The sequence below is a fragment of the Cryptomeria japonica genome, chromosome 10 (assembly GCF_030272615.1).
Source record: "Cryptomeria japonica chromosome 10, Sugi_1.0, whole genome shotgun sequence".
Classification (NCBI taxonomy): domain Eukaryota; kingdom Viridiplantae; phylum Streptophyta; class Pinopsida; order Cupressales; family Cupressaceae; genus Cryptomeria; species Cryptomeria japonica.
Window position 1 is genome coordinate 127,166,233 of NC_081414.1, and position 72,089 is coordinate 127,238,321.

A 72,089-nucleotide genomic window follows, 5' to 3' on the forward strand; every position below is an offset into this window, starting at 1 on the left:
GACCCATTTAGCCAATCGGCCTGTGAGAGCTGCCTTGCTGAGTAGATATTTGAGATGATCAATCTTTGCGACTAGCTTAATGGTGTGTGCTAGCATATAATGTCAGAACTTCTGAGATGCGAAGACCACTGTTAGGCAAGCTTTTTCAATGAATGTATAGTTGAGTTCATAGCCATTCAATGTCCGACTGATGTAATATATGGCCCATTCATTTCCTTATTGATCTTCTTGTGCCAATAATGCCCCCAGCGATATATCTGTTGTTGAGATATATAGTATAAGAGGCTTTCCTATGACTGGTGGTACCAGAACTGGTGGATTCATCAGGTACTATTTGATTTGGTAAAAAGATTCTACACACTTAGTCTCCCATCTGAATGGTACATTTTTGTGTAGTAAATGGTTAAATGGTAGACTTTTATCTGCTAGTTGAGCGATGAATCACCTGATTGATTGAAGTCATCCCTGTAGAGATCTGAGTTGACTGATATTCTGTGGTGGTGGCATGTCCATAATGGCTTGGACCTTGGCTGGATCAACTTCAATACCTTTAGCTGAGACTGTGTAGCCTAGTAACTTGCCTGATGTAACCCCGAAGACACACTTCTTAGGGTTGAGCCTGACCTAGAATTTCTCCAATCGATCAAAGATCTTTGTTAGGATGCCGAGATGTTCAGCTCTGGTGAAGGATTTAGCTAGTAAATCATCCACATAGTCTTCCATAAATGTGTGCATCATGTCATGGAATATTGTTGTCATTGCTCTTTGATAAGTGGCCCCGACATTTTTTAAGCCAAAAGGCATAACATTCCAACAGTACGTTCCCCAAGGACAAGTGAATGCTGTTTTATCTTGATCTTCGGGAGCTATTTTGATTTGATTATAGCCTGAGAAACCATCCATTAGTGAGAGCATTGCATGACCTGCTGTGAGATCTACAATTATGTCGATACTGGGCAGAGGAAAGTCATCTTTTGGACAAGCTTTGTTGACGTCCCTGAAGTCAATGCATATTCTGATACTACCATCTGGTTTTGATATTGGAACGATGTTGGAAATCCATTCTACATAGTGAATGGGTCGGATGAATTCGACATCTAATAGTTTCTTCAGTTCAGTTTTGACCATGAGTGCCACCTGTGGATTCATCTTTCGTAGCTTTTACTTGACTGGTTTAACTCCTGTAGAAATGGATAAGTGATGCATGATTAAGTGTGGATCTACTCTAGGCATATCAGCATATGACCAAGCAAAGTTAATTTGTTGTTCTTTAAAGAAAATGATGAATGCTGATCTTTCTTCCTCTGTCAGAGATTCTGCAAGGTGTATGTTTCTGGCTACTTCTTTGGTACCAATGTTGATTTATTGAGTGGGCTCAATCAAAATGGGTGATCGCTCATGAAAGTGTTTAGGAAGAGTGTCAAGTCTCCCATCATCAGGTGCCTTAAAAAGGTTTTCACCTTCAGATGCATCTTTATTTTTACTTTTTTGTGATCTAGAGCTGCCATTAGCTGGTTTTCAGCATCAGATCCTTTATTTGGGTTATTTTTGTGATTGAGAAACTTGGCACTCCTTGGTTGACAAACATTGTTACTTTGTTCACTGGTAGAGCCTGTTTCTAGATTTACGATACATAGGTAATGGATAATAGACTCATCATCTGGGAAAATTGGTATATCATGGGTTTCGGGTTCATCCCAGTCGATGAGGTCATGAAAGACAAGTGGTAAGGAATCGTTGGGTGGATCAAGTACTACTACTATAAGTGTTAGGACAGAGTGTTCATTGTGATTGTTCTTGGTTTTAAAGAAGTCTAGGGTTTCATCGAGGTCTTTGATGGTATCATCCTCCACATAGACTTGTTCATAATGTTTCTGTTCGCTTTCCTTGGCGTCATATATATTTTGTGGTCCAAATTCAAGAGGTCTATCTTCTGCGTTATGTTCTTCTTGAGAAAGGGATATAGAATCTGTATCATCTAAGATATTTGTAGTAGTATTGGAGCAGATACCCCATTCATATTCATTGGAATCTGTCTCAGAGGCATCATCCCAGATCCTATCTGTGCTGAAAACAGGTATGTTGTATGGTGAAAACAAATCTTTGATGATGGATACCATTTTGATGGTTTTTGTTGATTCTGTGTCAGATCTGTCTTCTACTTTCTAGATTTGTTCATAGACTGTGCTTCCTCAGAGAGGAATAATGGTATCTGGAGATGATATGATTTGTTCTTGAGACATTGGTGTTTGAATATGAGCTACCGCTACAGATATGGCCTTCTTATGACTTAGAAGCTTTCCCTGATGTAACTTCTGATCTTGACGTTCCCGTGTCTTGCGGATTGTTTCTGCTAATTCAAAGAGTGCTTCCTGCCAGGATTCTTCTTTGTACTTCTTCTTTACCTTCCATTAAGGTTTTGTAGTTGTGTGTGGTGGCCTTTTCAATAGGAAAGTGAGTTTAGAACCCAACCTTGCTTTGTTTCTACTAGGTTGTGAAGGAAGATCTATAGGTTCAGTGACTCCTTCTTTGCGTTTCCCAATAGGTCCTTTACCGCCATATCCCATTTGCTTCATGATTAAGTATCCTTTTCTGTACAGGTGTGTTGGTAGAACAATGTCTAGAGTGGCTACTCTATTATCTTCTTCCTCATCTTTGTATAACCAGCTAAGAACATCCTTGTCTTCTAATTCATGTGCTAGAGTACCCAATTGGATGAAGGTACCATCAAATTTGGTGATGGGATGAGCTGCCAGATGTGTTGATGTAGTAGGCAATCCATGAGATTTAGGTGATGTTGGCAATTTGGCCAAACAGAAAGGCTCCAAAGAGCATTCTCCCATGCCTTGGTCCTTGATTTGCATTTTCTGCTTGAAGTCTCCAAATAAGGAGTTAGGCTTTGTTGTTTGTAGATATGATGTCAAAGATCGCTGCTTTTCTCTATTATGAGGAACCAAACTATCTTGGGCTCCCCCCATTGCGTTGCAATGTTGAAATGGATTATGATCAGTTGATATGGAGATTTCTTGTCCATCATAAGGAAACTTGACACACTGGTGATACATAAAAGGTACTACTTGCATTTCATGTATCTAGGGTCATCCTAACAAAATATTGTAGGTGAGATCTATGTCTAAGACTTGACATACAGTATCCTTTTGCACTGGTCCCACTTGAATAGGCAAGATCACAGTTCCTTTAGAGGACCTTTCCTCATCATCATATGCTTTTATGGTAATTTTCTTGCAGGGATTAATAGACTCTTCGGAGAAGCCTAATGCACGGATAAGTTTTAAAGTACATATATTAAGTCTGGCTCCTCCATCTATCAAGACTCTTTTTACTCGGTGTTTGCAAACAATGACTTCAATATGGAGAGGAGTATTATGCAAATGGCTCAAGGAAGTATTGTCATGCTCTGAGAAGGTGAGGTTATGAGGTCCTATCATATGGGCGACCATGGCTTGAAATCTGTCTGGATCCAGATTTTGAGGTACATTTGTTTCCAATAGCGCTTGTTCCAATATTTCTTTGTGCTTTGGTGATAGTTTCAACAATTCTAGTATAGATATCTGAGCTGGAGTCTTGCGTAGTTGGCTAACCAAGTCATATTGGATTTTTGGTGAGGTATTTGCAGGTGCAGTGTGTCCCTTCAAGACATATTTTTGAGTACGGGTTGTTACATTGATGGACTCATGATCATGCTGATCTCAAATGGTGATGACATTGACTTGATGATCTTCAGCTGAGATGTGGTTGATGGTGTTGTTGTAGATGTGATTGATACGAGCTCTGCATGTATCATCTGAGGTTGATGCTCCATCTTTGTTGTAATTTGGGAGAGGATTTTTGAAGGCTCCGTGATCACCATTTGTTTTGAGACCATCCACCATTAAGTCACCTCGATCAATCATGTCCTGTACCAGGTGTTTCAATCTCATGCAATCGTTCGTTCTATGACCCTTGTTATGGTGGAAATCACAATAATGTGAATCATTCCACCAAACCAAGGTGGTTTGATTGGGGGTTCATAGTTGCTGATTGGAGGTAAAGAAAGAATCTTGTTTGCCAAAAGTTCTCTAAATGCTGATTCTAATGATTGTCCCAGTGGTGTGAAGATACGCTTTTGGAAATTGTTTCTGTTGTTGCGTGAATTTTTGTTAGGTCCTGGATTCATGTTTTTTCTTTGAGCATCGTTGGTGTTGTTTGTGTTGAGTTGTCCTTGATTAGTATTTGGTGCATATGTGTTAGCATTGAGATTAGCATTTTAAAGATTCTTTGTATTTTGAGGATTTTCGGATAATGCAAGCACTGGTTGCTTAGATTTAGGATCATATGATTCATTGTTGCCTTCGTTTTTGTTTCAAGTCCAAAATTGAGATTTGTCAAGGTTGGTGTTGTTCTGATTATTGTAGTTTGATGAGTTTGTTCCTTTCTTGTAGAATTTGAGTGTGCCCTTTTTGACACAAGCTTCCTCTACTTGAATGCCATTTTCAATCAATTTAGCAAAAGATGGAATGCATTGAAGTTTTAGTCTGTAACTCATTTCACCATTTAAGTTATCAATGAAGATTTCCATTTTCTCCTTTTCAGAAATATCTCGAGGATATTGTGATACCATGCATCGCCAGCGTTGAAGGAATATCATGAATGTTTCATTGTTCTTTTGTTTGGTATTACAGACATCTAGCATGGTTATGGCATGTTGAATGTTATAGGAATATTGGGTTATAAATTTGTTAACCAATTCATCAAATGATCTGACAGGTGGTGTAATTTTGGATAACCATTCCATTGTTTGTCCTCCCAGGCTTCTTAGGATTAACGTCATCAGATAGGTGTCATCATGAGCAAATTCAAGACTCATGGTGCAAAATTCTCGAACATGATCCCGGGGATCACTTTTCCCATCATATTTATCAAATTTGGGAACATCTGAGTTTGGAGGAAAAGGTACCATGTTCAATCTTCTGTCAAATGGATAAGGACAGATTTCGTTTAAAGAGTACCGCACTGTTGTCCCTTGTTGCATATCTTGTATTTGTCTTTGCAACATTTGCATTTGTTGAGTAAGAGCAACCAAAGGCACATTATTTTGTTGAGGGAAGAGTTCTTCCCTTGTATTTGTTCTTAGCTGAAAAGGTGTGGTAAACGGTATGTTTTGTTCTGGAGTTTCAAGCTCAGGTATACGCATTTCTGGTATACATTGTTCTGGAATATGCTGCTCAGGTATGTGAGTTTCTTCTTCTCTTTGTTGTTCTTGATATGCGTATTGTCGAGATTTGGTTTGAAAGATGTTTGTGTCTAAATCTTTGAGAATTTTAACGCCTTTATTTGTGAGCATGAGCAGATACTTTTCTTTGTCATTCTCCATAAGCCTTTCGATAAGTTTTTGGAATGAAGGATTTTCTTGACATTCTTGAAGAAGTGCTTCAGTAATTTCAGGCTCTTCCAAGTGTGGAACTTCAAAAGGATTTGACAATCTGCGATTCATACTTGATTCTGCGTGTGTCTCGCTTTGTTGGTTCTTTTGAGAGCGAGTAACAGGCATTTTAGTAGAAACTTTTAGTAATGAAGGGGACAAAATCCTCTTCGATGTGTTGCTCGGGGGTGGGTGGTTCTGGTCTAGATGTGTTATAAGTGATCCACTCGTTGGGCAAGAATGCTAGATTGATCTTTCCTCCGTGGTTTATGATTTGATTAAAAGCAGACTTTTGACAGTAGGCTCTTGTCTTCAAGGGTTCTTTGTCAAATTCGTTGGATTTGTCTTGGATATACCGTTTGACGTGATGAAGGAATACCTGATGAGATTTGAAGAGTTGACGATTGATGTATAAAAACTTATTTCTCTTGATGAATTTGGAAAAACTAGGTTGTTGTTTCTTCAACGTGATGTTACGATAAAGGTTCTTTCTTCTCAGAATAAGGGGATTAGTCATGCATGAGTGATCAATGGTTTCCTTTGATTTGTTTGGATTCAGTTGATTCTTGTTTTTGAAAATTTCAAATCTTACTCTATCAAAGTGAAGGTTTAGATGCCCCTTCATGACAAAGCGTGTCAAATGATATGGATAAAAGCCTTCCGATATGGAAACTTGATTTGACAATTTGAAAGTTTTAAATAAGTGTTTTGAGATAAAATCTGTAAGATGGTAAAAGATTATGTTGATACCGATGATGAGGTTTCCGGATTATGATAAGAGAGACATCTTTTATCATGCGATTCATTTAGGATTTAGACAACGTTTATTTTGACACAAATGTAGCTCAGGAAATAGTTTTAATGGTTTTTTTGTCACTCTATTTTGATGAAAAATGATGTTGATGGAAAGAGATTTCTGAAAATGTTTTTGAAAATTTTAAAATTCCTCTCGGTTTTGTTCTCTATTTTTCTGTTTCTGATCACGTGCTAGAACAGAGACTACATGCGCTACTGAAATGCCTTTATGCACTAAAACAATAATCACACGCGCTAAAGTTTTGGACTATTTAAAATTGTTGTCTTAAGTATTGAAAAAGCTATGCGCTATTCTGGGCCTGTCACATGCTAACTGTTGAACTTTATGCGCTAATGTTTGGTTTCTACGCGCTAAGCTATTGCTTCCACGCGCTAGACTATTTTTCTACTACGCTAAATGTTTCAACACTATTTTGACTTTGGATAAAATGCTACTGTTTGGACCCGACACGCTAATTGGATGCTTGTATGTGCTAATATAAATACCTCACACCTAAGAAGTTGCTCTTATGCGCTAAACTGCCCTGATTTTTCCTTTGGTTGATGTTTTTGAATTTTGAATTTTTGTTCTAAATTTTTCAAGTTTGATGGATGATTTTTCAAAGTAATAAATGCAAGAACAGCACAAAAAGTACAACCATTTTGCCTAACCTAACAAAAAGTGTATGTTCTGCGAGGATGTGTTCAAATCCCCAATGTTTTAACAGGTTTGGATATGAATAATATACTTCAGAAAGACTCTTTAGTCAAGGGTCATAAATAACATCATAGCCCACTAGTCTCAATACTCCATTAGCTCAAACAGCCATGTCACCCCTAGAGGCGCCCATTTTTTTGCCTTTTGCCAGAAATTAACTCAAAGTGAATTGCTTCATAGTTGAGTAGTTATCTTGGGAGATATATGGTGAGTAATCTTGGGGGCGGATTCTTCTCCACCCTTGCACTATGATATTATAAATGTCTAGTTACTGACTCGATTCAAAGCTTCTATTTCTATGGTTTGTAATCAAGCTTCCCGTTCGGCCGTCAGTGATAAACTCCCTCAGGAGGCTTCCCAACCTTTAGAACAAAGACTTTACATATCTTAAGGATACTGGGGGAAGGCTAATCGCTGCGCGCAACCGTTGAAAAGGACTTTCGTCACTTTCCACATTTGATTATAGTGGGTTGGAATTCTTGGCATCAAATTCATTCCCCACTTAGGTCGTTCCCTTCACACCGGCCATAAATGGCTTTAAGAGTTGATTCCAACTCCTCGGGAAGGCAGGCCTGCTAAAGGATGTAAATGCTTGAAGTACAGAAAGCGGTAAGAGTGGTCTAGATTTTTGATCACCCAGTCAAGGGGAGAGCATATTCCTTCCACTTTCGAGACAAAGCAATCAAGATGGTTCTTTTTAGCCTTTCAATTCAGTGATTTGCTAAAATCTATATAGAGATGTTGCTCCACGAAAACATGGTGTTTATTTTATTCTTTTAAAGCAATGATTTTCTGATCTATGAAAAAGATTTGGTCAACAAAGTAAATTCGATGTTTTGGTCAGCAAAATGAAAATCGATAGGGGAAAACTTTCCCTCTTTTCTTTGCACAAAATGAAGATGAAGTTCTTTTACTTAGCAAAATGAAGTGAATCCTTTTAAACACCAAAGGATGGTGAGGTTCATTTTAAGCTTTTGCAAAAGGTAAATTTGTTTGTTCTTTTTAGAGCTTCCAAATGAAGTGTTTTTCCTAACTTGCAGGAATGAAAGGTTTGCTTTGTTGTTCTTTTTAACCTGCAATAAAGAAAGATGAATTCTTTTTACTAACTTTGAAAGAAAGCAAAGAAAACTAGACTGGTCCCCTTTGTTCCTGCATAAAATGTTAGAACCAACACACAGTCAGTTAGCAGAAAAAATCAAATCATCATGGTGGGCTTCACAAGCCTAAATTTTATCTTTCGATTACAAATTATATTATGTCTGCAACGGGCTATAGAATAGACTGTATGCACTACAATATACCCTAGATGCGCTAAAAGAAAGTCTCAATGTGCTACAATGTTTGCTGGATGCGCTACTCTGTGCGTCGAAGGCACTGCTCTGGTTTTCTTCCGCACTGAGACCTATAGGAAAATTAGTGATTGGATGCACTAATGTATTAACTGCATGCGCTAGATGATAGACTCCACATGCTGAACAGTGGACCGGATGCGCTAGGCTGTTTACTAGATGCGCTAAATAGTGAATTGAATGTGCTAATTCATTTTTTCACGTGCCTGCAAAAGGAGTTGATTTCAAAAATCGATTTGATAAATGGGGTCGTGCCCCACGGTGGGCGCCAGAAATGTATGTGGGAAAAGCGGGTTGATAAAACTCAATATGTGAAAATATTGCTAAATGACTTGTCCACACACACACAGAGGACTTCTTGGTGCAAGCTATGGAGTAACGAAGTATTACTCAAATTCCCAAGGTGGGTCCCATGGTTCTCTATCTCACAATGTCCCTCAGACCAATGTTTTTGCTCTCAGATCACTGAGCAAAATGGTTTAGGGATGGCAAATGCAAGAACGAGGGATGTTTTGATAGATTTTTAGAATGAAATGTGTTCTAAGCTATGTATGATTCTAGAAATGCAATAAACTAGATGATAAGATGACAAAGTTAGTATGAATACTATCCTAACATGATATATTTAGTCTATGATTGAGCTAAATGATAAAGAAAGTATTCTAAACATGCATATTTAGACTAATTTCTATTCCAAAGAGAGTCTAAATGATGAGCATAAAATGATATTTGACAGCTTAAATGTATTTGAGCATAAGTGTGATACTACAAATTTGGAGGATGATCAAAATGAAGGAATGAGAGCTCTATTTATAGCAAAAATAGGGCAATGGATGGTCAGGATCGAATGGTTTAATCAAGGGTTGAGTTTGAAAGTTGGGGATCCATGTTTGTAATTGGCACCAATGAAATGGTGACAAGTGTCAACATAGGGTTGGAGGCATTAAATGCCTGAGAAGACCTTAGGGTTATCTAGAGATAAGGATTAAGCTTAAGTTAGGCTTACCCAATGGATTAAGAGTTAATCCAAGGATAAACCTTTGTGCAAATGATTAAGAGATAATCATGGTCAAAGCATTAAAGGCTTGATGAGACCCTTGGGTTGGGTGAAGGTTGAGTTAAAACAAATTCTTTAACCATGTAGGAGTGTTTGAGTTAACCATTAATGGTTATTGAAGACTTTGGGGGATTAAGTGGTTGAAGGTTGGAAGCCTTTAATGGTTATCAAAGACTTTGAGGAATTAAGTAGTTGGAGGCTTGAAGCCTTTAATGGTTATCAAAGACTTTGAGGTTTTGAGAAGTGACCTCCCTTTTGCTTAGGGATGTGACAAAGTTTAGAATGATGGGTTAGGCTATTTAGAAGATTCTAGAAGGGATTAGAAAGGAGTTTGGGATTTTGCAAGTGGATGGAGGGATAATAGGATTTAATTGAAATAAAGTAATTTAATTTATTTTGGTTGCAATTTGGGGAAATTAAATAAATTAGATTTATTCAATTTAGAATAACTATTTAATTAAATTTGAATTTAATTAAAAGTGGATAGGGGGGATTTAATTGAATAAAATGATTTATTCATTAAATGGGTATAGTGAATTTTATTTAAATAAATTGAGTAATTTACTTAATAAAATAGAAGAATGTGGATAATTTAATTAAATTGGATTTAATTAAATAGAGAAATGAACATAAAATATTCATTTTAGGAATATGGTCATTTTTATACATCTACACAATGATTATGCCAAGTGTAGGTTATGTATAATTTCCCCTTCTGCTATATTGACTTCTTTTGTCTCTTCCACAAGTAATCTGGAACTTTCTTGTGCAACAGGAAGATCTTTTAGTTTGCTTTTACTAATATTTTTAATCTTATCAAGATCTTGTGAAATAACAGAGACCACTTCTCCAAAGTATGTTTTTTTGTCAAGGTCTATTGCAAAACCTACCTTATAATCATCATATGGAAATCTAACACACAAGAACTCTATTATAGCTTCATCATTTTCAAACAACCCAGATGTGGTGGTTTTTCTTGCTCAATAGGAAAATCCTCCAATTTGCTTTTACCAATGTTTTCAACCTCATCATAATCTTGTGAAGTAGAGGAGTTTGTGCTTTTCTCTTGATTTTGAATTGGATCATTGGAGGAGATGGAAGGGATATCATGATCTTTCTTAGGAGGTCAATGTTGAATGGGACTGAGAAAGACACTTTTCTCTGGAGATGGAAGGTGATCTTCTTGGATGGAATGCAAAAAGACTAGAGGATCATCATAAGACTCTTGACAGGTGGGATCTTGATAAAAAATTGGATAATATTGGAGAGCCATTGTATCTTTATCTTGATTTATGCTAGGACTCATTTCTTCTAACTTTGGATTATCCTCTTAACATGGGATAGGTGTTTGGATATGCATGGGGGATTCTTGGAAGGATTCAATATTTTGGCGTGGTAAGAATGGATTTTGAATGGGACTATATGGAGTATGTTTGATTGGAAATGGAGCATATGGTAGCATTGGATCTAGGATTTCTAAATTGTGTAAGGGATCTGTATTATGAAATGGACCAGCTTGGATTTCTATTTTGGATAGCCCTTGAAAGGTTTCATCATTGGATGCATTGTTTAACAGAGATGGTAAGGATTGATCATGGGATGGAAAAATGGTGCGAGATATGACGGTTACTTGGGAGTCAATTTTATGAGAGGATAAGCTATTTCTAGACACCAGTATATGATTTTGATCTTTCTTGGAAAGCGTATTTTGGAAAACCTTTGTGAGAATGTCTATTATGCAATTATTCTTTGGAGGAACATGTGAATTGTTTTGAGGGATAGATATGGTTTGGTTGTGATTTTGGGTTTGGCTAATTGATATGTCCATTTTTCATGGAGGATTATACAATGGGTCACTGTTTGGATCTGTTATGCCTTGCATATCTATTCCCCCATTAGTCTCCTTGCGTCAAAATTTGGGTCCCCTATTTTTGTCTTGTCTTTTCTTTTGTTTTGTTCTTTTTGGTTACGAACCTCGGAACTCTGGAGTCCCAGAGTCCTAGAGTCCGTTTTTGTTCTTTTTCCTCAGAACTCCAAACTTCCAGAGTCCTAAGGTTGGCATTTTCCTTCGTTGTTTTTGTTATTTCACCTCGGAACTCCGGAGTCCTGGAGTCCTGAGGTCCCTTCTCTTTGTTCTTTTCTTTTTACCAACTCGGAACCCCGGATCCTCGGAGTCCTGAGGTTGGTCCCTTGGTTTCTTTGGTTTTGTGTCTTTTGCTTCGGAACTCTGGAGTCTCAAGGTTTTGTGTCTTCTACCTTGAAACTCCAGAGTCCCGGAGTCTCAAGGTGGAACCCTTTTTCATTTGCTTCAGAACCCTGGACCCCTAGAGTTTTGGGGTAGGGTGTTTCCTTTCTTGTGTCAAGCTCAGAACCTCGAGACCCCAGGGTCCCGAGGTCATGTTTAAAGCATTCGTACGGATAGGATTGGGAAGGGGTATAAATAGGAATGATGAACTTTTAAAATTCATTTGTGCATTCAGAGCTCCTTCTCCTTTGCTTCCAAGCCGCGAACCTCCAGACTTTCAAGATTTCCTTGGAGTTTTTTGAGCATTTCGATTCACTAGGTTGGTGATTTTTCTTGCCCATTTTGGTGGTTTGTAGATTAGATCTTCTTTCCTCATCATTTTTTTTGGTTTTTGTTTGTTTTTCATTTCTTTCATCCTTTTTTGCCCACATGCCCTAGTGTTCCCTAGCTCAGAATTCCGGGACCTCAGAGTTCTGGGTAGTTGGCTTTTCATGCACCCGGAACCTTGGGCCCCTGGAGTTCTAGTTAGTTGGCTTTTCATGTGCCCGGAACTCAAGACCCCTGGAGTTCTAGGCAGTTGGCTTCACCCAACCCGAAACCCCAAAGTTCCAAGGTCGATCTTTTACTAAATCTTGTTTGGCTTGGGACCTCAGGATCCCGAGATGAGATTAGTTTACCCAACCCGAAACCCTGAAGTTCTGGACCTAGTTCATTTGTACCTAGCCCAAGACCCCAGGACCCTGAAGTCTCGAAGCAAATGAACTTTTATGATTATAATCAAGGACTAAAAATTTGTTTTCTTCTGGCAGAGTTGAGTGGTTAGATGGACTCATCCTCCAGCAAAAGTGGCAAAGAGATTGATAGACTCCTAACCACCATGAAGTATCATTATCAAGGACAGGTCTACGCTTTGAAGTTGGATGATCAAATCAGGTGGGTCATAGATACAAAAATTGGCCATATAGAAATTGAGGATATCAGGACTCAGTTAGACAAACCTAGTGTGGAGGCTCTCCACCAGAGAATCAAAAGATCGGGTTTGGTGGAAGCCACTACCTTTCCACAATCAGTACAAGCACCTGAGTTCATAATGATAATTGCCCCATTTTATAACCTGGATACTAGAAAGTGCATAGATGCACAAGGGAAAATGGTTGTAGACTTGTCTCCTGATATGCTGGGGTTTGTTTTCAACATCCCAACGAGAGAAGAGATATTCCTTTTAACCAAAGAAGAGGCCTTAAAGGCATGGAATGACAAAGTTACATTAAATAAAAGGCACATGAATAAAAATTGGTTGGAAGAAGAAAGAAAAATAGGTCTCAAGGCAACAAAGATCTTGAGGGTAGATTTCAAAGAGCCCCAGAGAGAATTAATCATTATGCTCAGTAGGGCCTTTGGCAAGCCAAATTTTAAACATTTCCATCCATGGATGTTCCAATTTATGACCACTATCTTAATAGGGAAACCGTATTTTGATTGGCCACAGATTCTCTCCGACAATATCTGCAAACAAATGAAAGAAGTTCACCAGACCCAAAAGTTCTTTTTCACATCTTATGTCATCTAGGTAGCTGCTAGAACTGGAAAGTTCCTAGGGCTATAGGTAGAAGGTCAATTAGGAGAGGAGGAAGGACATAAGAAGGTATAAGAGTATTATTCCCAACTCACTCTAGCCAATGCAAAGGCTCATTTCAAGAGAATTAATGATGCCTTCGTTTTCCCAGTAATAATAAAATTAATAGGGCACGCAGGATACTAGATTAGCCTGGAGGCCATGGCTATTATCTGAGAGTGGGCATGTTGGTTCATCCAAAACCCACCATCAACCTACATCAGGGTTAGCGGATTCATAGGGAACCCAATGTTGCTGCCCCGATACTGCAATGATATAGTAATTTTGCTGGAGTATGTAAGGCAACTTTTGGGCCTCCAGTCTCTTTTGTCTTCAAAACATAAAATAGGTATTGATTTCTTGATATCAATTGGATATTTCGCATGCTTAAGAATACAGGTTGCAAAATTAGAAGAGCTAGAGCTTCAAGATCTGAACCTAAAGGAATATGATTATGATAGGGAGTTCTATGACCCCTACGAGAAACTCAAACAAGCTATGCCTAAGGCATATGAGGGACACAAGCCGAGATTGGAGGATTTTTGGGCTAACCTTCAAGATAGTTTTGAAGTTAGAGAAAAGAGTTATAGTCAATTGTCCGTGCCATAGATCAAAGATTTTGGAATTGAAACCAATCTCCCCAAAGACCTCAGAGATGATGGATACTTGCTCGATGCAGCATACAAAGGGCTAGAAATTGATAAGAAACCTCTCTCTCCAATGAAGTGGTCAGTGAATGAAGACCTAAATATTGAAAAAGTTTCTCAAGTGGTCATCAATAGGACCAAGCAATGGTTAAGTGAGAGGGTAAGGCCCAGTTACTCAAAGGCGAAATAGAAGGAGTCCACTTCAGGGGTACCTCAATCAAGGGGCCATAAGGAGTATGCTCAGAAGACAAGGTCAACCTCAAGGAAAAATATGTCCATCGATCCAGATGAGGGGGACAAACCTCAAGAAAGTACTGAGGAATTAATGAAGAAACTCTAAGAAAAGATGAGGGAGTCTGAATTGTTAAAGAAGGCAATGGACCTGGGAGTGACCAATGGATTGGGAGCGGTACCACTTGCCAAAGTTGTCCCAGCAAGGACAACTATAGGGAAGACTGCAGGAGAGGGTACCTAAGAGAAGGAAGAAGAAATAGAGATTACAAAAGATATACCCACCTTAGCAGCTGCCACACAAGACCCAGGCACCAATGCCCCTATACCACCACCAGTCGATATACCCACAAGGCAGCCTAGAGTGCAAGGCTTCAGGTCTACCACTAAAGAAGTAAAAATTAGGAACATCGAGTCTGATTCAGATAAGGAGGAAGAGAATCTTGATCAACATCGGCCCCTAGAAGGTGAGAAAGAAGGGGATGAGGCAGAAGACCTATTGAATGAAAGACTAGTTCTAACCCCTCAAGATCAAGAGGACCTCCTCAAGGATATAGTGGTCAAGAAAGCTGAAACAGAGGCAAGTGAGGAAGAGATGACATTTAATGAAGAGGTTAGTGGCAAACTGGGAGAGTTACATAAGCAACAGGCTCTCCAAACCAATCTATCCCGCCAAGCTACCTCACCTCAAGATCCTGGGAAAACAGAGGTAGAGGAAAGAGATGAAGCAGAGGAGAAGGCAAACATCCATGTTATAACTATAGATATAGTGTCACATTAAGGTGAAAAGGATGAAGATATACTATAATGGCTTGAGTTTACCTTTGAGAAGAAAAAGAGAAAAGCAGAGCTTCCCAAGGTCACTCTACAACAAGTAATCACTGAGGAGCCACCAAAGGCTAAGAAGCTAAAAATGGTTCATCATTTATAAAAAACTGGTTCTAGTGAAGTGATTATAGATGTGGCAGTTCCATTCCAAGCTGAGGGACAAGCTTCTCCAAAGTATCAAATATCCTAGATAAATCTGGGTAAAGAAACCAAGTGGGGAGAGCTAGATACTTTGGAGCTAGCCACGAGTGTCGTCAGAGGGCGTGTAGAGAAGGAGCATACTTCGAATCTAGAGCTCAAAGCACAAGTGGGACAATACAAGCATATCTTAGTTGAAATGAGAAAACCTCTGGACTCCTATAGAGCTGATGAGCTACCTTCAACCTCATCGTTGCTAGAGGGAGAACTAAAGGCACTAGTGGAGGTGAGATGAGTGGTCGTTGCAGCCAAGTCGTGGACCCAAATAAATACAGCTAAGATTAGACTATTTCTGCAGGATACAATGAAGATATACCGGAGGGCAGTATAGGCAGGCAAAGCCTTAGCTTCTTGTGCTACGCAATGGGAATGAAAGCTAAGTATTTTCAATAAGCAGTTCCAAGTTTTGAATAAAGTGTTGTGGATAGGGGAAGAGACAGTAGTGGAGGAGGACCTCTTAGGAGGTGACATTTATGAAAACTTACAGTCCTATGTATACATTTTGGAGCTAAAGATTGAAATGCTTCAATAGTATATGAAGGATATGGCAAAGATTCGGGTCCCCCTCCTTAGGGAAATTTTGTCATATGAGATTTTTGTAAAGAATATGCTTGGAGCCTTTGGATTAGGACTGACTAGTACTAGAATAATGGAACAACAACAATTTTTGAATCAGTGGGATGCATACAAGGCTCAATACTTAGGACCTCCATCCCAGTTTGACGTCGCCCTCATGGACAGCTACAACTCCTACTCAAGTTCCAATTTTGAGAGAAATCCTGCATGACTATGAAAACGTGGCTCACCCAACATGGTCTTCATATTGCTCATGTAGTCCCCATTTCATAGTTAACTGCGACTCCTAGTTTCAGTTCTTAATTTAGGTTAGGTTTATTTCCTAGATAATAGGGGAGAGAACTTCTATAAATTGAGAAGTTGGATTCATTTGTAAGGGTCCCCAAATTGATGACCTGTGGCCCACTTAGAGATTTTTAGAGTATTTTGCAGATTGTTAAGAAGTTCAGTTATTTTTGTTATACATTCATTGAGATTAATACAAGAAGCAGCTTATTGATTGCCTGATCTACTTCTATATTCTACAAAATTGTTCTGTGTAATCTGGTAATGTCTATTATTTGGAGTTAGCAACATGGTTTGATCTTTTTGTTTATTACGTTATGAATCATATTGCGCACCTCAGTGGTGTATGAGAATTATTGTGATAGGTCATATTGTTGATGATTTTATTTCCATAAGTCTATGAAATTGATGATTTTGCAGGTTTATTGGAGGTCTGTTGTTGAATGCTAACTTGGATGATATTTGATAATTTCTTGGATTGCAGGGAACTAACTAAGTAGTTCATTAAGTTGTTGTTGTATTGGTTTCATTGTTATTTTCTCATTTCCTTGACCTATGTTTTGCAGTTTATTTTCCAGAGAATCCTAAATCATAAAATACAAAAAAAAGGAAGCTCATTTCAACCAACAAGCCCTTTAACAGGTACAACCACATCAACCATTGGGTTGCTCATCACCGTCGTGACCCGACTATAGAGACCTTGGGGTAGTGAGTTTTCCCAAATTCATTGCTTTTCAGGAGAGGTGGTGAGTGTTCACATTAGGCACTTGATTGTTGGTGGGTGCGTCAAAAACAATCATCAACAGGATCCATCTTTTTCTTTTTTCTTTTTGTGACCTTTTGACGGGCATTTAAGAATGCTATATGAGGTCTACGTAACAGACTATGCAAGAATTGATACAAGGATACTACTTGATGTTTATCCTTGATAAACCTTTTACTTTAAGATAAATGACAAATGAGGATGATAATAAGGACTATGCAAGGACTTATGCAAAGTAAGGATGTAAATGAGGACAATAATGGGGATGATAATGAGGACTATGCAAGGACTTATGCAAAGTAAGGATGTAAATGAGGACTATAATGAGGATGATAATGAGAACTATAATGAGGATTATAATTTGGACTTATGAGGACTATAACGAGGATGATAACGGGGACTATATGCAAGGACTATAATGCAAGGAATGATGTAAAGTAATGATGTAAACGAGGACTATAATGAGGATAATGATGAGGACTATGCAAGGATTGATGTAAAGTAAGGACATAAATGACAACTATGCAAAACCTAAGGATTGTAGGAAAACCTATGGTCATAAGTATGTAAGATGCCTTTGTTGTGAAAAATTTGGACTTTGTGGAACTATTTGATGTTTCTAGACAAGCTTTGCTTTAAGTAACTCTATTTGTGAGACAAGTTTTTTTCAATTCTAAGAACACAGTCTAAAGATAAGTATAGCTAGATGAATTGTGTTCTGACAAACTCTTAGAATTCAGAGCTATGCAAGGTAGGGCCTAAAATATCCCAAGATCAATACTGACTTGATATTGGTTTAGCACAACAATACATACAAAAACATAGCAAACAATTCTTAGGCTAGATATTGGAAACCATTCAAAGAGGCCTTTACGAAATACTAAAACAAGATGAACAACTAGAGAGTCTTGTAGCATTGGATCCACTCCATGGCACTTATTTCTTGGGCATGCCAGTCTCTCTTACCCCGAAGATCCTGAGATCTTATCACCGAGGGATTTTTGTTTCATAATGCAAGGTGCATGAAGGGTATCTATGGGGTATGATCCACACTCCCTAAGTCAATGAATGCGGGTATCTATGGGGATGAATGTGGGATGTAGTGCCCCTCCCTGATTTATCTTTTCCTTTTGTGCTTCGATAGACTATTTTGTCATAGCATAGATTATATTGTGATGCTTGGATTAGACTATTGTGGATTTATATGTGGTTTAGATGCTTTATCATGAATATTGGACATGTTATATTATATTTGACATTTCTATTCCATGTGGATGATGACCTTATGGATTATTATATGGGTTATTATAATGGTAGGTGCTCATTTGATGACTTATATGTACCCATTCTATGTGTTGTTTATACTCTCTTATGATGAGTTGATGAAATTTTATGATATACTAACCCTAATTCATGATGTGAGTGATTATGATATTGCTTGATTGTTTGTGAGTGTCTTCTACTTTCTTTGTGATAGGGACAATGTCTCATCACTCATTGTGAGTGGGATGTGCCATTGTGATTCTCTATCACTTGTATGTATTATATATTGTATATGTTTATCATGGCTTTGTTGATGTAGGATTTGTAGATACTAGACATCAACTCCACCTGGCTTCACAGGTCTGAGCATATCTTATCCCAATGGCAAGTTGATCAGAGATGACATAGAATCCCAGTATGCACTCTAGGTTTAAGATTGATTACCCTTGTCAGTCTTTGTGTGAGTTGTTATTCAGTGTTGAGTGATCTCTTGAGTTGCCCTTTGTTATCTAGTGCGACATATTGCATTTATTGTTTGATTTAATTATTATTAATTAATTAATTGAGTTATATAGTTTAATAATGTTAAATTAAATTAATAGACATATAGTTTATAATAAAATAAATATACATAGTTGGTAATAATAAGATAAATAATTAAATTGAGAAAGAGTAATACTGGATAAATAATTTTATATCATGTCATTTAATTATATAAATAGCCTTTGATTTATTATAGCTTTGGTTTATTTCTTTATTTATTGGGCTTTGTATAAATTGTGCCCATGGTTTAATTTACCCTTGGTTGCTTATATTATTTACCCTTTAATCCTATTGGGTTAGTTAATATATTCTTTCTACCTATCCTATTATAGTATTGGCTATGAGTTTGGGGTAAGTTGATTAAATAATATTTTATTATTCTTACCTTGGTGTTTGGGAAGGGTCGCTAAGAAATATATATTTTAATTAATTTTGAGGTCGACGTGTTATATAGTTTTATTTTTAGATTTCTATTTATTTTCATTCTTATGAGTTCACAGGGGTTGGCTTTTCGAATGCATTTTTGCTGGAATTGGATTTTGAATCTTTGAAGGAATTTGGATTGCTTGGCTTGTTGATTTTTCTTCATCAAATTCTTCATTTTTACATATCACCAAGTTGGAGGTTATTACTTCAGCATTTTCAATTTGAAAAAGATTTTATTCTCCATGTATCCTTAGGAATGTGGGGAAAACAATTAATTGATTTAGTTTTGTATAGTTTGCTCCTAAAATATTTCCTTCCATAAAATTGTATCTTATACTTTAACTTTAGAAAATGGGAAAAATAAATTGGGGATATGGTTTTTGTCATGAATATACGACTTTGTATTTTTATCTGTGATGAAATCTTGTTCTTCTCTCTGAGATTTTGGTTGGATTTGCATTCTCAATAGCATGGTATGATTTCAGCTTTGATTCGTAGGTGTTTGGGAATTCTTTGTCAATTATTCAGCCTAGCATTGTTGTAAGAAGAACTTCTTAGAGTTTTCTTTTCCCTTTTGCATCTGTGTGTATATATTTGATTGGAATGTGTTTGGTTGTGGTTTTGATGGAGTATTGTCTTATTTTGAGTTTGCTATGGGCTGTGAGAGGCTTTCCGTGACTCCATTTTTGTGAAGTTTGGGTTATTGTTGTGAATTTTTTGAATGGAGAATTCTTCCTATTTGATCTATGTTATTTTGATTTGATTACACCCTTAATTTGGTATTTTTTTGGTGTCATTGCTTTGCTTGGTTTCAGAACTTAATTATGTCTCAGTGATTTTAGATTTGAGATCGTATTTGAGTCCTTTTTCGATGATTTTTGAGTCTATGGTGTATGCACTAAAACTATCAATATATGCGATGTAAGATTTGTTAAATGTGCTAAAAAATATAACATATGCACCATTTTGTTTTGCATATGTGTTGTAGAATTGAATAAATGTTGGCAAATGCACACTCCAATGAGAAATTGTAAGTGATTGAAGGTTTTGTCATTGATGGCAACCTTGCAATCATAGGACACCGGCAAGACAAAGATACCGGCACCGACATCGACAGACTCTACACCGGCACATAGGACACCGACAGTGAAAGGAAGGATTTGGCCGACTTCAATTTTGTTTAAAATGTATTTTGTAATTAATTGTAAAATCGTTGTAAGCCGACATGGCGAGTTGTAATATGACTCATATATGTATGAGATCATTTTGTAATAGGAAATATATGTGACAGGATGCAAGATAAGCAGACCTAATATGCGAAATATTGGTTAAGGATTTATGTTGTAGCAGCTCGCTTAAACTGGTACTAAATCTAGCATAGCAGATGCTGATTTGAAGCAGTACAATACATTGGATTAGTATAATCCATTTTTATAAGTCAGTGTGACTTCTTTTGTAATTGAGTAGTGAGCTCTAGGCACTTGGCCTTCCTGCATGTACAGGCCCCTATTGTAAGAGTAATATTCCCTTATTGGCCAGTAAGCGAATATTGTGGGTCACAAATCCCACTGAGGTTTTTCCCACACCAGTTTTCCTCATTAAAATACTATGTTATGGTGTGCTTCTCATGTGTTTACTGTTATTTTGTTTACTACATTATTTCTGGTTTACCGGTACACAGTTTTAATATGTTTTTCATGTTTTAAGTCAAATAAATTTATATACTGGTTAGATACTGATTCAACCCCCCCTCTTAGTATCTTTGGGAATCCTAACAATTGGTATCAAAGATTGGCCCTCTATTTTCAAAATCCTAACAACTTGAGGAAGATCTTGTCACCAGTAGAGATGGAAAACTTGAGAAAATAATTGGAAATAGCTCTTATAGACTATGATGCATAAAAGGTGAAGAAAATCAAACTTGAAGATGATCTAAAGGCTGCTCAGGATATTATTCAAGCACTTCAAGAGAATTTTACTATTGCAAGGAACACGAGAAGATAACTTTGTGAAAAGATGCAGAACGAGGAAAATGAAAAGGAAACTCTTAATGATTTGATAAACAAGCTAAGACAAGAAATCAGTATAACAAAGAATGAGATGTAGGATATGACTATGAGATTCTGTAAAGAAGTTAAAGATAGAAAGAAGAATGAAGAATACTTGGTTAGAAGACTAAATGATGCTGGAAATGAAAACACAAGACTCAGTCATGAAAATGATATGTTGAAGATAGATCTTATGCACACACAAAATGATAGAAGTGAACTCATAAGACAAAAAGGAATCTTGGAGGGTGAACTGACTACTGTAAATCAACACAAGGAGAAATTCAAGAAAAGTTCAGAAGAATTTGGTGACATGCTGAAGAATCAGAAACCTAATGGTGATACAAATGGCCTTGGCTTTGAAGTTGGTGAAAGCTCTGGTACTGCAAGCAATCATGATCATAGCAAACCGGTAAGACAACCTACTGCTTACAAATTTAATGGCAAATGCTTTAACTGTAACAAGTATGGTCATAGAGAAAATTAGTGTAGATCTAGAAATTATCAGAATACTAATATACCCACCAGTCAATGTTCTAAATGCAACAAAGTTGGTCATAATTCAAGGAATTGCAGAATGAATGTAATATGTTATATTTGTGGGAGATTTGGGCACTTATCTAATCAATGCAGAACACATACCGACATAGGATATGGGAAAGCTATTAAGAAGAACAATGTGACTTGTTATGCCTGTAACAAAATTGGACATATTGCAAAATCTTGTAGAAGTAAGGCATCACCGGCAAATAACAAAGGTCCTAGTTTGAAAGGTAAAGAAAAGGTTGAAGAGGTAAAGCAAGAATTCTCAAAACAATGGATCAAAAAGTCAGATCTGAATGTTGATGGGAATACTCCTCCACCGATAGAACAGAGTAACACTCCACCAGCAGAAGACTCTTCATCTAACTGAAGAAAAATCCTTTGGGGGTTTAGCAACAAAATGAAAAACTTGCTATTATTCCCTCGGTTAATGGTGAGAAGTTGAAATTGCTTCTATACCAGCAGATGACTTAAGTTGTGACTTAACCAACAAGTATTAAATGTGGTAGTTGGCAAAAATAACATTATAAAGCAAGTGTTTTGGCTCCTTTTCATTCACCAAGCATTCAAATCCTCGAGAGCACGGAAATTCCCAAGCGAAGGCATTCAAAGCGAAGAAGTGAAGCAATCCATCAAATCATTCATCCCTAAGGCAGATTGAGGTATTTATAGCTGTGTGGGGGAAAAAGTGACACTAAGCAAACATGCCCTAATCTCACTTTCAATCACACATTTGTGGAATACGAAAGAGCCTAGAGGTATCACACAATTGGCTACTTCTTTTTGTGGAAGAGAGAGCCACGGGCTACCTATTAGGATTTCTATTCCTTTGTTGCAATTGAAAGATGAAATGATGCAAGTTCAATCCCTAACCCCAAAGTGCAAGTATGAACTAATAACAAGATTGCAGAATTGAACTTAAACAATGGAAAGCTGTAAACACAAGGACAAGACAAGAATGCAAATGCATACCCAGAGTTAAAATCTGACTGAAAATGTTCGGGACGGGGGCGCGGGCGCCACTGTCCTGATTCTGCCCCTGAAACTGCTCCGGAAACTGCTATTTTGCACTCTGGAAAACTGTCGGAAATGCTGAAAATGTTGTCTGTCAGGAGGACCAGGGCACCCAGTGCCCCTGTCCCAGGGACCAGGGTGCCCAGCGCCCCTGTCCTAGCAGGACTAGGGCGCCCCACGCCCCTGTCCTGGTCTTTTTCTCTGAGATTTGGTGTGAAGTTCGGTCTCCGTCTGCTTCTTCTGGATCTGTAACTTGCGGCGTCGTTCGAATTCTGAAACCTGCACTTATATCTGAAAAGGTGTGGTGGGCGGCTATATAGGGTTTTGCCTTAGTCAAACCCCCGCTTTGGTGATTTCCACCTCCACGAATAGCCAAGTTGTATTATAAAATGTATTGTGTGTGTAGACCTAGTGTGTGTGCAAGGTCCTAAAATGCAAGAAAGCAAACTAGAGCAACCTAGAAAGTAAACCCTAATTACTTGTAAATGATAATGTAAATGCTCTAAATCAAGATGCAAAGTGATCTAAAGCATGAATAAAGGATATAATGAGGCTTATGCAAAGACATGAAAACAACATGAAATCATACCCAACCCCAAGGGAGGGGTACAAGCCAATCTTCAGTCGGTAATCTCCTATTGTTCTTCAATGTCTCCCAAGCCCTAAATGAATGAAATTGATGAATGCTTGATGGATGGATGTTGAATGTTATTTAAGTCTTCAAAGATCTTCTCTTTCGCTGCATAGAAGGTCATCGAAAGCCAAAGTTCCCATCCTTTCAAATGAAGAAAGAGAGCTCTTATATATGAAACCCTAGGTCTTAATTTTGACTTTTGGCCGACCTAGAGATTGAATATCCCGCCAATTTCTTGGGGTTAAGCTTTATTTTATGATTGGATCGTGCTCCTAAAATTTCAGGAAAAATGTCCGGGACCATGTGCACTCCGGGCACCATGGTCCTCTCCGGGCGCCATGGTCCCGACAACTTTTCACCAAATTTTCAGGGTCGTCGGATATGATGATTTTAGAGAGAATCTCGAAGTTACAGGTGATTTCAAGATGTTTTGACCCCCGAAATCAAGCCCCCAAGTTCAAAATAGGACCTAATTAGGGTTTTTGATTAAATGATGTATAGGAGGAATAAAATGAAAAGGGCACACTTTAATGAAAGGGCCCAACTTTATGATGTGGGAGATGATAAAATAGAACCTTAGACCTAATTAATTTAATTAATTAAGTGCTAAAGGGGAAATGCAATGCAAAATGCAAAATGACCAAGGCGGGTGCTAAACTAGGTGTGAAATTGTACCACCCTAGCAAGTGCGTACAATTTATGACGCTACATTTAGCCCCCACTTTAGTGGTCATATGAACACTACGTGCATATGCAAGCTAAAGTACAGAAAAGTAAACATTATTTGAAAAAGGATATATCCATAAGTCTGTTGAACGAAGCCCCCAGTGGTATCTGCAGTACACAGTTAGGAACCGCACCCTACAAAACACACGTTAGATCACAAAATCACCTAATGCTTACTAAGGAAGGTGATGAAAATTCGAGGGTAGCTATATGCCCCCCCCTATTTCGGCTTGCTAATTTTAGTGAGTTGAAATAGGGTATCATGTTTACCACTTCGAATTGTTAAAGAATATTGATGACAAATGCTCACAAGAAGATTTGATATGAGATCAAAAACTAATGGAGAATCATTTGGTAAGAAAGAGGAATAAATCTCAATTCCAACACCAAAAGAGTGTGAGGATTTGAGAGTTCTCTAACACAAGATGAAGAATGTAAATGGAAACAAAATGCAAAGAGAAAGAAAGGAAAAAAACATGAATACACACATTGGTGATCCATGAGAAGAGAGAGAAAACATGGACTTCTCGCCCCTAGATCTTGTCTAGGTGATCCATGGGAAAAGGACATGGAAAACTAGCCCCTAGAGTCTGTCCAGGTGATCCATGTAAGGGAGGAGAGTGAGAAAGTCTAGCCTTATGCCGGTAGTTCCACTCAACCTTGTGCATGTGTGTGTAAGGGAGGTTAGAAGCACCTCATAGGAGTCTATGCCCGAGTATGGTACAACCTGTATATGTATAGTAAAAAAGCGTGACATCTCGCTCTAAGAGTCTGTGCTCTAGTTCCGAGAATGACCCATTGCTCAAAAAGTGTAATGTTTATGTCATAAGAAAATTAGAACAAGGATACCTACCTTCATCACAAAAGAAGATACCCCAAAAATGCAACAATGTCATAGATCCAAGCAAGAGAGTTTTGCACTCTTTAAGCAAGGATAAGATAGTTGAGAAGGGATATCCTGTAGTATGTGTAAAGGAGATCCTTAGAGAAGAAGAGATCTTTGTACAAAAGACACCTATCCCCAAGGGGAATTGTCTTAGACAAATATAAAATCTTCTAGAATAAGACAAAGAAGAGAATAAGAATGCAATACTTCCCTCTTTTGCGAAGTGAAAGCGATTCTTAATGAAGGATGACGCTCTTTTTAACCTAATTAGGAGAGTGAATTAATTATGGATGTATTTTACCAAGTGCAAAAGAGGTTGTAGTCAAGGACTTACACCTCTTGTAAGAGAGAATCCTTGAACAAACAACAACAAATGCATACAAGGAATAACATCAAGTAATAAAGTTCACACCATCCACGAAATAGGAAAAAAGTGGATCCTTAGATAAAAATAAGGAAAGATCATTGCCTCCCAAGGATAAGGACAATGAGAAGGACTTACACAATCTTCTAGGGAGAGATTTGGACATAAGCAAAAGAAGAGATGTATGAAATCACTCTTGTCCCCATAGGAACAAGAAAATTAGGCTATTATGTTGCTTCAAAAAAAATATGATTGCACTTGAAATTGTACCATCATGAATGACAATGAGCCCCCAGTAAATGAGCTACCAATGTCACATAATGATGAGCAACATAATAGCCATTAATGTTATTTAAAGACATGATAGATTGAATGAGGTATTTGAATATGACATGCTAAATGCTCAACTATAAGTGAGATCAAAAACATGTATAAAATTCAAGAAGAAAAGTCACAAGAACTCTTAGAAGAGGGATGAGTGTAATTTATTAGAGCCTTATCCCTAGAGGAAAGGACTTTATGATGAATAGGAGATAAAGATTCATAAGTGGATTTAGAAATTTGAGTGGATTCATAAAGAGATTTGTTCATTGCCAAGATTTCCTTATGAGGGGAATGAGAGTTGATAGAAGTAGAAGATGATTTAGTTGAAGTGAGATCATCATCACTACTAAATATAGCATTCACATTGAGAGATGGTCTTTTAGATGATTTGGTACGTTTGCAGGGATTATAGCCGAGTCCAAAGGCATAATTGTGAAAATTAGTCTCTAGAGGAACTTTTATCCCTTGTTCATGAGCGCCACAACCATTTCCATGATACCCATGCTTAGCAAAAATGTGAAAACCACGACCATAACAATCAGCCATTTCAGGAAGAGAAGGTGGTTTTTCATAAGACCAAGAATCAAATCCTTCAGAATTAGAAGTGTGAGGAGAAGAAGTTTGAGAAGCGGCCACAAAATTATTGCTCATAGGTTCAAGTAAGACTAATTGATCTCTAGTTTCTTCCTTCTCTTTAACTTTAAGCACTCTAGGAGGAACCCTATACTCACCTACAAAGGTGGGATTGAAATCAAGAGATCCCCAATCATCTTCTGCGAGAACCTTCTCAGGATCAAAAGCCTTTTCATGTGTAGATTCAAGTCGAGAAGGATCTTCATCATAAGCTTTAGACTCATCCAAAGAATTTTGATTATCAAAGGGTGATGATCCATCCATAGGTATCTTGTTTAACGAGTCATCACTAGAAGAGGAAGGCTTAGAAGAACTCCCTTTGGAAGTAGATGTTTGCAAACAACCTTGAAGATTAGTATCACCTATCAAGGTATATGTCTTATTGTTATAAATAAATTTAACTTGTCTATGCAATGTAGAGGGGACAGCTTGCATACTGTGAATCCAAGGTCTCCCTAATAACAAGTTGTATGTTAGATTTCCCAACATAACATGGATAGGAGTAGGCAAAGTAACAGGTCCCACTGTGATGGGTAAGGTGATAATACCTAATGAAGACTTAGCCACATTATCAAAGCCTCGAATGGGACGAGAGTCAGGCTCAATAAGGGATGTATCCACATTCATCTTATGCAATAGATTAATGCTACACACATTAAGGCTAGAGCCATTATCTACCAGTGTTCGTCTTATAGCAGTGTCATTTATGATAACCACAATCATCAAGGGATCATATTGTTGTTGAATTTCACTAGTAGGCAACTCATCTTGGGTAAACACAATTTGAGCTTTAGGATTCATCACAGAGTTAACTAAAGATGCTATATTACTAGATGTATTCGGTGGAGGAACATTCAAATCTTTCAAGGCATCTTGTAACATTCCATGATGAGCGGAAGAAGTTTGGATCAAATCCCAAAGGGATATCTTAGCAGGGGTAGCTTTAAGTTGTTCTATGAGATCATAGTCCTTACTAAGCATTTGTGAAATACGTGGAGCTTGAGGAAGAATAGGTTGGGAAGGAGGAAGTGAAGTGGGGATAACTGGAGGAGGATTAGGTTGCCTATTGTTTCTTGTGTTATAAGTATGGGCAACCGCATGATAACTCTCTCTAGTTAGTTGCTTAGCATACTCATAAGGGCTCTTAGAAGAATAATCTCCTTACACAGTAATAATAGGTTTCTTAGGCGTGAAAGAAGAATCATTAGCATAACCACCTTGAACCACTAAGATAGGCTTATTTAAAGGTTGAGAATTTTGAGAAGGACAAGCACCTTGGACAGTGAAGAGAGGTTTGTTAGGTGTCTCATTCACATGTATCAAATTGATTGCAGATGGTTTAGAGGAATGAACAGAAGTGTTGGAAGAATTGTTGATAGTCTTCTCTTGCACTAAAATCTTATCATGGATCAAATCAATTTTAGGAGAGAGACAAGGGATAGGCATTGATGTTCTAGTAGGAAGAGTAATACTAGGAAAGGTCATATCATCCTTTATCATCATAGGATCTACATGGGGAATAAACTCTCTAGGAGAAGGATCAACACTACTCTCTAAAGTCTCACTTTTGAGAGGGAGATCTTTGAAAGAAATGTTAACCATCTTTCTTTGAACTAGGGTTTCCTTATGAGTAGAACCAAGTTGAGGAGAGGGAGAAAAATTGAGATTCAAGGAAGGGGAGAAACTATCAAGGGAATTTCCAATCTTGATTTCATCCCCTTTGGCTAGGGATAGAGAATAATCTATACCTTCTTCTAATGGTTCATCCCAAATAGTGAGGTTGTTGAAAGGAATGTTTGAAGTATTGTCAATTTCGGGAGAGGAGATAACATTGTTTATTAATTCGTCATCCTTAGAAGGGAGAGCATCAATAGATGTGTTAAACTCATCCTCTTTCCTCAAAATATGTTCAATATGATCTTTAGGGGAGAGAGAATTAAGGAAATTGCTTATTATTTCATCTTCTTTCTCTAAGGGATGCTTATGGGTAAGACCAACTTTAGGAGAAGGGTAAGCATTTATCATTAATTCATCATCTCTAGTGGGAATTTTGTTGGAAAAGGAAAGGCCATCACTAGGAAATGTAGGGATAATGTCATCTTCTTGCACAAAAGGATCCTCATGAAGGGAGTGTTTTTTAGGAGACACAAAGGCATCAAGGGCATCATTCAACAAAACATGATCATATCTATTAAAAGGTTTATCTTTTGATTCAAAAGGAGATATCTCTTCATAGAGGGGATCATTGAAAACAACCATGTTACTAGATTTAGTGGAAGAGCTGATAGGAATGTACCCTTGAGAGGAATCATTCGACTTATCTTTCTCATCACAACGAAATGGCATAGTAACAATGTTTATGAGTTTTTGGTAAAATGAAGGTTTGGTATATTTAAGTCTCAAAAATTCATCTAAAGCTTCATCTAACTCATAATCATCACAAATATGAACATCTTGCAAATAAAAATCTGACATTTTGAAATTGCATAAAATTTAAACACACAATGCAAAGAAACACACTTTTTTTTTTTTTTTCTTTCTAATGAAAATGAAATGAAAACACACTAAATCTAGATCTAGATCTAACAAATGAAATGCAAGAGGAAGCAATGATAGATTCACGTCGGGTTCACCAAAAATGTGTAGGGGAAAAAGCGAGACTAGGTTAACATGCCCTAATCCCACCTTTTGACACACATTACGGAATACAAAAGAGCCTAGAGGTATCACACAATTGGCTACTTCTTTTTGTGGAAGAGAGAGCCACGGGCTACCTATTAGGATTTCTATTCCTTTGTTGCAATTGAAAGATGAAATGATGCAAGTTCAATCCCTAACCCCAAAGTGCAAGTATGAACTAATAACAAGATTGCAGAATTGAACTTAAACAATGGAAAGCTGTAAACACAAGGACAAGACAAGAATGCAAATGCATACCCGGAGTTAAAATCTGACTGAAAATGTTTGGGACGGGGGCACGGGCGCCACTGTCCTAATTCTGCCCCTAAAACTGCTTCGGAAACTGCTGTTTTGCACTCTGGAAAACTATCGGAAATGCTGAAAATGCTGTCTGTCAGGAGGACCAGGGCGCCGAGCACCCCTGTCCCAGGGACCAGGGCGCCCAATGCCCCTGTCCTAGCAGGACCAAGGCGCCCCACGCCCCTGTCCTGGTCTTTTGCTCTGAGATTTGGTGTGAAGTTCGGTCTCCGTCTTCTTCTTCTGGATCTGTAACTTGCGGCGTCGTTCGAATTCCGAAACCTGCACTTATATCTGAAAAGGTGTGGTGGGTGGCTATATAGGGTTTTGCCTTAGTCAAACCCCCGCTTTGGTGATTTCCACCTCCATGAATAGCCAAGTTTTATTGTAAAATGTATTGTGTGTGTAGACCTAGTGTGTGTGCAAGGTCCTAAAATGCAAGAAAGCAAACTAGAGCAACCTAGAAAGTAAACCCTAATTGCTTGTAAATGATAATGTAAATGCTCTAAATCAAGATGCAAAGTGATCTAAAGCATGAATAAAGGATATAATGAGGCTAATGCAAAGACATGAAAACAACATGAAATCATACCCAACCCCAAGGGAGGGGTACAAGCCAATCTTCAGTCGGTAATCTCCTATTGTTCTTCAATGTCTCCCAAGCCCTAAATGAATGAAATTGATGAATGCTTGATGGATGGATGTTGAATGTTATTTAAGTCTTCAAAGATCTGCTCTTTCACTGCATAGAAGGTCATCGAAAGCCAAAGTTCCCATCCTTTCAAATGAAGAAAGAGAGCTCTTATATATGAAACCCTAGGTCTTAATTTTGACTTTTGGCCGACCTAGAGATTGAATATCCCACCAATTTCTTGGGGTTAAGCTTTATTTTATGATTGGATCGTGCTCCTAAAATTTCAGGAAAAATGTCCGGGACCATGTGCACTCCGGGCACCATGGTCCTCTCCGGGCACCATGGTCCCGACAACTTTTCACCAAATTTTCAGGGTCATCGGATATGATGATTTTAGAGAGAATCTCAAAGTTACAGGTGATTTCAAGATGTTTTGACCCCCAAAATCAAGCCCCCAAGTTCAAAATAGGACCTAATTAGGGTTTTTGATTAAATGATGTATAGGAGGAATAAAATGAAAAGGGCACACTTTAATGAAAGGGCCCAACTTTATGATGTGGGAGATGATAAAATAGAACCTTAGACCTAATTAATTTAATTAATTAAGTGATAAAGGGGAAATGCAATGCAAAATGCAAAATGACCAAGGCGGGTGCTAAACTAGGTGTGAAATTGTACCACCCTAGCAAGTGCGTACAATTTACGACGCTACAATAGCTACGACATCTTCATCCACTCCTGAATTTATTGAAAACCCTACTATTGTTGAGGTTATTAAGCGCCCTAGACCTGTTTTCAAATTGGTTCTCGAAATTGCAAAGAAAGATGATAGCATAGGTGCTTTTTTCTCAAATCCCTAAAGGAGTAGTATATGCTGAAGACCCTAGGATGTATATACATTTTTATATTGATGAATTAGGTGATGATGAGATTAAGAACATGTTTAAAATTGTAATTTGTGATGAATCCGAAAATGTCAAACCTGAATATAAGATAGTAAAAACCCTAGGTTTCACTGAAATTCTTAGCATCTCGAATTTTCCCAAGGATATCATAAGGATTGTGTTAAGCAGAGCACATGGTGAATTTTTCTAGTTAGACTCTATTCATAAAATCACAAAAGAAGCAGTAAAAGTTGTAATAGGGCTACCCTCCACCGATAACAGACCAAACAAAACAAAGAAGGTCTCAAATGACACAGTGACAAACCTTACTGGTGCAACATTTGATAAAAGATCTCTAAGGGTAAACAATGTGAAGGATATAAATGTCATTTATCAGTATGATCTTAGGTTATAAGGCTACATATGCAAATAGGTTAAACACAGTTTCTAGCCTATGTATCAAGATTTCCTATGATATGGTCAATGATAATGCAAGAATAGATATATGTGAATGGCTTAAAGATGAGCTGATAGGCAATTTGGGAAAGATTAAAGGAGATAAGAAAGGAACATTCAGATTCGGAAACTTACTTGTTTGTTTGATGTTGTACATAACTAAACAAGTACCTAGTATTGGTGCTAGAGAGTTTGGCTTTGACATCCCGGTAGGAAAACAACTATCAGATCTATTGAACAATATGGGAAAGAACATGGATAAAAACATAAATGAGCATTTTCAAGCATTGAAGGCTCGAATGAAGACTAGAGTAAGACTATCACAAGCTATTGTGGATAAGTATCAAAAAGAAATCTATTTTGTGATCAAGAAAGATGAAATTTCGATGGAGGCAGTTATCCCTAGAACTATTTGGGTAACTAAAATGGGCTAGGAAACAAATGACAACATCATAGAAACTTATGCAAAATCCCTCCTTGAAGCTCCAAAGGAACCGGAAGAGAAAGTGTTTAGTAGTGCTAAAATAATGGAAAGTACTATTCAATCTAGAAAAATGGTTAAGAAAGTTGAAGCAACTGTAAGAAAAGGAACCCGATAGGCAAAGGAAATCAAGGAAGATGTTTTGAGACAAACTGTTATAAGTGAAAGTGAGTTGGAAGCACCTCAACTGGGAAATCATCTTTCATCGGTTGGAACTTCTTCTAAGAGTGATATACCCATTGTATTTACAAGGGTTGAAAGGAAAAGAAAACCCTCACTGGTACCTTCTCCTACACCAAAAAGGACAAGACACAAGCAACAGGCAGTAAGGTCTCCAACAAAGAAAATGACTCCTAAGAAGAAGAAGGTGAAACAGACTATTGCTCCTCTAGACAAACTTCTTAGTGAAATTACAGAGGATGGTAAGTTGAAGAACATCAATAAAATGTACAATACACTATTAGTTGATGATAAGGAAAGCATAGAAAATAGTGTAATTCTACACTTAGATATATACAAGAAATTTTTGATGCAAATTGTTGATGAAATTCCAAATGACTTGTATAGGAGATTAGAAGCTAGAAGATTAGCCATTGTTGAACTAGATAAAAAGATTAAGATTGAAAAATTACTGGCAGTGCATCCAGTTAACTCACCTAATGAAATAGAAAAATTAATTAGTGAGGCTAACCAGACAATATATTCTACTACTCACCGGCATGTAGCACTAATGGCTGGCAGAGTAACTAAAGTATCTGAGGAAACAATAGATGGATGGGATATATTCTTTGTGGAAAAAGCAAAAGAGGAAGAATTACTTAGACCTAAGCCTATAAAAGTATATCAAAAGGACAAAGATAAGGGAAAAGGTAAGGTAGGTGGACCACCAAGCCTAAAAATAATTGACAGTGTGCCCCCACCTCTTTCAGATACTCCACCGGTAGACACTACTGAAAATCAACCGGCCACTAAGAGTATGGAGACTTTGGTAGAAGATACAAACCTTGAATCAGAAATTTTGTATACAGTAAATGTAGACACTCAGGAAGTTAATGTTGTGGTTGACAGAGAAACCACTGAGGATAAGGAGAAAAATGTGACTCCTGAGTCACCTGCAGAGGTTGAGATGAACACAGAAAAACCAGCATAGAAAGAGCAAGCAACAGAGGATACCACTGAGAAACTAGTAGAAATAACAGATAAACCATCTGAAGAACTGGCTAAAGAGAGTTCAGAGGTATGAACTGAGATTAAATCTAAGAAACCGGCAGTCAAAAGCTCAAAGAAACCCTCTGAGACACAGATAGAGAAACCAAAACCGATACAGGTTGAAGCACAGGTTTAGACAGACATAGTGCCACCGACCCAAACTGAAAAGCATAAACCTTTGTTTGTAGAAATGCAAACACAGACAGACCTACCAAAGGTCGAATCAAGAAAGGAAATTACCACAACCGGTAGCATGGCTATTATAAAGACTGTTGGACAAACATTTGGTACAACAATGATAGAATTTAGACCTACTAATGTAACAGAGGTTCTGTTAGATTCAATAAAGAAGATCACATAATGCAATGCACAAGCCTATAAGGCTATTGATGATACAATACCAATTCTTAAATTGATAGCACCAAAGTGCAATGTTGAAAATAAACATTCTTTAGGTCAACTAGACACATTGTCTAAGTTCATTGCCGACAACCTACTAACTATTGATCAAATAAATGAGAATAAATTTAAGGAGAGAATGATAAAAGAAAAAGAGAAATTATTTGAGGATATTGTAAAGGAGTACAAGAAAGAAATAGACCTCCTTTTACCAGAACTTGGAGAAATAATCTATGACTTCAAGAAATTGTACAGGGACACTTGCAAAATGAATGTATTAACAGAAGATCTTAACAAGGAGATTAGACAAGCTCAAGAAAAGATAAATAATATTGCCGACAATTTGATTGGAACATCAGATTCATTTTTGGAGTTAGAAAAGAAGATTGTAGAACAGGAAGAGAAAATCAAGAAGTTAGAAAATGACAAACAGGGAATAAAGGATAAGGAAAAGGGCTTGAAATGCAGACTTAGTCCAAGACTTGAATACCTTACTTCTCTGAGAAAAGAAATATCTGAAGATCAGGTTCCCAGATTGAAGACACCGGAAGAGAAAATGCACATACTCACCAGTACAGTGCAGAGAACACAAGAGGCAATAAAAGATAGCAAAACTTTTAGCAATAGTATAAACTTAGTTTTGACAGATATCTTTCAGATTGTAACCCACCGGTTACAAGAATCTAGGCAAGACTCCACTGATAGTGAATGACAACCTTTGTCATTGATGTTAAAGGGGAGTAGTGGGATGAGAAAAATGGACAGAAGGAAGGGACTTCATCTGCTCAGGGGAAGCATACAATTTTGGAAAGATAATTTTTTGGCAGACTATTTTTGGATATCATTTTGGACACTTTTGATTTTTCTCATGAGTGTTGCCATCAATGCCAAAGGGGGAGATTGTTGGCAAATGCACACTCCAATGAGAAATTGTAAGTGATTGAAGGTTTTGTCATTGATGGCAACCTTGCAATCATAGGACACCGGCAAGACAAAGATACCGGCACTGGCACCGACAGACTCTACAGCGGCACACAAGACACCGACGGTGAAAGGAAGGATACCGACACCTTGGCTGACTTCAATTTTGTTTAAAATGTATTTTGTAATTAATTATAAAATCATTGTAAGCCAACATGGCGATTTGTAATATGACTCATATATATATGGGATCATTTTGTAATAGGAAATATATGTGATAGGATGCAAGATAAGCATACCTAATATGTGAAATATTGGTTAAGGATTTATGTTGTAGCAGAGCTTAAACCGGTACTGAATCTGGCATAGCAGATGCTGATCTAAAGCAGTACAAGACATTGGATTAGTATGATCCATTTTTGTAAGTCAGTGTGACTTCTTTTGTAATTGAGCAGTGAGCTCTAGACACTTGGCCTTCCTGCATGTGCAGGCCCCTATTGTAAGAGTAATATTTCCTTATTGGCTAGTAAGCGAATATTGTGGGTCACAAATCCCACCGAGGTTTTTCCCACACCGGGTTTCCTCTTTAAAATACTATGTTATGGTGTGCTTCTCATGTGGTTACTGTTATTTTTGTTTACTGCATTAATTTTGGTTTACCAGTACATAGTTTTAATATGTTTTTCATGTTTTAAGTCAAATAAATTTATATACTGGTTAGATACTGATTCACCCCCCTCTCAGTATCTTTGGGAATCCTAAAAATAAATGTGCTATAGGAATCAATAAATGTGCTTCATAATCAATCAAATGCACTGCAGGGTAAGACAAATGCGCTACTCTGCTAAACATATGCGCTATTATGTGTTGTTTGGGTTATTTTGTCTTCTGAGACAGTTTTCTGAGTTTTATAGTTTCAATTTGATCTTTTTGGATTCTCAACTTGTTTAGGAGGTTGTGTTGTGTTCTTGAGTGCTCTTGGGTGTATAGAGTAGAGATTTGATATATTATTTGATTATTTTTATTGTTGCAAGATGTATAATACCCTTCTATGTTGATGGTTCTTTTCTTTATGAGTTTAGATGATTTATATAACCTATATGGATTATGTTATTGGCTCAATGTGTATCTATGATGTTCGATCTTGGTTATTTGGATTGTATTTTTGTGGGCCTTATTTCTTAGTTTCTTATGTTGGTAAGGCCTAGGTGCATGATTAGGGGAAGTGGAATTCCCTGAGTTTGTCAAGGTCATGAGGAATAAACTTCTAGGAATCTTAAGTAATAAAGTCGGGGTCTAGACCATTCGGATAGCTCATTGGAAGTTTTCAATTGTAATTGATAAGTGATAACATAATAATTAATATTAGGTGGGTTGGGTAGAGTAACTCATCTAAGAAAGATAAGAATTAAATTTTGTAATACCCATCTCAAGGGTCGGAGACCGGAGTGACATGGTAGATTTGGTAACTGAGTAAACCGTACTACTTTGATTTCCTTAAAGGTTGAGATGGTTTCACATGTGTATCATATATGGTAGCATGTGATGACACTCTTTCCCTACGTGTTGGTCCTAGTTCCTTATGTCTTGTTTTTGAGTCACCACTAGAGGTTTCTTGGTTGTTTGGTATGTTTACCTTGATTTGTGTTAGAGTTGTTTCCTCTTTGGTTGTTAGATGTCAGCTTAGACCTATTGACGTGTGTTTTGACACACTCACCAATAGTAAGGTAATTTGTGTAAACACTCACCACTTCTCCTGACAAGTAATAAGTTCTAAAAAACTAACTTCTCTGAGGTCTCTATAGTCGGGTCTCGACGATGATGGGTAGCTATATGGTTGATGCGGTTGTACCTGTGAAGGGGCCTGCTGGTTAAACGAATCCCAATATCTTCCAATAAGTTTACTTTTTTTTTGTATTTTACAGTTTAAGATTCTCTTTCAAAATAAATTGCAAAGATAGGGAAACAAGAAAATAACAATGAAACTAATTCAATAACAGCTTAATGAGCTACTTAGTAAGTACCCTGCAATCCAAAAATCATCAATATCATCCAAATCAACATTCAATAACGGACCTCCAATAAACCTGCAAAGTCAGCAACCTCACAAATTCATGGAAAGAATATCATCACAATATCGTCTATCCCAGTAATTCTCATACACCACTTATGTGCGCGATATGATTCATAAAGAAATAAACATAAAACTAGAACCAGTTGCTGATTTCAAACAATAAACATTACCAAACTATAAAGAACAAATTAATAGCCCATACACATAGATCAGGCAATCTATAAGCTACTTCTTGTATTAACCTTAAAGAATCTGCAAAAAATAATCTAGTTCAAAACAATCTGCAAATCACAAAAAATAATCTAATTCAAAACAATCTAAAATCTCTAAGTGGGCCTCAAATCATCAATTTGTGGACCCTTACAAATGAATCAAACTCCTGAATTTATATAGTTTCTTGTCCTACCTTCTAGAAAATAAATCTACCTAAATTAAGAACTAAAAAGCAAGGAGTCACAGTTGACATGCAAATCTCTGCCTTGGACTCTCGTTAACTATTACGAAACTGGGACTGAGTGAGCACTACAAAAATAGTGCTGCATGAGCCAAGTTTTCGTAGTAATACAAAAATTTTCTCAAAACCAAAGTGTAAGTTGGAGGTACAATTGAAGTCCCAGTGTGGTATCATCCAAAAAATCCTTCAAAAAGTCATGCTATCATTAGCAACTATATGTTTATCTTTCCCTTCTTTTTATAGGTCTTGTAATTGCTGATGATACATGCACTCACTTTAGTAGGAGGTTCAACAACATGTTTCATCCTGAACTTGTACTTCTTCAAAATCTTCTCCGCATTCTTTCTTCTTCCTTCCAACTCTTCTATTGTTTATGTCGCATGTTGACACTGTGTTATCAAATATGTATACATTTCCATTAACACAACATTAAACTAAGTCAGAGCTACAAAATGTAGTGCCTCATATGCATCCCACTGGCAAAGTACCTGGTCCTCCTCCATACGTCCAACACTAGTTAGACAAAGCCCAAAAAATCCTAATAACCGCCCTACAAACTTCTCGTACTTCTTCACTACCCTAAGAAGGGGAGATCAAATACCTGTTATATCCTTCTCATACTCTTGAAGCATTTCAATATTCAACTCCAAAATGTATATATCGGATTACAAATTCTTACAACTATCCCCGCCTAAGAGGTCTTCTCTTACTATAACCTCTTCCCCAGGATTCAAAACTTTATTCAAAATTTGAAACTGTTTGCCAAAAACATTGATCTTCCACTCCCACTACCTTGAACAAGAAGCTAACGCTCTTCCAACCTACATGGCCTTCACATATTCCCTCATGGTGTTTTGCAAGAATAACCTAATTTTAGAGGTATTTATTCGTGCCCAGGCCTTTGTTGTATCCACCACCTGACTTACCTCAACCATTGGTTTTATATCCCCTTCTGGGACTGATGACATTGAAGGTAGGTTATCGTCTATGCATGTATCTAGGGGCTTACCCATCTATACCAACATCTGCTTATATTGTTCCATCTATGACTTAACCTCTGAATGTGAAATGTGCTCCTTTTCTATTCGGCCCCTAATGACACTAGTAGCAAGTTCCAATGTATCTAGCTCTCCCCACTTGGTCTGTTTACCCAATTTGACCTATGAAACCTGGTATTTTGGGGAGTCTTGACCTTCAGCTTGTGTTGGAACTACTACATCAACAATCACTTCACCAGAACCTGTCCTTGACAAGTGATGCATTGTCTTTGCTCTCTTTGTTTTCTGTGGTTCTTTAATGATGGCCTATTGTAATGTAACCTTTGGTAGCACCACTTTCTTCTTCTTCTCAAAGGTGAATTTTAACCATTGTGGCACATCTTTATCCTTTTCACTTTCATGTGGCACGATGTCAGTAGTCACCACGTGCTCCTCTGCTTCATCTTTCTCCTCTTCTTCTGTATGCTTAGGATCTTGAAATCCTTGGGATGAAGCAATTTGACAAGCCATGTTGGCTTGGAGAGCAGTATCGACATTCAACTATTGCTGCTTATGCAACTCTCCTAACCTATCACTCATCTCTTTCTCAAACTCCCCACCACCTTTATCTGTTTCCTCCATACCTTGCTTAGCAACTATCTCTTTTAGCAGATCCTCTTGGTCTTTTGGATTTAAGACTAATATTTCATCATGTGAATCCTTAGGCTCATTTTGTTCCTTCTCTCTTCCAAGTGGTTGCTCAGCTAGTAGGCCTTGTTCATCAAGGTTCATGGGGTCAACTGGTATCTATTCCTTGAGCTTGGTAAACTTCTTTTCTTTCTTCCCTTCAGTTTGTCTTTGTACCAATTTTTCCATAAACTGTTCATCCTGTTGGTTAGAATCTGATTCAATGTTATGAATACTTACATTTTCTACAACAAAAAACAATATTGTGCTTACTTTAGGTAGTGTTGTTGATGTTGTTGCAAAAACACGAGATTGTGTTGGTGGAGGGGTTGTAGTGGTTGACGTCAAGATCAGACCTTGTGTGGTTGTTGTTGGTAGGGGCTAAGTAGATGTACTTGTCATATCAGTATGAGGTTGGGTACTTTCATAAGTTTTCCCTTGTTCATCTTCCTTCTGAGTGCCTCCCCCTGGCCTTTTCCCAATTGTTGCCCTAACAGGAAGTAGCTCTGCCAATGGCACAACTCCTAACCCTTCTCTATTTCCAAAATCAGTAGCCTTCTTCAAAATTTTGGCCTTCCTCATCTTCTCTTTGACTTTCTTGAGGAGTTCCTCAGTACTTTCTTTGGGTTGCGTAGCCTCTTCTAGGTCCATAGAGGTATTCTTTCTAGAGTTGGATCTTGTCCTGTGAGCATACTCCTTATGAGCCCTTATCTGAGGAACACCTGAGGTTGATTCCTTTTTCTTCCCCTTTGAAGTGCTCGACCTAACCCTCAAACTTAGCCACTGCCTAGTTCTATCTACAATAGTTTGAGTTACTCTATCAATATCCACCACTTCATGCCCTGACCATCTGATTGGAGAGAGGGGTTTCTTATCAATTTATTGTTCCTTATATGTAGGGTCTAATAAATCACCATTATCCCTTAACTCTTTAGGGAGATTGGTCTCTATTTCAAAATTCCTATTCTGGGGAACTGAGAGCTGGGAATACCTTTTCTCTTTAACTTCAAAAGTGTCTTGGAGGTTGGCCCAAAAATCCTCCAATCTTGACTTGTGTCCCTCGTATGCCTTTGGAATTATTTGCTTTAGTTTTTCGTATGGGTCATAATACTCTCTAACATAACTAAATTCTTTTAAATTTAGATCTTGCAACTCTTGCTCTGTCATCTTAGCTACCTAAATCTTGGAACAGGAAAAATAACCAATAGAAACTAAAAAATCTACACCTGTCTTATGTTTTGAAGACAAAAGTGATTGAAACCCAAGCATGTTCCTCACATACTCTAATAATATAATAGGGTCATTGCAGTATCTTGGGAGCAACATAGGGCTCCCTGTGAATCCACTGACCCTAATATAAGTGGAATGTTCATTTTGAATAAACCAACATTCCCATTTCCTAATTATGGCCATTGCTTCTAGGATTATTCTATAACCTGTATCACCTATGAGTTTGATGATGATAGGGAAAAGGAAGGCATCATTTATTCTTTTGTAATGTGCATTTGCCTTGCCTAGAGGGAGTTGGGTGTAATACTCCCACACCTTCTTTTGTTCTTCCTCATCTCTGAGATGGTCCTCTGTCTGCAACCCTAGAAATTTTCCAGCACGAGCCGCTACCTAGACGATATATGAAGTGAAAAATAATTTCTTCATTTTATGCACATCTACCAATTGCTTATCTATACTGTCTAATTAGATCTAAGCCCAATCAAAGTATTTCTTTCTAATCAAAACCATAGTCATGTAGTGAAACATCCATGGGTGGAAGTGTCGGCAATCTGTCTTGCTGAAGGCCTTGTTGAGCATAATAATCAGGTCATGTTGTGGCTCCTTGAAATCTGCTCTTAGAATGTCATTGGCCTTTAATCTTGTTTTCCTTTCCTCCTCGAGATAATTTTCATTCATATGCCTTTTGCTCGAAGCATTATCCCTATCCCATACTTCGGTCACTTCTTCTTTAGTTGTTAACAACATCTCTTCCTCTCTTGAAGGAATACCAAACACATATCCTATCATGTCAGTAGATAAATCTATTACTGTCCTTCCTTGGGCATCAATTAACTTCCTAGTGTTTGCATTGTAGAAGTGTTCCATGGTCATAATGAATTTGGGGGCTTGGATGGATTGAGGAAAAACACTTGCTTCTACTAGCCTTGATCTCTTGATTCTCCTGTAAGGAGCCTCTAGCTTTGCTTTATCCAATTGTGATGCAATGTCTTCTAATTCAATATGTCTGACCTTAGTATCAGTTACCCATTTGATTTGATCATCCAATTTTGCAACATAAACCTGCCCCTAATAATGGTACTTCATGGTTGTGGGGAGTCTATCCAATTCCTTGTCTTTCTTGCTAGAAGTTGGGTCCATCTAATTTTTTTGATCTGTAAGAAAGAACCACAAATTATCCTATCACACATCAAATATATCAATTATATTACCCACTTTGGGGCTCCGAGACTCCAGGGTTGGAAAACTCTTTCTCAAACAACTGACCTCATAACTCTGGGGTTCCAAGGTGTGGATGGGATAAAAATGACATGGCCCAGAATTTCGGGGTTCCCGGAGTTCTGAGGTCAACCAAAACAATGGATCTCGAGACTCCAAGGTTCTGGGGTGGACTAAGTGTGAAACTCATTCGAGACTTCGGGGACCCAAAGTCTCGAGGTAGTTCAAAGAATGGCCTAAAAGATACTCTAAAACTCTGGGACTCCAGGGTTTCGAGTTAAAACAGTGGCCTAAGAGGAAGGAACTCCGAGGTTCTGGGGTTCTGAGGTTAGGTGTAGTTCATCAATTGGTCAAAAGGGGTGGTCCAGAACTCCAAGGATTCAACGTAAAAGCACAATCCAAAAAACAATCAACCTCGGGACTCCAGGGTTCCGAGGTGAAAACAACTACCGAGCCCGGAACTCTGGGGTTTCTGGGTTCTAGGCTTGGACAAACCTAAGGGACGCGAGAAGAAAATGAACACTCAAAACAAAAGAAACTAAAAAACTAAAAGATCTAAACTAGAAAACACAAAGAGGGCAAAGAAATCCACCAACTTGATGGAAGAAATCCCTAAAAAACTTGGCAATACGGAGGCGTGAATTCAGGAGGCAGAGCAAGGAAATCGAAATACTTGAATGCATAAATAAGCTCAAAAGAGTTCATGTCCTCTATTTATACCCCCGATATTTTGTCTGTACAGTCGACTTAAACATGACCTCGAGAGTTTGGGGTTACGGTCTTTGGAGGTGAAACACAAAAAAGCAAAAAAACACAAACAAACCTCGGGACTCCGGGGTATTGGGGTGAAAAGAACTATTGAGGTGGAAAAAGAAAAACAATCAGAGCAACTTCGGGACTCCATGATTATGAGGTTTTGGGGTTACAAAGACAAGACAACTTCAGGACTCCAGGGTTCCGAAATGACAAACAACTAAACATGAAGAACTCATAATTCCAAGACTCTGGGGTTCCAAGGCTTCAATGACATAAAGAGACAAGGCATGACTTCAAGACTCTAGGGTTCTGAGGTGGTGACAAACACAAGAAAAAAAAACCACCTCGGAACTTCGGGGCTTTGGGGTAAGAACACAACCAAAAACAAGTGCCTACCTCGGAACTTCGGGACTCCAGGGTTGCAAAATTCCGAAGTGTCAAGGAAAAAACTAAAAAAACAAAGCTACAAAAAAGAAAAAAAAAGAGGGACCCATATTTTCAAGATAAGGAAACTAATGGGGTTAGGTATGTAGGGCATAACAAATGGCCACTATCTGGGAAATATGACTCTAGGCATTTTAGAACTTCAGATTCTCTGATATAACCTGACGCCCAAGGCTACTATCATTCAAAAGGATGTATAAGAGAAAAAAGATGAGTGAACCAATGAACAAACAACCAAGTCCAAAACTGAACAAGATTAACTCTTAATTATGTGTGCATGATTTATTACTCAATCATTCTCGATAATGAAGACAAACAAAGGAAATTGAGCCCAAACTATGTAAGTAAAGTCAACCAATGTGTTTGATACAAGGTTATCTTGGGCATAGCTCTGCTGCTAGTCGGGCGTTCATAGCCCCGACAGAGATACCTCTGGCTACCATCAAGCAGTGCTCCACTGCCAGCGAGGCGTCCATAGCCCTGGTGGAGATTACTTGAAACACCCAAGTTTAGTTGCTTTAAGTGGATCATTTCTTTTCTCTTTCATTTTTTTTAAAACATCATAGAATATAAAGGGATTTTTTCTTTCGACCTTTAAGCAACTTTCAAACATTGAAGTCCAATCATTGGGTTGGGAGCCATGGTGGACAACATGAAACATCCTGGCTTTTGATTTTTCACTTAGAAACAAGTTCATTTGATACCTTACAAAATTTTTTGATGTAACTTAATGTGATGGTAGTGATAAGTAATCAGGTTAGCCTCTTCCAAGTGAGAGTCAAGAACTCAAATCATATTTAAACTATTATATACCACCTTGGAAGAGTGTAGACAAAGGTTTCAAAATTAACTAAATAATAATGAAGTTGTAAAGAGCAAAGAGTCAAAGTCTCCAAAAAATTTCCAATCTGTCATGCAAAGAACACCTACCTTTCAGAATCCTTGAGAATAAACATGTGTCTCGACACAACAAAATGAAACATAACCAAACTTAAATAAGAAAACAAAACAAAAATGAAAACAACTAATCTACTATAGTACAACAGGTCGAGCTCCACTATGGATTAATCAAAATAGTGGTTGATGAATTGATCATTGATAGGCAATGGTAGAAGTTCTCTAGTTAAAGAGCTCAAGTTAAAAGTGTTCTCCCCTAAACTTTCAGCAACTTGGTAAGGACCTAACCACAACTTCTCAAACTTATGGTGATCACACTTCTTTTCCTTGGCCTTTTCCCATAACAAAACTGTGTTCGAGATTTGAAATTCTTTCACCTTGGCTCTTTTGTCAAACCATCACTTAATAACTGCTTGATGCTTAGCAAAGTGTTGTGGGGTATTAATCCTTCTCTTGTCAAGTTTTAATAGATTCAGGAGACAAACTTCTACCCGATCATCAATTTCAAGTTCTTTCATTAGTTGGAGGAATGGTATTTGTAAATTGATTGGGAAAACAAGGGCTTGGCCATAAACAAGGTAATACGTAGAAGTTCCCAGGGTGGCTTTAACTTTGGTTCAATTAGCCCATAAGGTGTACCTCAACTAATTGTGTCAATCCTTGGGATTTTTCTCAAGTAGCTTCTTAATTACATCTAAGATACTCTTATTCATGGATTTGGCTACTCCATTACCTTGTGGATAGTAATTGGATGAAAATTTCAATATCACATTATACTCATATGGCCATTGCATCAATTGTGCAGAAGTTAAAGCAGGGTCGTTGTCACATACCAGAGAGAACGACATACCAAACCTAGTGACGATGTGGTCCTCAATGAATTTTAGAAAAACCTCTGTAGTAGCATTCCTACATGTTATGGCCTTTGTCCATCAGGTGCAATAATACGTTGTTGTGAGGATGAACTTATATCCTGTAGACAAATTAGGATTAATGACACCTATGAAATCCAATTCCCATTGGGCAAATGGTCTTACCTCAAACACTGGTTGGAGAGGAATGGTGGGATTCCTCTCTTTGGAAGCTATAGTTTGGCATGTATGGCAATGAAAAACACATTCATGAGTATCTTTAAAAATACTAAGCCAGTAATATCCAGCCTTCAAAATCTGATGTGCAGTGTCATCTTCTGACCCATGACTTGTACCATACTTCCCATGGAATTCCTCGATCATTTTACGGGCTTCTTGATGATCAAGACATTGAAAGTAAATACCTTCATAGTTCTTCCTATAAAGTGTTGAATTCTTGATCATATAATTGGCACTTTTGAGCCTTAAAGCTCCTCTTTGCATGGTTGTCAACCCCTCAAGACACTTATTATTCAGCAAGATAAAAACCAAATCAGTGTACCATGGGTCCTGAGTGAATGAATGCAATGTATACTACTGGCATTGGATTTGAGGGATATCAGTCACTATAACTTGAGACAGACCCTGGCCTCTAACTAAGCTCTTTGCATACATCTCTAGATCAAACTCTTGTAAAATAGACATCCATTTCCCTCGGTGTTCTCCTAGCTCTAATTGCATGAGAAGTGACTTAACTGCTTGATCAAGTACAATTGCGTATATTTTGCTCCTCAAGATATAATGTCTGAATTTCTTGACTACTCTCACTAAAGCAAAAGCATGTTTCTCTAGAGAAGAATATATCACCTCAACACCCTTAAAATGGGAGCTCATGAATGTGATGGGTTTCTCGTCCCCTGCTTGCCTCTGTGTCAGAACAACAGCGCTTGAATGCAACAAAGCTAAAGAATATATATAAAATGGCAAAGTATAGTTAGGACTAGTCAATACAGGAGCTTCTACAATGGACCTCTTGATTTGGGCAAACACCTCTCTTGCTTCTATAGTCCATTCAATCTTAGCATCCTTCTTCATCATTTCATTTAGTGGCTTGACTATCTCTACAAACCCAGTGATAAACGTTTTGACAAAATTGATCTTCCCAAAGAGAGATCTCATCTCCTTTTTACTTCTAGGCATCTGCAATTTTAACAATGCATCTACTCGATCCAAGTCTATGGATATCCCTCTTTTAGATATTACATGATCGAGGAGCTTCCCTTCACCCACCCAAACACACACTTTTTGGGATTCAGGGATATCCCATATCTTCGGCATCTTTCTAAGGCTTTGTGGAGGTGGTCTGGGTGATCTCCCCTGACTTTAGAGAATATTGTCTGGTCATCCATATATATTATAATGCATTTTCTAATCAAATCTTTGAAAGATATATCCATTGTGTTGATATGTGGTGACTGATCAGCAAAGTACTGTACACTTAGCATGTATCCTCGCCATTGTAATAAAACCCTAAAAAGGCCGACTTTGTTTGGTGCCCTAAAAATGCATGTTATAAGCGGTTGGGATGCTTAAGGCATAGTGATGTTGATGTACTATTTTTGCTGGATAATAAGAAAGATTGGACGACTGTGTATGGTGGACGTAACCCATTCTGGGTGAAGCATGTTAAATCTTTGTGTTATCTGTGTCTTATTTTATTCCTTTATCTTTTGTATTTAAATCTGCATATAATTGTTAGTTCATATTTGCTTCAGATCTGCTTGAAACCCTAACACATTTATCTCTGGAATCTTGCTCTAGCATTAATTAACCCAAATGGCATCTTGCGGTATTCATAAGTTCCTCACTTCGTAGTAAATATTGTTTTCATGCGGTCTTCACGGGTTACCAAAAATTGGTTATATCCAAAATAACCATCAAGGAATGACATCATCTGTGAACCATTAATAATTTGTAGAACCTCATCCAAGGAAGGCAACGGGTAATTGTCCTTTTCTGATGCCTTATTAAGGTTGTGAAAATCAACACAAAGCCGAATTTCCCCATTCTTTTTCCTTACCGACACCAATTTTGCGACCCAAGTAGAGTGACGGACTGAGAAGATGATCCTACCATTAAGCAGATTTTGTACTTCTTTAAAAATTAAGGGTTTGATCAATGAATTGATCGGATGTTGTTTATGTCTGAATGGCTTTGTATTGGGTTTCAAAGGTATAACATGAGTGATGATAGATGTTTCAAAAGTTTTGAGGTCCTCATATCCCTATACTATAACATCAATGTATTCTTTTAAGATTTGTATAATTATCTCCCTTTCAGTGGGAGTACAAATCTTGCCAATGTATACTATCATCTCTCGTCCTTCTGGACCAATAGTATGTGGTTCATATTGTTGGCATTTGGCATTATAATAGACAAGGAGAGATTGTCGGCATTTCAAAAAGGATATTGAGAAGTTTGTTGATGATTATGGATATAACTGATTAAGGATGTTTACTGTCTTAATATTATTATTTTGTCATTGATGTCAAGAAATTGATTTTCTAGTTCAGTGTGATATTGGCATATCTTGAGAAGTATGATTTGATGAGTATAAAGATGTCAGTAAAAGACATAGAAAGAATATGATGAATAAGGGGAGAAATAATTTATTCAATGGGAAACTATTACCGAGCTAGACAATGATGAGATCATGATGATTAGATTGTTTCGATATCCTACATATGTTATTGATTGAAAGGTTAATACTATACTATGTTACTGAGCAAAGAACCTAGTCGATAAACCCTAAGGAACCTAGTCGGTAAACCCTAAGGTTATCGCTATCAGTTAATGAAGACAAAATGTCTACCGAGTGAAGTTTAGTATTTACTGAGTTGCAACTGAGTAATAACGGAATACATTAAATGATTACATGCATTATTTAATGAAGGAAGCCGATGAGCTGGCTATGATTAAATGATTGGTATGTCGTGAATGAAGTTTGTTAAAGAATCTATGGAAAAGGAAAATCGACAGGAAGATCTACAGCTTAGATTGAACCACATTACCCTAGCACAAGTTCCAAGAAATGTATGCAAGTTCTGAGGTAGGATAAAGCATTTTCAGATCGAAGGATACATTGAACCTAGACAAATTTTGAAGATCTGATGGCTATGATTGATCATGGGAAATGTGATCAAGGAGATTAAGCGGTTGGCAAATTGTTTATAAATAGGGAACTGTTGATAAACAATGCATGTGGGCAAGTGTATGCACAGGGATGCTACATAGTGATTACCGAGCACAGAAGCTTGAAGATCTATTTTAAATAACAGAGTATAGAGCCCAGCAGATGGACAAGATCAGTTCTATGTCTATATTGTATTGAGAAAATAAGATTTTGCTTTAGCATTTTAGATGTGAAGTTGTAGATAGATTTTTATTACTATTATTTAGTGAAGTGACATAAAATCTCTTAACCGAGTGGACTTAACAGTCTTATTTGTAAAACCCTCTAGCAAGGTGACATTTTGATTGAGTGTTTGAAATCCTTTAACAAGGTCACTTCTAACAAGGTGAAGATCCTAACAGATCTGAGGGAAATCCCTTAATCGGGTCACATCTAGCAATGTGTTTTGTAATCTTTAATAGGATTTGCTTTTAACTAAGCATACTCTAGAAGAGTATATTTCTTAGTGGGTCCGAAATCCCACAGTGGTTTTTCCCTATTTGGGTTTCCATGTTAAATCTGGTGTTATGAGTGTTATGATGTTTATATGCTTTTGAGTTTGCATGTTTAGCAGTTTTGGTTATATTACTAAAGTATATGTTACCGAGGTTGAATCTAATGTCATTATGGAAGATTAAGTTTGTATGATTCACCCCCCCCCCCCCCCCCTCTCATCTTATTAGCTTGGCATCTGTACTTATCTTTAAGTATCAGAACTATCACATATTTGCCAACATTTGAATTAGTGGTCAGACTTTCCTTTATCTTGGGGTCAAAGTTAAAAAGCCTTTCTAGAGTGACCATACCTTTGGGAATGACATTTTAAGGCAAATTTATGACTTCTTCACCACCCTCTTCATCAACATCATCTAATCTATCCTTTTCATCAATGATTTATTCTTCAAAAGCCCTTGAATTAGCAAGGAAGGATATATTATATGTATCATCCTCGAAGACTTGAAAGTGTTTGATGTTATCGGGCACAACAGGTGTGGAGACCAGCTCTACAGAAAATCTCTTCAAAAGAAATTGACTCACTTGTTCTAGTGTACTTGCTTCTACAACCAATGCATCTGATATTCCATTTACTTTCCTAGGCACCACCTGGATATTGAAAGCATCAAAATCTTCAATCAAACCTGATACTTTGTTCCTATATGCTGCTAACCTTTTGTCCTAACATGCATATTGGCTTCTTACTTGCTTAACCACCAATTCAGAATCTCCTTGCACTCTTAAGCATTTGGCTCCCTTCTTATGAGCGAAGAGTAGTCCTCTAATTAGGGCCTCATACTCAGTCATATTATTAGTTTAAGGGAATTGGATTCAATAGGAGGCTAGAAATGTCTTCTCTTTGGGACTTGTTAACTCAACTCCTGCTCCACTGCCTTGCTTGGATCTAGACCCATCAAAATTTAGAAACCATATTTTAACCTTCAATTTATTTACATTCTTCAACTTAGGATCAGTGATCAATGGAGGAAGATTAGTTTCTAAGAGTGGTTGTTGTTCCTTGAGTTCAAGGTCTTCTAACACCTGAGGTTGTTCATTTACAGGTTCCAAGAGTACTTTGGGCGTGTTGGGAGTGGACTGATCTACTTGAAGCTACATGAGAGACTGAGTTTCTTCATTCTCCTACTTGGGTAGAATCTCCTCATTCTCTTGCTTGCCAATATCAACTATAAAGACCTCCTTCTTGTATTTCTCTGGATGGGAAGTTTCTATTATAGCATCCATTTTTTGAGTTATTACTTCCTCATGGCTTGGAACTTCAATTTCTTCCACATTGATGACATAATCAACATCCTCACAAGGGACCAGGCTCATCAACTTCATAACTTCATTTTGGCACAAGATACAGGATATTTCTGAATGTTCTTGATGATGTATCCTACACCATTGTGGGAGTAACAAATCTTACATTTTGATATCATCTCTTAATAGGCACATCCCTTGTTTCATTCCCACAATAAAGTCTTTAACTCTCCCCATATGCTCTGACACATCAACTTTGCGGGACTGGGGAGCTATAGGTGCAAAAAAAGTGATAATTTCATTTACTCTATAGACTCTTGGACTCACTTCAGCATATGCCACCTCATTGGGAGCTCCATATTATGTGACCAACTTCTTTAATTTAGGCTCATTGTCAATTCGGATATGGTTACTTACTCCTTTTCAGGGAAGCCATAAGTATGTAAAACAAGTAGAGAAGTAACCTCCCAATGTTTTTCACCAATCTCTACTGAGGAGCATCCCATATACTTCAAGAATATCAACCTCTTGTATATCAATATAATGGGATATGTGTGGATCAACGCCCAACTAGATGTATACATCTTTCAATTCCCCAATCACATTGACCTCAATTTTATCCAATTGTACCACCTTGTTGTTTGCAAACACTGGGTTGAGACCAAGCTTCTAACATATAGAGTAAGGCATTACATTTCCAGATTCGCTTGAATCTATCACACAATTATGTAAGTTATTTCCACATATTTTCAAAGTAAGTAGAAATGGTGGGTTTTTTATGGCATCATTACTGATATTGGCATTGACTTCATTCAAGTCAGCCATCTTAACCTCATTTCTCTGAGACTCTAGTTGTTTCAACTTTTTACGGAGAGCCTTCTTTTGCTTGGGGCAATATCTCAGTACCTCTATTAGGGACATAGTGGTTGCATTCCTCTCCATTTCCTTAGTAACATCAAAAGATCTTTTTAAAACATATTATTTCCATTGACTTTGTCTAGTACTTGCTCCTTGAAAAGATTGAGGAGGGGGAGGATTGTTACTTGAATTTGTATCAGGAGGTACAAATCCACCCTTTGGGGGAGGTGGTTCTATCAATGGAGCCTTCCCTTGACTTCTAAGGTTGTAATTATTCCTGGTTTGAAAAGCTTAAGCATCATAGACACACAGTTCACCTTCAGCTTTTGCTTGGAACTCCTTGAATAGGAACATGTCAACCAACATTGTTGTATTACCTTTTTTGGTTCCTCATTGGAGTACCCTATCAGTTACGAATTATCTTGAGCAATCCTAATGATCTTTTCAAACTGGGTGCAATTGACCTCTGAATGCGATGTTGTATCATGCAACCTACACCAATTAGTCAGTAAATTCATATCAGCAAGGTTAACACTTTGTGTATTATTTGGGTTGTCTCTCACATCAGGATGGTCATGGTTTACTCCATAGTTGTTTTGACCTGTGTTCCATTGTCTATTGTACGACTTGGAGTTATACCTTTGGTTTTGATTTTGGTTATTGTAGCCTCACTGGTTATTATATTTTTGGGACTGGTTATACCCTCTTGGAGGATTCATCTTCATTTTACTCAAATCTGAAGTAACTTGTGAAATCATTTTCTTTAATGCCCCTACTTCAGTGGATAGGTGTGACCCTTGACTCTTAGGCATTGTAGTTGGGGCTTGTTTTGTTGCCTGGGGATTACCGAACTGTTGATTCTTCCCTTGTACCTTACTAGCCTATTGCGTTTGGATAGGGGCAACGTTAGTATTGTTCTGCCAAGTTAAATCTTGAGTAGCAAACTGTTGATTTGTCCCTTATACCTGAGGTTGAGGTGCATAAATTGGCACCAGGTTCATTGTTTGGGTTCCTACTGGTTGAGGTGATGGCACCCCAAGGAGCTGGTTGTAATTCCCTTGATTGACTCCTATGGGTAAGATTTATCCAATCCCTTGATTCAACTCTTGGTTCATATTGATGGCTAACGCATAAACCTTTTCCAAGGTATTCCTTTGATCTTCTAGCACACTCTTTTTTATAAACATGGCACTCCATGGGTCAATGGCTCTCAAGTATGAATCAATAGCTACATTCATTTCCACTTGATAAGGAGCCTATAACCTCTTATACACCCTTTGAAAGTTGGTATTAAAAGTTGTCAAGGGCTCATTTGGTAACTTTTTAAGAGAGGCAAACTGATGGTACAACATTCTGGGATCAATATATACTCGAAACTCATCAATAAAATTCTTTTCTAAAACATCCCACCCATTGATAGAATTCACAGGCAAGGTTAAATACCAGTTATATTCATTTTCCCCAAGTGAATATGGGAAGAGTCTACACACCACATCTTGATGTTCTATGTTATTGTGAACTATTGCATCCTTGAATGCTCCAATGTGCTCATCTACAGTCCTAGGTCCCGTAAAGTAGAACTTACTGCACAACTTATCTGGGTTCCTAGGCAAGTCGTGAATACCTCCATGTATGTTTCCCAATGGCCTGTGATATTGGTTGAATTAGGTCATTGTAGGTGGTGATGGTGGATGTTGAGCTACGAAAGGTGTAGAGATGGGTTGAGGGCTAGAGATTAACTGGTCCTCTACGTTGAGTCTAGATAACTGTGTTGGTGAAGATGTTGAAGGTTGTCCTTTACCTTTATTCCTTTTCTTCCTAGTCATAGGTCCTAACTCTACTAAGTTGGAAGGAGAAAAATTATTCCTAAGAACCCTGTAAAACCTCTCCAGAGAAAAAGATGATATACAATCCATCTTAGTACTTCAATTTCTCAGTTGTGGAGGATTACAATTGCGTGAATGGTAAAAGTCTATCTCCTGTGAATACCATATCAAGTCATAGTAAGACCGTGGGATTGATATTTGAGGGGATTAGTATCTTGGCCCTCTTTCTAGCACCACTTTATGTTGACATGTGTTTTGGCACACTCACCAACAGTCAAGTAATTTGTGTAAACACTCACCACCTTTCCTAAAAATTAATAAGTTCTGAAAAAATAACTACTCTAAGGTCTCTATAGTCGGGTCTTGACGATGATGGGTAGCTCGATGGTTGATGCGGTTGTACCTGTGAAGGGGCCTACTGGTTAAATGAATCCCAATAAATTCCAATAACTTCACTTTTTTTTTGTATTTTATGGTTTAAGATTTTCTTTCAAAATAAATTGCAAAGATAGGGAAACAAGAAAATAAAAATGAAACTAATTCAATAACAACCTAATGAGCTACTTAGTAAGTACCCTGCAATCCAAAAATCATCAATGTCATCCAAATCAACATTCAATAACGGACCTCCAATAAACCTACAAACTCAACAACCTCACAAATTCATGGAAAGAATATCATCACAATATTGTCTATCCCAGAAATTCTCATTCACCACTTACGTGTGCAGTATGATTCATAAAGCAATAAACATAAGACCAGAACCAGTTGTTGATTTCAAACAATAGGCATTACTAGATAGCAGAGAATAAATTAATAGCCCATACACATAGATCAAACAATCTATAAGCTAATTCTTGTATTAACCTTAAAGAAGGTATCACAAAAAAATATTCTAGTTCAAAACAATCTACAAAAAATAATCTAAAATCTCTGAGTAGGCCTCAAATCATCAATTTGTGGACCCTTTCAAATGAATCAAACTCCTCAATTTATAAAGTTTCTTCTTCTACCTTCTAGGAAATAAATCTACCTAAATTAAGAAATAAAAAGAAAGGAGTCACAGTTGACATGAAAGTCTTTGCCTTGGACTTGAGTTAACTATTACGAAACTAGGACTGAGAGAGAACTACAAAAAATGGTGTTGCATGAGCCAAGCTTTCATAGTCATGCAAAATTTTGCTCAAAACCAAAGTGTAAGTTGGAGGTGCAATTGAAGTCCCAGTGTGGTATTATGCAAAAACTCCTTCAAAAAGTCATGCTATCATTAGTAGCTATACGTTTATCTTTCACTTCTTTTTATAGGTTTTTTAATTGATGATGATACATGCAATCACTTCAGCATGAGGGTCAACAACATGTTAATCCTGAACTTGTACTTCATCAAAATATCCTTTGCATTCCTTATTTTGCCTTCCAACTCTTAGATTATTTTCGCGGCCTATTGACACTGGGTTATCAAATATGTATACATGTCTATTAACGCAACATTAAATTGAGTTGGAGCTACAAAATGTTGTGCCTCATATGCATCTGACTGGCAGAGTACCTAATCCTCCTCCATACTTCCAGCAATGGTTATACCAAGCCAAAAAACTCCTATATTCAGCCCTACAAAATTCTCATACTTCTCCACTACCATGAGAAGGGGAGAGCGAATACCTATTATATCCTTATCATATTGTTGAAGCATTTCAATCTTGAACTCCAAAATGTATATGTAGGATTGCAAATTCTTACAACTATCTCTGCTTAAGAGGTCTTCTCTTACTATAACCACTTCCCCAAGATTCAAAACTTTATTCAAAATTTGAAACAGATTGCCAAAAATGTTGAGCTTTCTCTCCCACTACTGAGAACAAGAAGCTAACACTCCTCCAACCTACACGACCTTCACATATTCCCTCATGGTGTTTTGCAAGAATAACCTAATTTTAGAGGCATTTATTCATGCCCATGCCTTTTTTTGTAGCCGCCACCTATCTTACCTCAACTAGTGCTTTTATATCCCCTTTTGGGAGTGATGAGGTTGAAGGTAGGTTATCATCTATGCATGTATCTAGGGGTTTACCCATCTGTACCAATAACTACTTATATTGTTCCAGATGTGCCTTGACCTCTGAATGGGAAATGTGCTCCTTTTTTATTCAGCCCCTGATGACACTAGTAGCAAGTTCCAATGTATCTATCTCTCCCCACTTGGTCTGTTTACCCAATTTGACCTTTTAAACCTAGTATTTCGGGGAGTCTTGACCTTCAGCCTGTGTTGGAACTGCTACATCAGCAATCAGTTCACCAGAACATGTCCTTGACAAGTGTTGCATTTTCTTTTCTCTCTTTGTTTTCCATGGTTCTTCAATTATGGCCTATTGTAATGTAACCTTTGGTAGAAACACTTTCTTCTTCTTCTCAAAGGTGAAGTTTAACCATTGTGACACATCTTTATCCTTTTCACCTTCATGTGGCATGATGTCAGCAGTCACCACATGCATGTCTGATTGCTCCTCTACTTCATCTTTCTCCTCTTCTTATGTATGCTTAAGGTCTTGAAATCCTTAGGGTGAAGAAATTTGATGAGCCAAGTTGGCTTGGAGAGTAGTATCAACATTCAAATGCTGCTTCTTAGGCAACTCTCCTAACCTATCACTCATCTCTTTCTCAAACTCCCCACCACCTTTCTTAACATCTATCTCTTTTAGCAGATCCTCTTTGTCTTTTGGAGTTAAGACCAGTCCTTCATCATGTGAATCCTTGGGCTCATTTTGTTCCTTCTCTCCCCCAAGTGGTTGCTCAGCTAGTAGACCTTGTTCATCAAGGTTCATGGGGTCAACTAGTACCTGTTCCTTGAGCTTGGTAAACTTCTTTTATTTCTTCCCTTTTTTCCATCATTGTACCAATTGTTCCATAAACTATTCATCTTCTTGGTCAGAATCTGATTCAATGTTATGAATACTTAATTTTTTTATAGCAAAAAACAATATTCTGTAGTGTTGTTGATGTTGTTGCAAAAACACCGAATTGTGTTGGCAGAGGGGTTGTAGTGGTTGTTCTTGGCGGGGGTTGAGTAGATGTACTTGTCATATCAGGAGGAGGCTGGGTAGTTTCATCGGTTTTCCCTTGTTCATCTTCGTCCTGAGTGCCTCCTCCTGGCCTTTACCCAATTGCTACCCTAATGGGATGTACCTCTTCCAATGGAACAACTCCTAACCCTTCTCTAATTCTGAAATCAGAAGCCTTCTTTAAAATTTTGGCCTTCCTCATCTTCTCTTTGACTTTCTTGAGGAGTTCCTCAGTAATTTCTTCAGGTTGCACGACCTCTTCTAGGTCCATAGAGGTATTCTTTCTAAAGCTGGATCTTGTCCTGCGGGCATACTCCTTATGAGCCCTTGACTGAGGAACACCTAAGGTTGATTCCTTTTTCTTCCCCTTTGAAGCACTCGGCCTAACCCTCAAACTTAGCCACTACCTAGTTCTATCTACAATAGTTTGAGTTACTATATCAATATCCACCACTTCATGCCTCGACCATCTGATTGGAGAGGGGGGCTTCTTATCATTTTTTTGTTCATTATATGTAGGGTCTAATAAATCACTATCATCCCTTAACTCTTTAGGGAGATTTGTCTCTATTTTAAAATTCCTAATCTGGGGAACTGAGAGCCAAGAATATCTTTTCTCTCTAACTTCAAAACTATCTTGGAGGTTGGCCCAAAAATCCTCCAATCTTGACTTGTGTCCTTCATATTCCTTTGGAATTATTTGCTTTAGTTTGTCGTATGGGTTGTAATACTCTCTAGCGTAACTGAATTCTTTTATATTTAGATCTTGCAACTCTTGCCCTATCCTCTTAGCTACCTAAATCTTGGAACAAGAAAAATAACCAATAGAAACTAAAAAATCCACACCTATCTTATGTTTTGAAGACAAAAGCGATTGCAACCCAAGCATCTTCCTGACATAATCTAATAATATAATGCAGCCATTACAGTATCTTGGGAGCATCATATGGCTCCTCATGAATACACTGACCCTAATATACGTGGAACGATCATTTTGAATAAACCAACATGCCCATTTCTTGATTATGGCCATTGCTTCTAGGCTTATTCTATAACCTGTATCACCTGTGATTTTGATGATGATAGGGAAAAGGAAGGCATCATTTATTCTTTTGTAATGTGCCTTTGTGTTTCCTAGAGGGATTTGGGTGTAATACTCCCACACCTTCTTTTGTTCTTCCTCATCTCTAAGCTGGCCCTCTGTTTGCTACCCTGAAAATTTTCCTGCTTGAGCCAATCATGTAGTGAAACATCCATGGGTGGAAGTGTCAACAATCTGTCTTGTTGAAGGCCTTGCTGAGCATAATAATCAGGTCACGTTGTGGCTCCTTGAAATTTGCCCTTAGAATGTGATTGGCCTTTAATCTTGTTTTCCTTTCCTCCTCGAGCCAATTTTCATTCATATGCCTTTTGCTCGAAGCATTATCCCTATCCCATACTTCGGTCGCTTCTTCAGTTGTTAACAACATATTTTCCTCTCTTGAAGGAATACCAAACACATATCCTATCATGTCAGTAGATAAATCTATTACTATCCTTCCTTGGGAATCGGTGCACTTCCTAGTATCTGCATTGTAGAAGTTTTCCATGGTCATAATGAACTCGGGGGCTTGGATGCATTCAGGAAAAAAAGTTTCTTCTACTAGCCCTGATCTCTTGATCCTCTTGTAAGGAGCCTCTAGCCTTGGTTTATCTAATTATGTTGCTATGTCTTTTAATTCAACTTGTCCTAACTTTGTATCAATTACTTATTTGATTTGATCATCCAATTTTGAAACATAAACTTGCCCCTGATAATGGTACTTCATGGTTGCGGGGAGTCTATCCAATTCCTTTCCTTTCTTGTTGGTAGTTGGGTCCATCTAATTTTTCTGATCTACAAGAAAGAACCACAAATTAGCCTATCACACATCAAATATATCAATTATATTACCCACTTTAGGACTCCTGAACTCCGAGGTTCCGGTGTGGGAAAACTCTTTCTCGAACAATTGACCTCAGATTTCCAGGGTTCCAAGGTTCTGAGGTGAGGATGCACTAAAGATAACATGGCCTAGAACTTTAGGGTTTCGGAGTTCCAGGGTGGACCAAAACAATGGATCTCGGGACTCCAGGGTTTTGGGGTGGACTAAGTGTGCAACTCTTTTGGGACTTTGGGAACCGAAGTCTCAAGGTAGTTCAAAGAATGGCTTAAAAGATGCTCCAAAACTCTGGGACTCTAGGTATCTGAGTTAAAATAGTGGCCTAAGAGGAAGGAACTTCAGAACTCTGGGGTTCCTAGGTTTGATGTAGCTCATCAATTGGTCGAAAGGGGTGGTCCAGAACTCCGAGGATCCGGGGTTCCGGGGTGAAAGTACAATCCAAAAAAAGATCAACCTCGGTACTCCGGGGTTCCGAGGTAAAAACAACTACAAAGCCCAGAACTCCAGAGTTCTGAGCTTGGAAAATCGTAAGGGACGCAAAAAGAAAACAAACACTCAAACAAAAAAAACTAAAAAACTAAAAGATCTAAACTAGAAAACACAAAGAGGGAAAATAAATCCACCAACCTAATGGAAGAAATCAATCAAAAATTTGGTTATACAGAGGTGAAAAGTTGGGAGGCAGAGCAAGGAAATTTGAAAACTTGAATGCACAAATGAGCTCAAAAGAGTTCATTTCCTCTATTTATACCCCCAATATTTCTTCTGTACAGTCGACTTAAACACAACCTCAGGAGTCCAAGGTTACGGTCTTCCATGGTGAAACAATGATGTAACATGTGTATCTTGAGAATGATTAATAATGAGAATAAGGGATATTGAATCTATGGATGTGTACTTAGTGTTATGCTTGTGATGATGTAATTAGTTCATATTGCTATGGTTGAATAATGTGGTAATTGGTATTGAAATGGCTATTTTATGTTAAAAGAAATGAATGGTTGGGTTTAGGACCATTTGGTATTGGTGCTCTTAAAATGAATCATACAGGTTATATGGGATTCATTATTGATGAATAGAAATCATGATAATTAGATTATTGAAGGATTCTTATGTGTGCATGAGAAGATATAGTATTAGTCGATTGGAATGCTCTAGATTGTGGTAGTAATTATAATGTATGTTTATGATGATATGTTCTTGAGGATGTTATAAGTAATGACGTTGAGATGCCCTAGGGAATGTTATTGATGTATTATGTTTATTTCTACTTTCATTATGTGCTCTTATAATTGTGTTCATGATGGATAATTGTTTATCATGTTAATGAATGTTAAATACATATGAGTAGCTGATTATATATGTTGTAATGAGTGGTGTTTAAAAAAAACAATTATCTCTATTTTGCATGTTAGTTAGTTTATTTCTCTAGGGTATTTTGGTAGGAATTATAGAGTCAATGAATGTGGGATTTGGGCTACTAAGTTGATTCTTAGTGTAATTTCGAGGAGTCTAGATCCAATGATGGATTCTCAAAGCAAGCCACTTAAGGCTTTAGTTAAGCTTATCGGTGTAGAGAAGGCCTTTGTTGAGAAAATGGTGTCTCAACCTTGCATTTACATGAGGTTATTATTTATAGTAAGTTTTCATTTGAGCATGAAATGGTACAAAATTCTCCCTAAGGCTCCTAGTTGGCTAGAGAAGCATTTTGGTAAAGTTATGTCGCAAGATCACAACTAGTTTTGAAGATATTAAATTTCCATTTTGGAGGGGTCCAATGAAAGGTTTAAATTTGATTTTGAAGACTTTAGAGGCCCAGAAACACCCTAAAAAGTGGGAAAAAATGAAATATCTATTTACAAGACAATAGAGTACTTTGTAAGATTTTTGACACTTCAAACGGTTCTTCAATAGGACACACAGTTCTCAAGTTATGGCCTTTGGAAGTTTCTACTCCTGAAATAGAAAATAGAAAATACATCGGACGCATAAATGAGCTGTAAAAGGGGAGGGACACATCATAGAGTATCTAGAAGGGAGATAAGGTCGACTACACCTTATTGGCTGGTTTTAGCCCATGGTTTTTTAATATTGTCTTATGGTTTCTTATGTTTTATCTTCTATATATGAGGTGCGCGAGATAGAGGTTGTGTGTAAGAGTCTTATGGCTATTGAGTTACCTCTGAATCTCTTATTAGTGATACTCTTATGAAGAGATTGCTCTGAAAGTATATTGTAATTAGTGATTTTTTTAGTGGCTAATATTCGCCAATTGGCTATTTTTTAAAATTTGAAAATCAAAATTTGGCTAATAGTTCAAGTTTTTAGGAGACCTAAACTGCCACATTTTTACAAAATTTTATTTTGGTTCTATTCAAATTGCCAAAGAGTTTATTTTATTAAATTTTTGAACTGAAAGATTCGCCAAAATATTCAATACGTGATTGGATCAGATTCGCAAAAAAATTATAATTTATTGTAAAAAATTAAATTAATTCGCCAATAATACATTATAATTATTAGTTACTTTATGGTTTTATCAGCAATCTTTAGTTTCCACCAACGATTCAAAATATAATCTAATGACATCATTGCATTCCATGAGGTAAATTGTACTTACAAGTTGTAATGCTCATGGGGGTTGAGTTTCTTTTCAATTGTTGACCTCAATGGAAATCAATGGTGTAAAAATAATTTTGGTCCCCATGAGTATTACACATTTTAAGTAAATTTTATATGACAAAATACAAAGAGGGCTATTAGAATAATTTAAATTAATGGAAGTAACTAAATAAAGTAGTGTCTACCCTTTAAACTCATTAATGATTTCCACCTTACGCCTCTACTTTTCTATAAAAAAAAATTTTTAAAGAAATTATTTACAATAGTGATTAATGCATACTAAGATTATTTTCTAAGATTCGCCAAGATTTTCTACCAAATAATTTTGATGTAAAAAAAATTGCCAATAAATTTAATACTTTTTTTTTTTAAAATGAAAGATTCGCCAATAAAAATTATAATTTTTATCCAAAAGAAATAAAAATTCGCCAAGATTTTATATATTTTCTTGAGGGGGGGTTTCTTAAAGTTATCACTGATTGTAATCAATTTTGATTATTGAATAATATATTGGGCAACTTTTGGAGTGTGGTGTTTTTCTCTCGAAAGGGTTTTCCCCACATAAATCATTGTGTTATGGTTTGAATGTTATTATATCTATTTCTATTTTTTGTAACTGTTTTGATGATCTGTAAAAGTTTTCGCATTACCCTCCTCTCAAGGTTAGTGTAGAAATTTGTTCTTCTACTTAACTTTTTTACAAATGGTATCAGATCTTGATCACCTTTGGTTTTAGTTGTGGGTTGGTTTTTTGAACTAATCCATATTTGAGTGGGAGCTTTTGCACAAGACACTTTTTGATCTTGTCGCAAGAATTTTCAAACGGCAAGTTCGTCAAGGAAAATAGAGGTGGAGAAATTTAATGGAATAAATTTTGAGATGTGGAAGTTGATGGAAGATCTACTAATAGATTGAGATATATGGGATGTTGTTGATGCGAATCTCCGAAGGCCCTTAGATCCTACTGCGGTGACTCAGTATGATGTTATGGACCGAAAGGCCAAGGGTCTAATCAGATTGTGCCTAGAAGAATCTCTTTTGAACCATGTCCATGAAGAAAACACTACAAAGAAGCTTTGGACTAAGCTTGGTGAAATTTCTCAAGCAAAATCTGTATTAAATCATATTTTCTTGAAGAAGAAATTGTATTCCTTGAAGATGGAAGAGGGTGGACGAGTTGCAAACTACATGAAAGCATTCAATATGTTGGTGGCTCAATTAGTATATGTCGGTGTTAACATGAATGAAAAAGAGAAATGTCAAATCTTGCTTTGTTATTTTCTTGATTCATGGGAGTCTCTTGTTATGGCTATCAGTAGTACTTATGTTGTTTTGAAGTCTGAAGATGTGGGGGGTGTCCTACTTGGTGAAGACATGTGAAGGAAGGTATCCAACAATTCGAAGGAAGCCCTAACTATGCATGGAAGACCTAAAGAGAAAGGCAAGAAGAATGAGAAGCGTGATAAGTCCAAATCGAGAGGGAGATCAAAATCTCTTGGACAGTCCAAAGTCATTTGTTTGAATTGCGATAAACCAGGTCACATCCATAAGGACTACAAAGAAGAAAAGAAGAAGAAAAAGAAGAAGATTGATTCTGATTATGAGTTTGAGAAGGAATATTGTGATTCATTTATTTCATCTTTGGTGACTCATGCAGGTAATGATGCCTGGTTAATTAACCCAGGTGCATCTTTTCATATGATTGCCAATAGAGATTGGTTTTCTAAATTTGAAGAATTTAATGAAAGTAAGGTGTACATGGGTGATGATTCAAATTTAGATATTGTTGGTCGAGGTAAAGTTAGAATCATATTTTCTGATGGTATAATTAAAAGGATTAATGGTGTGTTGCATATCCCTAGATTAAAACAAAATCTATTATCTATGAGAAAACTAATAGATGTGGGTGTGCAGGTAGTCTTTTTTGAAGCAGGATGTAAGATGATTAAGGGTGATATGGTAATTTCTAGAGGTGTCAGGTTTGGCACTTTGTATAATCTAGACACATACATTGTTGAGTGTAATAGCACTTATGTAAAAAGTAAAGTTGTGGAAGATTTGAGGGTTTCACCTTCAGCAGGTGGAAATGGCTTTTGCATATCTAAGGGTTCTCTTTCTTCTGAAGCAAAGTTACCTGTAGAGAAGACTATGTCATGGAACCAAAGGCTTGGCCACATTGGAGAAAAGGGTCTAAGGACCTTGAAATATAAAAGTATTATTGAAGGTTTGAATGATTGTAATCTTGACTTTGAATTCTATGAGCATTGCATTTACGGAAAATAAAACCGTATTCAGTTTTACTCGATTTATCATCAAACTTGTGGTGTTTTGGATCTTATTCATTATGATGTGTTTGGTCCTGTAGATGTTCCTTCGATTGGAAAATCCACATGTTATGTTTCATTTATAGATGATTTTAGTAGAAGGACATGGGTATATTTTTCTAAAGAGTAAATTTGAAGTTTTCAGCTGATTTAAAGAATTTAAAGCAATGGTTGAGTTGCAGACTAGAAAGAAAATTAAAAGTTTGAGAACTGATAATGGGGTAAATTTTATTCTAATGATTTTTATAGATTTTGTAAAGACTCTAGCATTAATAGACAGAAGACAATATTGTATTCTCCACACCACACAATGGAGTTGCAAAAAGAATGAACAAGACACTGATGGAGAAGGCTAGGAGTATGTTGAGTGGTGTTGATCTAGAACAAAATTTTGGGCCAAAGTTGTTGCCACTGCTTTCTACCTAATTAGCAGGTCTCCTACACCAGCTCTTGTTGATAAAATGTCTATGGAAGCAATTTTTGGGTCACAAGCCTTCATTGATACATCTTAGAGTTTTTGGGTGTAAGGCATATGCACATGTGTCAAAGGAGAAGCAGACAAAGTTGGAGAACAATGTTATGAAATGTATCTTCATTGACTATAGTTATCATGTGAAAGGATACAAGCTTTGGGACCCTGTTGCACAAAAGGTAATTCATAGTAGAAGTACTATTTTTGGAGAAATTAAGTCTCCTTGTTACATTGTAGCCAGAGCAAACTAAAAAGGAAGATCTGATTCAATTTCCTTCCACACCTGAAAGAGTTGAATCGAGACCCCTAGATAGGCAAAAATTTGAGGAGATCTCATCTAGCTTTGAATCTTCAAAAGAGGAGGAAGAACCTCCAACTCAGCTTGTTTGAAAATCTTTAAGACATAGACAACCACCTGAAAGGTATTCACCTAATGATTGGAGATGTATTTTTGCTTTGAATACTAATAGGGATGAACCGAAATCTTTAGAAGAGGCATTAGGTATGAATTATGCAGATTCCTAGAAGATTGCTATGGAAGAAGAAATGGAAGCTTTGAAAAAGAATGATGCATGGGATCTTGTACCATTGCCTGAAGGATGGAAGCATGCTAGTTGCTAATGCATGTTCAAGAAAAATATTGGTTCAGATGGAAGCATTGAGAAGTATAAAGAAAGGTTAGTTTCAAAAGGCTACTCTCAGGTTGAGAGTGTTGGATACGGTAAGATATTTTCTCTTGTTGCCAAGATGACATCCATTAGATTTTTTCTTTCTATTGTTGTTGCTTATGATTTATGTTAGACAATTCAAATAACCGAAAGACAACTGAGGGGGGGGGGTGAATCAGTTGTACAGATTACTAAAACCATTAGCAATTAAAACTTTAATACCAGAACCCAATACATTAATATCAGAATAGAAGTTAAACCAAATAAGCATAACCAATAATCATAGAATAAATACCATCCACATGATACCAATATTTATACGTGGAAAACCTGATAAAGGGAAAAAACCACGGTGTAAAGCCTACCCACAGTCAAATAATACTTCTGCAGTAAGTATGTGAATTAGAATTGAGGGTCTTGCACTTGCAGGAAGGCTAATAGCCTAGAGCGCACTACTCATCACAAAATGAGTCTCATTGACTACATATAAATCCAGACTACAATCCGGAGAAGTGTAGAACTATAAAAGATAGCATCTCCTATGCCTGAGTACAATTCTAGTTAAGCTCAATACCAGAGGACTAAATCCTCTTAGATAAACCTGATTCAATCTCCAATGATAGACCAAATCCTTTGCCTGAATGATATTACATTGTTCACACATTACATATCCATATCCCAGACCTACTTCTCTACCATATGTCTCTAATCTACAATGAGATCTTACATCTATATATATAAACTTCAACCATAAACAATTAGGTCAGTCACCAAATAATAAACCAATTACATAATTACAAACCATGTCGGCCTTACACCAAACAAATAATATCGAACACATAAGACATTTTGAAAACACATCGAGAGGCCCAATCCACATGTTACATCAACCGGTCCATAACCTAGATCAACCGGGACCCAATATAGGTCCACATGCTACAACAATGATCTCCATCTGCCAAGTCTTGAACATGATTACCATCAGTTTCTTGAAACTCCACCAGAAGCTGCACCAATACCACTTATACAATTCATCAAAGATCTTCATCAAAAGATCTGCCGGTAAAACCCTCGACGGAACCAGAAACCAAGCTTCCAAGCAATTAGGATAGTATCAAATCACCAAACCAAAACCAACTTACTAAACATGAACATGGGTATCATGATTAAGCCAATTTAATAACCAAATCATACTGGAGCCTACCAGATCATGTCAGATCCAAATCAAACAGAAACCACTCAACCTACCAGGACCAAAAGGGTGCCGGTAAAGCATCCAAACAACTAGTGTTGGCATCAATGAAAAAACATCAATGGAACACATAATCAATTCCACCAAATGGCCAACAATTTAAAGGTTGAGCAAATGGATTTGAAAACTGCTTTCCTTCATGGTGATTTGGAGGAGGATATTTATATGACATAGTCAAAGCACTATGTGGTGAAAGGTAAAAGTAATCTGGTCTATAAATTAAAGAAATCTTTGTATGGCCTCAAACAGAGTCCTAGGATGTGGTACCATAAATTTGATACATATGTGTTGAGTTTGAGATTTGAGCGTTCTAAATTAGATCATTGTGTTTATTATAAATCTTATGATGATCATTTCATGTACATTCTATTATATGTTGACGATATGTTATTCATTGGTAAAGGGAAATGTATGATTTCAAAACTAAAGTCTCAACTCGCTGCTAAATTTGAAATGAAAGATGTTGGTGTAGCAAAACACATTCTTGGGATGGAAATTAGAAGAGATAGAGTGAAAAAAAGGTTATGTCTAGGCCAAAGTAAGTATACAAATTTAGTGTTACAAAAGTTCAACATGCAGGATTGTGGGCCATTGTGTGTTCCTTTTACAGTTGGAACGAAATTATCTACTGTAAATTGTCCTACATCCCCATTAGAGATGGAAGACATGAGCAAAGTGCCTTACCAAAGTGTAGTTGGAGGTTTGATGTATGTTATGGTCTATACTAGACCATACATTTCCCAAGCAATGGGAGTTTTATCCAGATATATGTCTAATCCTGGTAGAGTTCATTGGGATGTAGTCAAAAGAGTCTTCAGATATTTGAAGGGTACCTCAAATTATTCTTTGTGTTATCATGGTAATTAGGTTGGAGATTTCATTTCTATTGATATTCATGGTTATGTGGATTCAAACTGGGCAGGTGATATTGATAGTAGAAGATCTACTAGCGCTTATGTGTTTACTTTATTTGGTGGTGCAATTAGTTGGATGAGTAAACGATAGGTTGTGCTTGGTGAAGCTAGTTAAGGTATAAACTTTGATAAATATTGTAGATGCTTTACCTAAGGTTGTGAGCACAGAGAAGTTCAAATGATCTTTGGAATCTATGGGCCTCATGGCCCCTAGCAATTGATTTATTGTGTTGATACTCTATTTTCTCTTGCAAGGTGTTCAAAAAGTGGGAGATTTGTTGGGAAAATGGTGTCTTGACCTTGCATTTACATGAGGTTACTATTTATAGTAAGTTTTCATTTGAGCACAAAATTGTGCGAAATTCTCCTTGAAGCTTTTGGTTGGCTAGATACGCATTCCGATAAAGTTACATCGCAAGATCACAACTAGTTTTGAAGATATTAAATTTTCCATTTTGGAGGGGTCCAATGAAAGGTTTAAATTTGACTTTGAGGATTTTATAGTCCCCAAAACACCCTAAAAAGTGAGCGTAAATGGTGTAGCAATTTATGAGGCAATAGAGCACTTTGCGAGCTTTCCAGTGCTTCAAATGGTTTGTCAATAGGACACATGGTTCTCAAGTTATGGCCTCCAAAAGTTTGTACTCCTAAAATAAGAAATATAAAATACATCAAACACATAAATGAGTTGTAAAAAGGGAGGAACATGTCATAGGGTATCTAGAAGGGAGATAAGGTCGGCTACACATTATTGGGTGGTTTTAGCCCATAGTTTTGCAATGCCATTTGATGGTTTCTTGTGTTGTATCTCCTATATATGAGGTGCATGAGATAGAGTTTGTGTGTAAGAGTCTTATGGCTATTGACTTACCTCTGAATCTCTGATTAGTGGTACTCCTGCAAAGAGCTTTCTCTGCAAGTATATTGTAATTTATTTTGATTGTTGAATAATATATTGGGCGGCTTTTGGAGTGTGGGGTTTTTCTCTCGAAAGGGTTTTCCCCATGTAAATCATTATGTTATGGTTTGAATGTTATTATATCTATTTCTATTTTCTGTAACTATTATGACAATCTGTAACAAAAATTTTATTACCCTCCTCTCAAGGTTAGTGTAGGAATTTGTTTTGCTACTTAGCTTCCTTACAACATCCACATATGTTAAATTCACTCAACACTCTAGCCACCTGACCAGTATATTTATATACCAGCTCGAGAAACCTTCTCGAGAGTATGCTATGAGAAATGATACCTCCATCGCATCCCAATTCGAAATACCTATGTGGGGTGCTGAAATCCCCAGTCAAAGATATCCCTCAACTACTAAAACAAAAAATTGGATGTTGTTATCACTGTTTCCTCTCTCCCAAGACCCTGAAGGTGGGTGGAAATGTACTTAATGCAACAATGAGTCCACCCTAGACACAAAAAGTTATTTTTCCCTTATATATCGCAATGTGTGATTTACTCTATTGATAAGGCAGATTCACGTCAATTTTAAAGCCCAAAATGAGGTGTGATATACACATGTGCATGTTTATTTTAAACACCAAACTGAAGTGTGAGATCATGCATGTCAATTTTAATCCTAAGATTTATTTTAAGTACCAAGATGAAGTGTGAGCTCATGCATGTGAATTTTAAACCTAAAATCCAAAAGTGAGTTAACCCTAAAGGATCCCGCAATCAAAGTATCAGTAGTCTCAAAATAACCAGGAATGATCAAGCCTTCTCTGTACTTTCACCACATGCTACAAACAAGGAATCGGTAACCATAAAACCACACAAAAAATAAGAAAATAGAAAGTCGATTATCTATCAAATGAATGTGACACAATAAACCTACGAATGTGAAAACCTAACTGACTGAATGTGCAATCCTGATAGGATGATTGTACAACTCTGTCAAGATGATTGTGTGACATTGACAACATGAATGCAAAAAAAAAAAAAGGATTAAAAACCTCACAGAAAATAAAGACAAACCAGAAACCTGCAAAACCGAATGTTAATGCCTAGGCATATCTCTCATTAACCAGTCTATTTTGATTAAGTCATATTTCATTGTGTATGATAGAACAAGGTTGTCGAATCTGGAAGAGTTGCTTGGTCTTCTGAGTCTTATATTCTTTATTTTTCTTTCTAGATTTGCTAGTAATGTCTAGCTTTCCCTTTCTGTTCAACTGTTCTTCGAGCACCTAAAATCTTAAACTTCACTTTATGTGCCAAGCGATATTATATATTTAAAGCAGCATACAAAGATAAAACTCTTCATATTTGTAGAATTTAATGACAAATTAGATAGAACATAGAACCCAAAAAAAATCAAGAAAACACAATTAAAAGCATGCAGAATTAGTAACTACGAATGCGAAAAATAGTCTGGACGAATGCACAATCTTATTTGCACAATTTCACAATTCTGTCTAAATGATTGCATGAAACTATTTATACGATTGTGGTAATCTGTCTAAATGAATGCAAAATATTTTGTTCTGCCTGCGAAATCCGTATAAAACCTACAAAAATTCTCAAAATCCATACAATTCTGCAAAAACACAAAAGAAACGTAGAGGATATCTGTAAGTCGATAAAATTCATCATCGCTTAACTAGAATTACAAGGAAATTATGAATCCCTATCTAATTAGATAATTCTAACCAAACCAATACCCCGCTTGTGCCCTCAAATAGATTATTCATGCTCCCTCATCAATTCGTGTAGATAAGTCGATTCGTGCAGGCGACTGGTATAACGTATGGGGTTGAAACTTCCCCTATTCCACATCCCCATATTTATACAATTTTAGTTGATATTTTTAGTATAACTACTGGGGATGTGGAATAGGGGCATTCATTTCCCTCTCTCTTAAAATATAAAAGAAAGGAGTCTGCGCACCAATATCAGCAAACAACCCCGAGCCTCCCACTCGCCGCCAAATTCGAAACAACAAAAGAACCCACCCAAGGACATACTCACACCCCTCACTCACTACCATAAGCAAAACACATACCCACTACCCTTACTTATACATGGATGAGCTTTTCCTCAACCATGTAACATGTTTTTAAGGTCTATTCTATACGATGAATAACCATTTTGCGAATAGAAGGTAGTGGCATTGGCCATATGTACTAAAGGTAGGCCGGCCTACTCAAAAAGTCGAATATGATCAATTAACCATCCCACATTAGGAGTTCTAGATGAAGTAGTTTAGTAATTCCCTATTCTATAAACACGAATGGCTTCCATTGCTCTTTTTCTTCTTGTGGTATGATGGCTCTCAAATTGCACTGCTAACTTGCAAGTGACACAAGATTTTGAAGTTCGTGATTTTTTTTAAAATGGAGAATTGATCTTGAATTTATAGATTTTTAGAGAGGATTTATTGAGAGGTGGAACTCAAGTGAGCTCAAAGGCTGATTGATAGTTGAATTGTTGATTTTAAGGTGGAACATAATAGATTGAATTGTTAACTGAGTCAACTAATTGAGAAAAAAGTTGATTGAAAGATGAAAAAGAATGAGTGGAGGAGAATTAAAGAATGGTGCAATTAATCAATTAATTGAATTGATTATTGAAATAGATTTGTAGTCACATAAATCTCTCCACTTAATTAAATGAATATTTACTATTTATTTGATTATTTAACCATCAGTCGTCAGTTAATTAAATTAATATTTAATTAATTTCATCCTCAAACTCTTCTCCTATTAATTAAATAAATTATTCAATTTATTTAAATTAATTCATTGAGCCACACTCAAAATCAATTAAATAAATAAATCACATTTATTTAATTTAACCCCCCTTTCCTCTTTTAAATAAATAATAAAACATTTATTTAAATTCCTAAACTACCCCCTCACTTGCATCCTCTTACAAATGCAAGTTGCACCTATTTTGTTGAAATAAAGTAATTTTATTTTAATTAAAATCCTATTTTCCCTCACCCACCAAACCCACTTGCATCCTAAACCCATTCTAGATTCTTCTAAACCATTCTTAATTAGCCTAAACCCATCCCCTAATTATTGTCACATTCCTAAGCAACTTGAAGTCACTTCTCAAAGCCTCCAAAGTCTTTGAAAAGCATTAAATGCTTTATGTCTCCAACAAGTTAACCCCTAAAGTCTTGCAAACCATTAAGGGCTCTTATGTGACCATTTATGACACTTACACAATCATTAATGGTCAAATCAACTCACCCACATGGTTAGAGGCTTTTCCTCTAATTCAACCTCCATTTAACTCATGGGTCTCTTCAAGCATTCATTGCTTTGACGATGGTTATCCCCAGTAACTCTTGCCCAAGAGTTTATCCATTGGATAAAGGCATTATTTATTGAATAATGGCTTTATTTATTCAACTCAAGCCTAACCTTATCTCCTAAGCTAACCTTCATGTCATCTCAAGCATTTAATGCTTCTTCCCTCTCCTCTCAAGCCATCTCATGTTGAAATTTTCCATCTTGGGATTGGGTAGAAAGCCTTCACATGGATCATAAACCCATCAATCCTGGCCTTTGTTGAGATTACTCAATATCAACCCTCCATTTCTCTATTTTTTCTATAAATAGAGCCCATTCCTTCATAAACCAGATCCAGAAATCTTGTATGCATCTAATCTATAGTGAAATTTAAGAGAGCATTTTAGGAGCCATCTAATTTACATTGTTATTTTGGTTAAAATCAATATATATTAATTAGGTGCTTTGTCATATCTAGTTTGCTTGCATTTGCATAATCTTTTTAATCATTTTCACAAATCTTGAATCTCCATAAGACTTCCATAGTAGTGCAAAAAGTTGAGGGCTACACTCATGTGGAACTTGGAGAGGAGAGGAACAAGGGAGGAGCAAATATGAGCATGTTTGAGAGCATTTGGGAGTTTTTTGTATCTTTTCTCCATTTTTGTATGTTTTCTTTAATGTATTTGATATCTCTCTTGATATGCATGCTTAGGATTGTAGTTTCCTTCATATTTTATTTTTGATTGATACTACTAACACTAACATTTGGCTGTGTTTGACTTGTGTGGTCCTAACATCCTTTTTGTAGTGCATCATTTGGTGAAATCGACGTGAATTGAACACGCAACCTTCTGATCTGATAAAACTACTAAGTTTTTAAATTGTTGAAATTGACACACAGGTTATGCTTTAGCGCTATTGAACATGCTTTAACACCTTTGAAAGTTGGAGATTTAGCGCTTTTGTTGGTGAAGTAGCACTTTTGTCTGCAAATTAGCACCTTTGTCCTTGTTTTAGCGCTATTGTCACTAGTTTAGCACTTTTGTGCTCTTTGTTTGATAGAATTTTTATTCTATTTGATAGATTAATTTAGTGCTTTTGTCCATTTCATAGCATCTTTGGCGTTCTTTTATCTCTTTTGTCAATCATTTAGCGCATTTGTATGAAAGTAGTGCTTCTATGTTTACACGTAGTAGCACTATTGTAACAGAGAGTAGCAAACAAATATTATGTAACCGAAAAATCAAAATTTTAGGCTTGTAGAATCCACCAAGACCTTCATTTCACTAACATATTGTTTTTATTGTGCAGGATTTTTGCTAACTTCTTTGCAGGATTCAAGGAGTTAAGTTAGAAATTTTAATTTTCTTTTTGCTTTCTAACTTTATTTTAAAGTTGGATTAAAAAGAATTCACTTTCCCTTTTGGATTCAAAACAATTTCACTTTTCATTTTGGGTTATAAAAATCAATCAAATTTTTAGTTTGGGGCTTAAAAAGAACTTCATCTTGCAAGTTAAAAAGAACCACAAACTCAAACAAAAAAAAATTGTTTTCTTCCAAGTTAGGGGCAAATCTTTCATTTTGGGCTTAAAACAAACAAACAAATTTCATTTTCTTGCAAAGTCTAAAAACCACAATCAACATTTCATTTTGCAAGTTAAAAAGAACAAATAACTTATCAATTCATGTTTACAAATTGATTCCCCTTAAGCAAACGTGCTTCAATTTGGTTGACCAGGATTTTCACTTTCCTAGTTAGACAACATATTGCTTTGAGAGATTAAAAAGAGCACCATGTTTGTTTTAGAAACATCTCCAAATAGCATTTAAATCACATTGCAATAAACCAATTAAAAAGAACAAGTGTTTTCAGTGTTTGGCACACTTGTGCAAAAAAATCTGTAGAGTGGTCCTACTTCTAACACACACTATCCTCTCCCTTGTCTCTTGTGGTCCTAGGTGCAAGAGAAAAGTGTTAGTAACATTCAAAATTTTCTATTTTTAAGAGAGGTCTTCCAAGAGACACATCAATCTTGTGAATGACCTTGTGCGGTAAATCCTTCGAGCCGCTATAGAAATCAGGTGAGAGCGAAAGCTATAGCCTTGGGTGTAATTGTTCCTATAGTGTAACTTGTCAAAAGGGCATATGGGCCCCACCACAAGTTACAAGGCTCTTAAGTGAGTCACTGCAGAATGAACTTACGTCCAAAGACATCAAACATTACTAAACACATTTTATTATAGAAGCCCACTCGTTCTATTGATTGAGGATATTTGTGAAAAGTTCAGTGCAAGAGCATAGATGGTTTTGCTCCCAAGATACTCACCATACATATTTCCTTGAGTAGAAACATGGATTTTTGTAAGGCTACTTGTAGCTTGATGAAAGTGATGACTCCCCCATCATAGGGATCATCTATCTGTTATTCTCATGCAAGACTTAGTATATCACATCCTTACCTGCCATGACGAGATTCATAAGGTATGTAGTACCACTACCAAAGTCGAAGAAATATCAAGATGTGGGCTGAAAATATCGCAACTGGCCATTGACCTTAGGGATAAAGTGTGTTTGAATTGTCTTCATCTTGTGTCAAACCAATAACAATTTGAGCCGACTTCAGGCTTTTGAAAAAAACATACAAAACATTTTAAAAGGGTTAAAAAGTTCATGATTGGGTTGATTTAGACCCACACCTATTGTGCCTTTTGAGGCAAGATTATTGTGCTTGTTTGTTTCCTCTATTTTCTTGTCAAAGAAATTCAAAACAAATTTAAACCAAGTATTCATCCAACACAATTTTACATCAATCTTGACCAACAAAAACAAACATCAAAAAGTGAAACAAAGTATTAATTTGTATGACCATCACTCACATTTTGAGAAAAAGGAGTCTTTATCAAAAGAATACAATGAAAAAGAGACCATTGAGTTCAAAAGCTCTTATCAAAAGAAGGAAGTTTTTCTATATCAATAGACAAATTTTTCTCACACACTGAGCCTTCTTGTGTCATATGTATTTATATCTTCAAGGATAATCCAATGAATTTGACAAAGAGCCTTTGAAAAATAGAGCGTTTACTCAGTATAGAGCCTTGAATTATCACAAAAGTAAAGGGGGCAAGATCAACCCTGCTTTCTTTCCACAAGTCTGTATCACCTACAACGTAGCTCGAGGGAAATCACCAATGCCTGAGAGAGAGGAAGAAGTAGAAACCCCCTTTGCGACAGAAATTTTTTATTGAGGTTC